The following is a 52457-nucleotide window of genomic DNA, read 5'->3' on the forward strand; positions in this document are numbered from 1 at the left end:
TTATTACAGAAAAAAATTTTTCCAACGATTCGGACTTTGGAAAGTTATTTGCTCCTTCAGATATATTTTTCAATGTGTGTAAAATACATATCACGGTTTTTGAAAATATTTTCAATAACAATAAAAAACAAGAAAACATTAAACAATTTATAATAAATCAATGCGTAACGTGTACTCGAGAAAGCGAATTTTCATCGTGGTTCGATGAACATGATGAGTGCTTTTCACATAAAATTAACATGTTAGATAAATTGATTAAAGTTTTGTTGTACAAACATTGCACGTGGGTAGACTCCCCAGATAAATGTAAAAGTACCAACAAGCTCAATATTCTTAGCCATACATAAAAACAAAAACAAACTAAACAACTAAAATAAATTAAAAAACAAACCAAAAAATTAAAAAAACAAAAAACAAAGTAAAATAAATAAAAAAAAAAATGAAGATAAAAATAAAACCACTTCGCCTCAGAGTGGACTCCAACCTCAACCGCATTATTTGTGGGCCACAAACTAGCCCTATTTGAAATGTTGCGCGCAATGTGCCTTTTAGGACGATTCCTTTTCGGCAACATAATTCAAGAATCAACAAATGAGACAAAAATTGAATTTTGACTTTTCTGCAGCGCGGAGTTTTGAGAGCGAGAGAGCAAGTGAGCGAGAGAGAAGTCAAGAAACGGCATTATAAAAATAGACTGAATACGTGTGAGTCGCATTTGACAAAAATGGCGCTGCCTCCGTACATTTTCTTGCTCCTCGTTACACATCTTAGTGTTCATAATATCTTTGGTACAATAGTGCCCAGAGTAAACGCTCTTTTGGAAAAATCGGCTCACTCGACCTTTTTTTCGAGTGATATAGATTAATGTATATATCGTCGTTAAATATTATAACAAAACAAATTGGATTATAATGTACACAATTGGATGTCCTTAAGCATAAATATGATCACAGTATTTCATTATTATTTTCGTCAGTATAAAAATCTAGTGATATTGATTTCTCCGACTTTACACTAATTTACAAAATAAAGCCACGATTGTATAATTAAAAAATTGCTAATATGCAGACATCTAGATGAGTTCTTTATGGTATTGACCCGTAACCAGACCCAGACCCGGACTCGTAAAATTCTAATATTGATGACCTTTGAGCCACGTTTGGAGGAGACTGCATTTGAGCGAGGCGTTCTCCGGCTTCACTCTCCGTCTGGATGAGCATAGGAATTTGTTGAGGCAGGTCACTAGTGGCCCATAGATACAGGTCCAGTGTCTTCTCTGTGCAGTCTGCGATAAACCTTACAAAGGGCCGAATGTCGCCCTCATTGGCCAGTTTGAGGAAATGGTAGTATTTACTCCGCTGCTGCTTTGGTATAATCACTGGTGGGTAGCCTGCTCGCATCAGCAGCGTGTTCATTAGCAATCGTGACGTACGTCCATTCCCGTCGATGAAGGGATGAATGTGAACTAACTTGTAATGTGCCAGGGCTGCATAACTGTGGAATAGAAAGAATTATTTCAGATTTACAAAAAAAATGAGGAGCTGTTTTCTACGTGTTCTAGCTCAACCGAGTGAAAAACAAGAAAGGAAGCTACCTTCGGCCAGCCGAAGCTTATATACCCTTGCAGATTAAGTAATACTCACTCGGTGCAGTTCCAGGGATTCCAGATTCAGCGTTTCTATTTTTGAATTTTGTTTTTAAGTAGTCAAGAATTAAAACGCCTACTTCCTACAAAGTAACAATGAATTTTCTTATATATGTTTGAATATTCCTATGGTAGCCTTAAGATATAGTGGTCCGATCCGGCTCGCTCCGACATATGTACTACCTGCAATAGAAAGAAGACCTTCGGGAAAGTTTCATCGCGATAGCTTTAAAACTGAGAGACTAGTTCGCATAGAAACGGACAGACGGACATGGCTAGATAGACTCGACTATTGGTGCTGATCAAGAATATATATACTTTATGTGGTCGGATACGTCTCCTTCACTGCGTTGCAAACATCTGACTGAAATTATAATACCCTCTACAAGGGTATAAAAATATCAACGTTTCCTAAAAACTTTTCAGCAGAAGTTATTACCGTTGAAAATGTGACAAGAATAGTATAAATAGAAAATAATAAACAACGTAATATATGTGAAAAATTCTAAAAAAACAACAAATATTGTTATATTTCACACTATTGTTCCCATGGAAGCTGTATGTCAGTTTGTCTGTCTGTCGCAAAACGTTGGTTTAATGTCCTGGTGTATGATATGGTGTTATCGATATAAGAAACATTAGTTGTACCACTTTTCGAAAACTCGCTAGTTTAGCCGGCAACTGCTCGGACGTTTAGGGGATATAGTTCTAGTGAATCTATTTGGCACATTGAAATGCAGGCGACCTAGTAAATCGGGACTCTCCACATCACCATGAATAATATTCCTAGTAAACGTAATACCAAGCATGCTTATACGGTTAACTAATGATTTTAAATTAATTAGAGGTAATATACTAGAGTAGGATGACAGTATTAGTCTTGTATCCCACACACAAAAAAAAAAACTTGGTAAAATCAACTGTAATAATTGTCAAACAGGCCCCAACCAGCAAAATTGTCAATTCTACTAAGCAGGGACCGTAAATAATCATTATTAATTTTTTTTTTAATAAAAAAATCATGGTCAAAGAACAATCCTAGAAAAAAAAGAACTATACCAGTACACTTTTTAAGCACCATAGTTTCAATATCCGGTTTAATTTTTATTTTTCCAATTTTTATTTAAAACTCGAAGGATAATCGTTATTTTTTGAGTTTTTTATAAAACTCTAAAAGTAATGATTATTTTTTGAGTTTTATTTCAACTCTAGAAATAATGATTACACTATGCAGCATCAAAAATTAACCTCGATAAATGCTATATTTTTGGATTCGTTACGAATTCCCAAGTTAAACTGCGTTTTCCAAAGAGTTCCCCGACGCGAGGATTCTTAGCAAAAGGATCTCAAAGTTCGAAAAATGCTGAAATTGGCCAACTTTGCGGAGCTCTCAGACGCAAATGGATGCATGGCTTGGTTCGAAGTTAAAGTTTTTTAAAAGATACACCCTTTATCTTTCAAACCCCATACATAAAATAATTTTAGGATTTTTTTTAAGGCAGAAATAAATTCAAAAAAACATAGTCAAAAAACTGAAAAACATACAGCTGCGGTCAAAATAGTAGCAGTGTCTCCGCCTTGTGTTTTTAAAAGTTTGATGTTGTAATTTTTTCTTATCCAATTAGTCTAATAGTAAAATTATAATCAATACAATATTACCAGGAAAAGATCAATTACAACAACAAACTTTTAAATACACAGGGCGGCAACACTACTACCATTTTGAACGCAGCTGTATACTTTTATGTTTTTTGACTATGTTTTCTAGAATTTGTTTCTGCCTTAAAAAAAATCTTAAAAATTTTTAAGTATGGGGTTTAAAAGATAAAGGGTGTATCTTTTAAAAAGTTTTAACTTCGAACCAAGCCATGCATCCATTTGCCTCTGAGAGCTCCGCAAAGTTGGCCAATTTCAGCATTTTTCGAACTTTGAGGTCCTTTTGCTAAGAATCCTTGCGTCGGGGAACTTTTTGGAAAACGCAGTTTAACTTGGGAATTCGTAACGAATCCAAAAATATAGCATCCATCGAGGTAAATTTAAAAAGCACTAAAAATGCTGCACAGTGTTATTTTTTGAGTATTATTTTCCGCTTGACAAATAACGCTTACTTTTTGATTTTTATTTTCTAATTGAAAAATAAAACTTATTCCTTGAGTTTTATTTTTTGATCAGAAAATAAAACTCGAAGTCTAATTTCTTTGAATTCAAGAGGTTAGGCTGTGAAAGTGGTTAGCAAATATACTAAGTAGACCACGGCCAACAAATTAAGGATATTTTTAAGTTTGTACAATTACCGGGAACCGCCAAAAACAAAGACAAAGTACTCGTCTTAAGCAAGTAGAGCAAAACATTAAGTAACGCTGCAGTCGTGTGCCAAATTAAAATGGGCATCTAAGAGCGATCCTAGCGATCGGTAGTGACACCGCAGACCACCACCGCAGACCACCAAGAAGCTAAGGTGATTCACTGTTCTTAAATGTTTCTAAAGAATTCGCGGTTTGTATTCTTATATGATAAAGAATCTTAGGTGTTGCCGATAAACTCTTAAATCCAGAGAGGAACACAAACATAAACAAAAAATCGCAAATTTTTAAATAGATGATGGCCATGTAGCTAAATACTGGTAAAATGGCGTCACCAAAGACACTTTATTATATGATATAAAAAGCGCAAATTCTGTAAAAGATCATCTTTTTTTCAACATCGATTACACTGTGCAGCATTTTTAGTGTTTTTTAAATTTACCTAAACTGCGTTTTCCGAAAAGTTCCCCGACGCAAGGATTCTTAGCAAAAGGACCTCAAAGTTCGAAAAATGCTTAAATTGGCCAACTTTCCAGAAATCTCAGAGGCAAAAGGATGCATAGTTTGATTCGATGTATAAGTTTTTTAAAAGATACACTCTTTATCTTTCGAACTCCATACTTAGAATAATTTGTTTAAGGCAGAAACAAATTCTAGAAAACATAGTCAAAAAACATAAAAGTATACAGCTGCGGTCAAAATAGTAGTAGTGTTGCCGCCCTGGTTATTTTAAAGTTTGTTGTTGTAATTGATCTTTTTCTGGTAATATTGTATTGATTATAATTTTACTATTAGACTAATTGGATAAAAAAAGTTACAACATCAAACTTTTAAAAACACAGGGCGGCAACACTACTACTATTTTGACCGCAGCTGTATGTTTTTAAGATTTTTGACTATGTTTTCTGGAATTTATTTCTGCCTTAAAAATAAATCCTAAAATTATTAAATTATTAATTATATTTTCAAAAGTAGATGATGTCTATAATCTTACCACCCTGGGTCAGTCATTCTTAAAGTTGGCCACCTTTCTGCTTTTCGAACGCATAACACCTGATTTGGCTTCATTATATGTAAGTTTTAGGCAGAGAATTTTTTCTTGGTTTTTGGCGGTTTCCGGTTATTGTATAAAATTAAAAGTGCCCTTAATGTGTTGGCCGTGGTCTACTTAGTACATTTGCTAACCGCTTTTAAAGCCAAACCTCTTAAATTCAAAGAAATTGGACTTCGAGTTTTATTTTTTGATCAAAAAATAAAACTCAAGGAATAAGTTTTATTTTTCAATCAGAAAATAAAAATCAAAAAGTAAGCGTTATTTGTCAAGCGGAAAATAATACTCCAAAAATAATCATTATTTCTAGAGTTGAAATACAACTCAAAAAATAATCATTACTTTTAGAGTTTTACAAAAAACTCAAAAAATAACGATTATTTTTGGATTAATAAATAAACTCAAAAAATAATCATTAAAGATTGAGTTTTTGGATAAAACTTATAATCATTACGGTCCCTGCTACTAAGTAAATAGTCATTTCACAACAACAAAATACACAAAATAAGCAAAGACACAAACCCAAAGCAAAAACAAAATACACGTAACTATTTTAATAGTTACGTAACTATCTTTGTTGGTCAATTTTACCAAGCAAATTTTTTTGTGTGCAGTTAAGTTCCCGTAAGTTAAATATTTTAAATAGTTTTTTGCACAGACTCAATCCGGTCTATATCCATCCGAACACCAAACAGGACCTTTGACCACCTTTTGATATATGCAAGCACGCCCATGGCTTTATTTACCATAGTAGGAATGTGATCAGAAAATTTAAGTTTAGGATCCATATAGACTCCAAGGTCGTCAGCATGCGTTATTCTATCTAACACACAACCGCTCAAAATATAAGGGCTGACAGGAAAAAAGGTCATTAGTTTACATTAGAACCATTTAAATTTAAGTCATTATTCATACACCATGTTTGAAATGCATTGAGATCGGATTATAAAGCTAAACTATGTGCGGGATCATTAAATTGTACATAAGTAGAACTGACTTTGTTAAGACTCGAGGAAAGTCATTTATAAATAATGTAAACAGGAGCGGACCAAGATAACTTCGTTGTGGTACACCGGACTTAACTCGCATTAGAATAGCTGACAGCTTTGAAATACATTCAATATCAAACGATTCCATACATCTATGCGGGAAAACTTACGTTTCTAAAGACAAAGTAAAAAGTTTGTGCAATGGTCTAGAGTCTCAGCGCAATACTTGAACACACATCCAAGGACTCCGTCAGGAACCGCAGAGTAGACTGGTGTTACCCTTTGCAAATCAAAAAGAAGTGAGCTTTCACTTATGCCAGGCCAAAAATAAAGTTTGATTTAGGCTTGTCATATGGGAAAGACTGATCAGACGTACTTGAAAAGGTGTTGAATAGGTGGTTAGGAAAAACTGTGCAAAAAGATCGGCTACGGCCTGATCAGTGTTTACGGCAGAATTTTCAAATTTAAGTGTTGATGGGTAACTTGAAGATTTACGCTTTGTGTTAACAAAATTGTAAAACTGTTTTTTAATCCAGTGTAAGCTGTGTCAACGAGCTAAATAGTTTTTATAACACTGAGCGTTAAGCAAATTCCGACCGAGTACTTAAGTATCGGGAAAAGGCAGCTTGTGATCCGGAAGCTCTAAACTTTTTGAAGAGTCAAGTCTTTACATTTTCAAGTCGTGATAACTCTTTTTACTGAAAATTTATACTTTTAGAAATTTTAGGATAATACGAAAAGAAAGTTTAATACATTATAAAATATATTAACAGCTTCAGTTCTGTACTTTTTTTTTAACAGATTTTTCGAATGCCTCATGCAACAAAATCTCACGTACTTAACATTCGGAAACCGAATCTATTTTAGCTTTTGACTTCAGTGCTGTGCTGTGCTGTGCTGCAGACCCCGGATTGTCGACTACCTTGGGTTGTCTACCGACCGTGATCTTTTTACGATTGGGAAAATCGAGTTTAGATAGCGTACTGTTAGTGAGCTGCATCTTTAGGCGCGTTGTGCATTTTCGGGGACGGAGTAAAACCAATTCATGACCGTCACGTAAATCTTCTTCTTGTCTATCACCGCTGACGAACGTTCTCTGTGTTCTCTAAGCGCGCTCAGAGCGAAGAGAGGAAAGAAGAGATATATGTATGTATATATATATATATGTACATATATATAGGGGAGAGGTCTGTAGGTTGAGACAGTCTGTAAGTTGAGACACTCAATTTTCTCAAAACTTTTCCACTAAAAAAATTTTTTTTATTTTTTTTTGTAGTTTTTTTTTGTGACAAAACATTTGGGGAAAAAGGCTCTAGCCAGATTTAAGCTGTGAGAGTCGTGTACCATTTTGCACCAAAAAAGTTTTTGTCTACTTTTTTCAAAATTCCATTTAAAATTAATAACGTCCTCAAATTAACTTGGTAAGAGATTTAAAACATTAGTATATTAACTGTTAACTAATTAAAACAAGAGAGAACGCTATAGTCGGGTGCCCCGACTATCAGATACCCGTTACTCAGCTAAAGGGAGTGCGAAGGAGATGGAGAAAAACTTTGATCCGCCGTAACTTTTTAACGAATGGTCCGATTTAAAAAATTTCTTCTACATTTCGATAGGTATTGATAAAACTGCATTTTTACCTTTCCAAAATATTGAAATTTTTCAAATCGTATATAAGCGTGTGTTGGCGTTAGAGGGGGCGTAGCACCCTTTTGAAACAAACTTGCGCTGCGTAGCTTTTATAGTTTCCGAGATCTCAGCGTTCATACGGACGGACAGACAGACGGACAGACGGACATGGCTATATCGGATCGACTCGGATCAAGAATATATATACTTTATAGGGTCGAAAATGGTCCCTTCTAGCTGGTACATACTTTTGCACGAATACAATATACCCTTTTACTCTACGAGTAACGGGTATAAAAATGAGTTTTTAATTTCTTTAAACTTAAAACAAACAAGAGAGAACGCTATGGTCGGGTTGGTGTCCCGACTATTTAATACCCGTCACTCAGCTAAAGGAAGTGCGAACGCTGTACTCGGGTTCGTGTCCCGACTATAATCGTAGCTCAGCTAAAGGGAGTGCGAGGGAGATATATATATGTAGATATTTTGATCGCGTATAACTTTTTAATGAATGGTCCGATTTGAAAAATGTCTTCTACATTTCGATAGGTATAAATATACACAACAAAATTGCATTTATACTTCTCGGAAATCTTTAAAGATGTGGGCGCAGGACACATTTTAAAATCGTTAATGGGCGATTGTGGGCGTTAGAGGGGGCGTGGCGCTCGGCTGAAATAAACTTGCGCTGCGTAGGAGGCCCAAGAATATGTGTGGAAAATCTCAACCTTCTAGCTTTTGTAGTTTCCGAGATCTCAGCGTTCATACAGCGTTCAAAATCCATGCTTCGTCCTTGAATCATTTGACCTATAATCTTTAAACTAACCTAAGCCAGAAAAAAGAGATATTGAAATGATAAACGAAAGAGGAATACTTGGGGTCTTCTTTGATAGCAAATTCCTTTTCAATCACCACATTAATTACATCTTGCCCAAAGCATATGCTATGTTCGGTTTTGTCAAACGTAATACTGTATTGTTTAGGGACCCGTACGCCAGACTGCCAATGTTTTCTGCATTTGTTCGCTCAAGGGTGGAATATGCTTCATTTATTTGGAATCCCTCAAGCGCAGTGCATAGCAATAAGGTTGAGCGGCTTCAGAAAAAATTTCTGAAGTTTTCACTCCAGCCGTTGCATTTTTCTGATCCATTCCCATCTTACTCCAGTCAATGCCGCCTACTACATACTTTAAGTCTTAAAGACAGGCGTTCAGTAGCGGGCCTACTTTTCGTGAACGACTTAATTATTGGTAACATTGATAGTCCTTTCTTATTGAGTTTAATTACCTTTAATGCCCCAGCCAGGAATCTCCGTACCATGGTCCCTTTTTTTGAAAGTGCTGCTAGGACCAATTATGCTCGGGATGAGCCACTTTTAAGGGCTTTGCGTTTATTAAACTCCCTACCAGCCAGCATCCGGTTATGTTGGGGATCCAAGAAGGATATGCTTAGGCAATCACTTAGGGAATATTTTTTATGTAGTTCTTAGTCTTAGTTTTAAGTTTATAACTTATATAGCAGGCTACATTATAATTACGCATTAAGAATATTGCGCATTATTAAAATTGCGCATTAGGATACACATTTTGGTGATATTGTTGTTGTTTACTTTTAAGTTCCGTTAGAATGTATAAGATAGTTGTCTCTCTCTTATACATGTTAACCAATCTGTCAAAACATATATAGCTATCTCACTCTCTGGTAAAGGAGATGAGAGAGAACAAGAGAACAGGGTTGTTGGAAAGCTGCGATCACGCAGCGGAGTCAGTCAAAAGCGAAACGTGAACGAGAGAACATCAAATAGAAAGACAAATAAAATAAAGACAATTAATATCTACACAAGTGTTCTTCTTTCGTCCACAAAATCAGAAGTGGTTAAAAAGCCTACGTCAAAATGGACAAAAACATTGAATTTATAAACGCTAGAGTAGTGCTATTAAAAAAATGGCTGGCGTCAGTAAATTTGGTCACCACGGGGTCCAAAGCGGAGTTGTGGGCTCGGTGGCTGCAAGTGCCGGAAAGTGTGCGGCAGAAGATAGAAGCGGAGGAGTCCGAAAAAGCCAAAGGCAAACAGGACGAATCTGACGAAGTTGATGGAGCCAACAGGGGACAGGGCGAATCAGCGATCGTACAAATGGAGCAGAACATAGTGCAACCAGCGGCTCCAATGTTTAAAGTCGAGCATTTGGCATTCCTAAGAATGTTTGACTCGGAGATGAAAGCAGCAATGGATTTTCTAGGAAAAATGCACCTTCCTGGAAATTCATATATTCCAGCAAAAATTATTTTGCCAAGCGACAGTGATGGCAGAGATGACGTTTACGACGACAGTGATGACAGTGATGGCAAAGGCGGCGACAGAGATGGCAAGGGCGGCGACAGTGATGGCAAGGGCGGCGACAGTGATGGCAAGGGCGGCGACGGTGATGGCAGCGGCAGAGGTTTTACCGTCAAAAACAACGACGACAGGAAGGGTGGCGCCGGAGACAAAAAGTGCACCGAACAAATTGACAAGAAGAAGCCTGTTGGTGTTAACAAAAATGATTGGTATTCGTCAGCACTGGCGTTTGCGAAGGAAATTGTATTCGAATTCTCGGGCCAAGCAGGAGTACATACCTGGATCAAGCAACTGGAAAACGTATCGAATTTGTACCAGCTCAGCGATATGCAGCAGCATCTGTTGTGCATCGGTAAATTGAAGGGTGACGCATTGCAGTGGCTGCATGCAGATCCCAACCGTATTAGTATGCCAGTTGGAGTTTTGTTGGAAGATTTGGCACTGGCGTTTGGTGGAAAAATGTCAAAAGCAGAACAGCGCCGAGTTTTCGAAAGTCGTGTGTGGAAACCGGAGGAACGTTTTACTGTCTATTACGATGACAAAATGATGCTTGCCAGGGAAATCAATATAGACATGGAGGAGCTGCTTGATGGATTGATTGAAGGCATACCGATGGAAAGCATTCAAGGTCCAACTCAGATTCACGGTGCCACAACTGTAACTCCAAGGGTCATTGGGCCAAGGATTGCTGGAAGCCGAAGCGTGTACCAGGATCATGCTACGCGTGCGGAGAAATGGGCCACATGGTAGCTGAATGCAAAATGAAGAAAAGTGGAGACGTCAACCAATATGTAAGATTATTTAGAATATTTTTTCAAACTCAAAAGTTAAAATCAATTATTACAGAAAGCCTCATAGACTCAGGAAGCCCAATCTCGTTCATAAAAATTAGAGAAATCCCCAATGAAGTAAAGTTAGAGCCGGTAAAAACGGTATATTATGGTTTAAACAAGAGTGTACTAAATTGTTTTGGAAAAACTTTAGTTTATATTAAAAAGAACTCAATAAATGTTTATTTTTATTTAAATGTGGTGGATAATGAGTCTATGGGCTTTGATGTTGTGTTAGGACGAGACTTTATGGATGCATGTAATTTAAATATTGATCTAAACGCCTTGAAAATGGTTACAGTGGAAAAAGTAGAAAACATGAATGAATATGTTAGAAATAAACAAGAAGTTATAAATGAATTAGATAAGAGAGAAGAAACAGTTAGAAATGAAGAAAGAAAGGAAACAGTTAGAAATGAAGAAAGAAAGGAAACGGTTAGAAATGAAGATAAAAAGAAAACAGTTAGAAATGAAGAATATAAGACAGTAATTGGAAAGGAAGACATAAATGAAATAGTTAGAAAGGAAATAAGGAGATCAACATTAGAAGAAAACTTTGAAAGAGAAATGTTAGAGATAAATTGTGTAGAAAATGGTGAATCGGAATACAACATATGTGACGAAGTAGGGTACAATATAAAAAAACGGTTCGTTGAATTACTGGAAGACAATTATGTAAATGCAAATAAGCCGGATGAGCCTGACATAAAATGGGAAATGAATATTAAATTAGAAAAAGGCAAACCATTTAGCTCTTCGCCAAGAAGATTATCGTACACAGAGAAGGAAAAGTTGCAAGATATGTTAGATGAATATTTAAGAAAAGGAATAATTAGACATAGTTGTTCGGAATTTGCGTCTCCAATAGTATTAGTGAAAAAAAAGTCTGGAGAATTACGGTTATGTATTGATTACCGAAAGTTGAACAAAATGACAATTAAGGACAATTATCCATTGCCCTTAATTGATGATCTATTAGATAAACTGGTTGGGAAAACGGTGTTTTCGAAACTGGATTTAAAAAACGGATATTTTCATGTTTTTGTTGAAAAAGAGTCGATTAAATATACATCATTCGTAACCCCGTTAGGTCAATTTGAGTTTTTAAGAATGCCTATGGGCCTAAAGAATGCTCCACATGTATTCCAAAGATTTGTAAATTATGTTTTTGCAGATATGATTCGTGATAACACAGTAATCATTTATATGGATGATATTATGATTGCAAGCAAATGTTTAGAGGATCATTTTAAGACTATAAAAACAGTACTGGCAAGGATTAAAGAAAATAAATTAGAACTAAGATTGGAGAAGTGTGAATTTTTGCAGTGAAGCGTTAAATATTTAGGGTTTTTAATTTCGAAAGACGGTGTTAGAGCGGACGATAAGGGGTTAGAAGCGGTAAGAAATTTTCCAGTGCCAGGGAAAACACAGGCTGTTCAAAGTTTCTTAGGACTGTGTTCTTATTTTCGTAGATTTATAAAAGATTTTTCAACGTTAGCGAAACCTTTATATGATTTATTAAGAAAAGAAAGAAAATTTAGTTTTGAAGAAAAAGAATTAGAATGTTTTGAAATGTTAAAAGAAAAGTTACTGGAAGCACCGGTTTTGTCAATTTATAATTATAAGGATGAAATTGAACTGCATTGTGATGCAAGCGCATTGGGATTTGGAGCAGTATTGTTACAAAAGAAAGATGATCAAAGATGGCATCCAGTATTTTATTTTTCGAAAAGAACCACAGAAACTGAAGCAAAATATCATAGTTTTGAATTGGAAACATTAGCTATAATATATGCATTGCGAAGATTTAGGATTTATGTACAAGGGAAACACTTTAGAATTATAACTGATTGTAATTCATTAACACTGACATTAAATAAGGTAGAGATTAACCCAAGAATTGCGAGATGGGCATTAGAACTGCAAGATTACGATTTTGAATTAGTGCACAGGGCTGGAAAGAAAATGCAACATGTGGATGCGTTAAGTCGATGTACGAATATTTTGATAACGGAAGCAAACACATTGGAGGATAATTTAGTTATATGTCAAGGAAAAGACCAGAAAATTAAAGATATTAGAATATTGTTAGAAAAGGGTGAGGATAAATTGTTTGAAATGAGAAATGGTGTGGTTTATAGGAAAACAAATGATGGAAGGTTGCTTTTCTATGTACCTGAGGAGATGGAAGAACACATTTTGTATAAATATCATGATGAATTGGGTCATATAGGAAGAGATAAGATGCTAAATGCAATTGGAAAAATGTACTGGTTTAAAAATGCTAAAGAAAAAATTATGAAACATATTGAAAATTGTTTAAAGTGCATCGCTTTTGCACCAAAAAATGGGAAACAGAATGGACTTTTACATAGTATACCTAGAGGGAATAAACCGTTTGATATAATTCATATAGATCATTACGGGCCAGTAGCAGCGGGAAGATCGAAAAAGCATATATTAGCTGTAGTAGACGGGTTTACGAAATATGTTAGGTTATATACAACGAAAACCACTAATTCAAAAGAAGCAATAGATGCGTTAAGAGACTATTTTCGTTCATACAGTATTCCGAGATGTATAATATCAGATCGTGGAAGTTGTTTCACATCAATACAGTTTGAAGAATTTATGAGTGAGGTAGGTGTTAAACATATAAAAATTGCCACGGGCTCGCCGCAGGCGAATGGCCAGGTGGAAAGAATAAATAGAGTCTTAGGTCCAATGATAGCGAAATTTACAGAAGTTGAAAATGGATTACATTGGGATGTAGTTGTAGAAAAGGTGGAATTTGTACTTAATAATACACAACATCGTAGTATAAAGCAATGCCCGAGTGAAATGCTATTTGGATTAATACAGAGAAATGAGACTAGAGATGAGTTGAGAGAAGAGTTAGAAAATTTAGTAAATATAGATACAGTTAGGGAAAGAAATTTAGAAGATATTAGGCAACTAGGAGAAAAAAGTCAAAAGGAAATTCAAGAAAGCAATGAAAAGTATTACAACCAGAAAAGAAAACAAGCGGTTGAGTATAAGTTAGGTGATTATGTGATGGTAAAAAATTTTGACAGTACGGTAGGAGTTTCCAGAAAGTTAATACCAAAAAATAAGGGACCGTATAAAATTGATAAAATTTTGAAAAATGATAGATATCTACTGAAAGATGTTGAAGGTTTTCAGCTAACACGAAATCCTTATCAGGGCGTTTGGAGTTCACAAAATATTAGACATTGGATGAAAAGAAATTGATAAGAAATCCGGATAGACAAATAATGTCAATTGTAAATTAATTAAGTGCAAATATGTAAAATAATAGATAGAAGTATAGAGATAAGATTACCTTGTAATATAATTGAACTAGGTAAAGTGCAAAAGAGAGATCAGGAGATCTCCAGTGTCAGAATGGCCGAGTTATAGCAGGCTACATTATAATTACGCATTAAGAATATTGCGCATTATTAAAATTGCGCATTAGGATACACATTTTGGTGATATTGTTGTTGTTTACTTTTAAGTTCCGTTAGAATGTATAAGATAGTTGTCTCTCTCTTATACATGTTAACCAATCTGTCAAAACATATATAGCTATCTCACTCTCTGGAAAAGGAGATGAGAGAGAACAAGAGAACAGGGTTGTTGGAAAGCTGCGATCACGCAGCGGAGTCAGTCAAAAGCGAAACGTGAACGAGAGAACATCAAATAGAAAGACAAATAAAATAAAGACAATTAATATCTACATTAATTAATATCTTAATATCTTTCGTCCATACTTACTAGCCAGATAAGGATCTAATCCATTGGCGGAATAAATAAATAAATAAATAAATAAATAAATAAATAAATAAATAAATACTACAAGTTTCACTTCTGTCGTGCGTAGACTTTAACGATAATCTTTAAAACTTTAATCTGTCTAGCTCTGAGATTTCTTATTTTCTGGCATATAACACGTTGTTGTGAAAAGTCACGTTTAAAAACAAGAGAGAACGCCATAGTCGACTATCAGATACCCGTTACTCAGCTAAGGGTAGTGCTAGGGATATAGAGATATGAAACTTTGATCGGGCTTAACTGTCTCTCTTAAGCGATAGAATGAGAAAGCTAGATAGAGACTGGCACAAATAACGTCCTCAAAAGAGGGCAGCTCTCGCGACGAGATCACCAACGGCGCCATAGACGACGCTCTTCCAATTTCTCTCTCTCAAATTATGCAAGCGCGATCGTGGCAAAGGGAAAACAACAACAAGAGAGATTGAAATTGCAGATGTTGTTTTTCTCGCTCAGTATTCTTTTTCTATTTCTGAAAAGCAGGCGCCGTTGTTTCGCGTTTTTTAATTGCGTTCTAACTGTGATAAGTTGTTTTCGAGTTCAAACAAAAGTGCTATTAATCAAGAATGCATTTTTGGGTAAGTAATTTTGAAGGGTATTATAACTTTGTCTTGTCAAAATTATTATAGCTTCTCATTTTTAGAATATGTATGTTTTATTTTTAGGTCAAGCTGATGGTACAAGGTGCATAAACAATATAATTTCAGATGAGATCATTTTGTCCTACAGACCAGAAGGATGTTATTCTTGCACTTCTAAGTAAGTTTTTATCGTTCCAAAAAACTGTTCTGAATGTTAATACAAATCCGCGCATAAAATCGGGGCACTCGACGATAACGTTCTCTCTTGTACTTTTTATACCCTTGCAGAGGGCATTATGATTTCAGTCAGAAGTTTGCAACGCAGTGAAGAAGACGTTTCCGACCCCATAAAGTATATATATTCTTGATCAGCATCACTAGACGAGTCGATCTAGCCATGTCCGTCTGTTTCTACGCAAACTAGTCTCTCAGTTTTTAAGCTATCGGCTTGAAACTTTCGCAAAAGTCTTCTTTCTATTGCAGGTAGTATATAAGTCGGAACCGACCGAATCAGACAAAATCGGAAAAAAAAAACAAAAAAATTCTAGCTTGGGTTTTTAGGTTAGGTTATGGTCTTTGGCACAAAAAAATCCACCAACTTTGCGATTTTTATACCCTTGTAGAGGGTACCAATAGCCGAGTCTATCTAGCCATGTCCGTCTGTCCGTCTGTCGGTTTCTATGCGAACTAGTCTCTCAGTTTTAAAGCTATCGCGATGAAACTTTACCGAAAGTCTTCTTTTTATTGCAGGTAATACATATGTCGGAGCGAGCCGGATCGGACCACTATATCTTAAGGCTCCCATAGGAAAATTCAAACAAATATAAGAAAATTCATTATAATTGTAGGAAGTAGGCGTTTTGAATCTTGACTACTTAAAAACAAAATTGGAATTCCTGGAACAGCACTAAGTAAGCATTACTTTATCTACAAGGGTATATAAGCTTCGGCTGGCCGAAGGTAGCTTCCTTTCTTGTTTCTATAAAAACTTGTTGGATGGATTTAATTCAAACCTTTTGTATATTATTAAGTGCCATTTAAATAACGTCCACTTATTTTTATAGCCGATACTATAGGCTAATATATTGGTGGCAAAGCGATTGCTGGAACACTATTAAAAAAAGACGTTTTGCGGTGTTCACTGTACCTCCGCTAAAAATGATCGGATTTTCATTTTGTTTTTACATTTCGCTTAAGTATTAAAAAAAAACCCGCCCCCTGGGAAGCCCTTTTTTTAATTTTTTATTTTGGAGAATTTTTTCGATATTTTAAAGTTAAAAAATTGGACTTTCGGCTTAAAAAATAAATATTTAAAGTTAAAAAATATTAAAAAAAACGCTTTCCAGGGGGCGAGTTTTTTTATGCTGAAAAATATGCGAAAAATTTGAAAACGATCGGTTGAGCCGTTTAGAAATGCCGATGAACACGGACTTTCGAAACGTGGTTTCGAGAAAAACACACTTAAAGATGAAGTTACGTACCTAAAGCCTTAGAGATTAGGGTACTAGCCGCATTTGATAGCCCATGTCTGAGCTTTGAATACCAGCAAAGCTGACTAGACTTTGCAGAATGACATTGAGCAACACCATCAGCTCTGTCAAGGTAGGAAGTGGCCAATCCGAAACCTTTACTACCAAGTGTGGCCTCAGACAAGGTGACTCGCTGACTTGTATGCTCTTCAATATTCTAATGGAGAGTATTATAAGAAAGGCTGGTGTGCATCGGACGGGCACGATATTAACCAATAGATGTGTCCAGCTCCTTGGTTACGCTGATGATATTGATATCATTGGCCGCACCAAGCGTGATGTCACAGGAGCCTTCGGGGCTATTGAAAAGGAATCAGCAAAAGTAGGACTACCAGTGAATAGGAAGAAAACAATGTTTATGGTGTGCTCTAGCAGAGAATCGCGGCGTCTTGATTCTCAGCTGACTGCAGAGAACTATAGCTTTGGGTCCGTCAAGGAGTTCATCTACCTAGGCACTGCTATAACAAGCACAAATGATGTCAGTCTGGAGATTAAGCGGAGAATAACACTTGCCAACAGGTGTTACTTTGGGCACAGTATGCAGTTCAATAGTAGAGCTCTCTTTCGACGCACAAAAACCACACTCTACAAGACGCTCATTCTTCCAGTACTTCTATATGGTGCGGAGTGCTGGACAGTGACGCAGACAATCGACCAATCTGCGTGGACGATGTTTATCGCATCAAATACAACCACGAGCTGTACGGTGATGTTGACGTAGCCAGCCGAGTGAAATCGCAAAGACTTCGCTGGCTGGGCCACATTGCCCGTATGAATGAAGACGCTTCGGCTCGTAAGGTGTTTGATGCGGTGATTGTGCAAAGTTTTTGTCCAATTGACTTAAAACTTTTTTTGTATAATTTTAAGATGTTGATCTACAAGAAAACAAATATTTTTATACCCGTTACCCGTAGAGTAAAAGTGTATATTGTATTCGGGTATGTTACAGCTAGAAGGAAGCGTTTCCGACCCCATAAAGTATATATATTCTAGATCACGGTCACTAGCCGAGTCGATCTAGCCATGTCCGCTTGTCCGTCTGCCTGTCCGTATGAACGCTGAGATCTCGGAAACTTCAAAAGCTAGAAAGTATTACCCACACATATTCTTGGGCAAGCGCAAGTTTATGTCAGCCGAGCGCCACGCCCCCTCTAACGCCCACAATCGCTACTAATTTTGCAATTTTGTTGTGTATATTTATACCTATCGAAACGTAGAAGACATTTTTCAAATCGGACCATTCATTAAAAAGTTATGCGCAATCAAAATTTTATATATCCATCTCCCTCGCACTCCCCTTAACTGAGGGACGGGTATTAGATAGTCGGGACACCCACCCGACTATAACGTTCTCTTTTGTTTTTTAATGCTAAAATGGTGAAATATTTTAAAAAGAAAAAACCGCGCGGTGTTTTTACAACCGTAAAGTTTTTTAAAAAAAATGAAAAAAAACGAAATTCTGTTCGCGCAGAAGCAGTATATATTATAATTTTCAAGACCCTAGTTTTATACCCGTTACTCGTAGAGTAAAAGGGTATATTGTATTCGTGTAAAAGTATGTAACAGCTAGAAGGAAGCATTTTCGACCCTATAAAGTATAAATATTCTTGATCAGGGTCACTAGCCGAGTCGATATAGCCATGTCCGTCTGTCTGTCCGTATGAACGCTGAGATCTCGGAAACTATAAAAGCTAGAAGATTGACATTTTGCATGCAGATTCTAGGAGTTCCTACGGAGCGCAAGTTTGTTTCAAAAGGGTGCCACGCCCCCTCTAACGCCCACAATCGCTAATATACGATTTTAAAAATTTCAATATTTCAAAAAAGTAAAAATGCAGTTTTATGGTATTTATCAATACCTATCGAAATTTTTTAAATCGGACCATTCGTTTTTATCTCCATCTCCTTCGCACTCCCTTTAGCTGAGTAACGGGTATCTGATAGTCGGGGCACCCGACTATAGCGTTCTCTCTTGTTGAAACTAGAGTTCAACCAAAAGAACGGACTTTTTTCCCACTTTTTCTTCTACAATGCACTTTTGACCCAAAGATACCTTATGTCCCTAAGTCGTAAGACACTCATCAGATATTTGAGAATTGTTACGGAGTTTTTAAAATTGGTTTTCTTATTTCCTTCCCAGTGACGATTCACAAACTGTGTCTAAACTTGTCACAATTTCAAATAACATAATTCTAAGCGGTCTAAGTTGTTTTGTTTTGAACATAAACACATGGGCATAGCCTACGAATCTATGGGGGCCAAAATACCAAAATTGTAATCACCCTCCAGCTTTTAATTTACGCCCAAGTTTAAATATGTTTAAAGCAAGGGTAACTTGTGCTCAAAAATATTTACTTAAAAAAGTGACATGTTTGGGCACAGTTTGTGAATCGTTACTGGGAAGGAAGTAAAAAAACAATTTTAAAAAGTCCAAAACTGTTCACAAACATCTGATAAGGGCATGGGTAAAAAATGCATTGTAGAAGAAAATATTTGCATTCATTTTTTAAACGCTGTTCACAAATGAAGACTTTAAAACTTTTCAATGACTTTAAAACTTTAAATGCGACCACCTTCTCTTGTGGTTAACATAAAATGAATTTTCAAAAACGACCGTATAAAAGAGACATGTAACTATTAAATTCCGAAAAGATTACCAAAATTGGTTAACCACTCTTGAAGATATATCCCAAAAGACGAAGAAAAATTGTGATTTCCTTAAGGGGTTATATACCTTTTTTTTTTCAAAAAAAACAAATTTTTTTTTTTGCTGAATCTTAAAGTATATCCCCTAGAGAACATCTTCCCAAATTTTCATAGACCCGAATAATAGTTCGATAGGAAAACAGCGTTTTGACGCGCTCGACTTCAATAGTTGCAACGTCAACGTAAAACTTTGAATGCGATTATCTCAAAGTCGTGTTTTTCCAAAAGTGCCTTCGCTGTGTCTACGATTGCGCAAGAACTATTTGATCGATCTTCTTCAATTTTTTTTTAAATTATTTGTAATGATTGTGCCGAGTTCGTGAACGATTCAGTTTTTATGCGCCAATTTTAATTTCGCAGATCAGAATTTTTTAATAAAATTTTTAGAACTTGAAAAATCAACTTTTTGGAAAAATTGTTACTGTATGCAGAAAAAAGGAAATATTCTTAAAAGTAATCGTTCACGAACTGGAAATAATACTATACTAACTAAAAATTTTTGGTTTTTTGATATCAGTTGACCTGCTGGACTTCCATCGTGGTCACCGCAAGCCGCTATAAAAAAAAAGGGTTCCGAAAGAATTGCCATAACTTCGTAAATTATTCATATTTTTTTAAGAACAAAGGCTTGTTGTTTCGATAAAAACATGTACTATCAATAAAAAATAACTTTAGTGTCATAAAATAATTGCTACATACCAAAAAAAAATCCAAAGTTCCCTCAATTTTTTCGCTCAAAAAAGGTATATAACCCCTTAAATAAAAAAACTGCAAATACCAGAGCTGATGGACTATAGGTGTAATGGCAACTTATGCTTAGAAAAGCCTAATTTATCAATATAAAATGGTGGCAGGCCTAAGCACCGACACATGGTAAATTTTGTCGTCCTGTGTAATATAACGTCTCGCATAATTTTGAAATATTCGAAAATGATTCTAGTAGTCTAAACTGTCTATATAAAGGCATTAGGGTATGGACGTCCGATCGTGGCGCTTTTTATACGCTTGCAGAATACCCTCTGCAATAATTTCAGTCAAATATATATTCCTAATCAGCATCAATAGCCATCTATTCATCTAGCCATGTCCGTCTGTCCGTTTCTATGTGAACTAGTCTCTCAGTTTTAAAGCTATCGCGGTGAAACTTTCCCAAAAGGCTTCTTTCTATTGCAGATAGTACATATGTCGGAACGAGCCGGATCGGACCACTATATCTTATGGCTCCCATAGGAATAGTAAGATTTTATTTTAAATGTCATGTAGGCGTGGTGATTTTGAACTTGAATTTGAAATCATAACAACCAAAACGTATTCAGTACAGTTGAGTTCAAAGTGTTTATGTGTTCAGTTCAGAGCTCAGAGCTAAGATCAATAAATCGTAGTAAATTCCAATACGCTCGAAATACTTCGCAGATAAGAACTCGAAATGCCGAACGCATAGCCACGACCCGCGTAATTAATTTTGAGGTAGCAGACGAGGCTCGGTCGTGAAATACCGCGGCACGTTCGCAAAGGAGGCGAAGTGAGAGAATTTTTTTATTACATTCTCTTCTTTACTGGGATATAGCATTTCTTTAACATTTTAAAATTTTGAATAAAATTGAACAAAACTCGGACGTCTATATTATATAGCTCCCATAGGAACGATCATAAAAATAATGATCTGCAAGGGTATATAAGCTTCGGCTAGCCGAAGCTAGCTTCCTTTCTTGTTAAACTTAATCTGCGTTCACATATTTTGGGACGACTGTGATGTTTTAGATTGCTGGCTTTGAAGCTGATCTCGCGAACGGAATCAGAACAAACGGAAATGGCTATATTGACTTCCCTAGTGATCATATCTCGGAAATATCTCTCAACCGTCTTTCGTTTTGCGGTCTGCACTCTAACACAACCGAGAAAAACGATGCACGTGTGCTCTCGATCTGAACAGAACTTTTCGTTTCTCTTTGTTTTGATTTTCGGTTAACAGCTCTCAGTTGCGTGGTTCTTGTTATGCTCACTCAGCAACAACTTAGAAAGAACGATTCATCTGAACGATCGCTCATTGAGGGTCAGCATAAGAGCGAAAAAGTGTTCGTAAACAGTCTTTTGCAGGGCTGTAAACCATTCCGTAGCTGAACCACTCCGGTTCGGAGTGGTTCACTTTTTTTCAGAGCTCGTAAAAAACGGTCAACCGAATTTTTCGGTTCGGGCTGCTCAGTTGAAAGACCCAAAAATTGAGAATGTCTAGCTCAGGGTCTGAGCAACAACCCTTTTTTCGTTTCGGTCTCGGCCTCGGTTTCGGTCTCGGTCTCGGGTTTCGGTTGACCGGAACACTCGGATCGGTCCCCAACTGACCGCTCGATACGAACAAAATCGTTCGTCGCTCATATATTGACAGTAAGTAGGTGAGCAAAACAACAAAGGGTCTCCTACAAAAGGTCTTTATTTTTGTTGCTGGGATTGCTTGTGTTGTTGTCCCAGATTTTTTGTGACAGGGAAAGCATTTGGGAGAGAGCGAAAGAGAGAGAGATAGATAAAACAAAAATTATAGAGCGATTTTTCTCCTGTACCGCATCATCATTTAACAGCTCAACAGCCTTCACCATATTTCGGCCATTATCGGATGTAATGCTAGTTAATGACAGTTTATTTATTAATACAGTTATCATTAAATATTTAAAAAATTGGTATCAATATTAATTATATCCTTACCTGAAAATTTGCTCAACCTCAATGTCGTACTCCTTTAAAATCTCCAAAATTTTATTTTTTATATACATTCCTGTATGGGATTGATTGAGCTCGACCATTCCGAGAGTTTTAATGATGATTTCGTTCTTTTGGAATGTGGACTGCATTGTTTGAAGGTTTATACCTAAAATAGATTTGTCCAATCTAGTCGCTGCGTCGATTTTGAGCGATACTAGCTTTCGCTTAACAAGACTCTTAATTTCATTCTTGATCGCGATTTCTTTAGCTCTTACATGGTCCATTATGTTCCTTGAAGTTATTGGGGTCATATGGAGATCATTGTAGATAGGACTCATTATACCCCGAAAGCCGTTGCTGTCCAATAAAATCAATGGTCTACCATCAGTGGTGACCATTTCAACAAGCGATGATGTTATGCTCTCTTCGCTTGTTTCATACGAAATTTTGCGTTTTTTTGCTATGGTTGTCTTGATATTGTTATCTTTAAGTGCATCAAAGGCATCCTTATGCTTCGTTATTAAATGCCGCCTTAAGTTTGTTAAATGGTTTCCAGCCAGTTTGGCGCCACATATGTTGCACGTTGATTTGTTGACCGATTTTTCAAACTTAAAAAAAAAATGCACTTCCTTGTTCATTTTATGAAGTTATCACAATTCACAGCGTCCGTCTCAATTTAGTCAATAAGACTGACTAAAAATTTTTACCGAGCTATATGACAGCACACATACGTACAAGCTGCATAAAAATTTTTACCGAGCTATACGAGAAGCACACATACATGCTCAAAAGACCTTTTCCGAATATTTACGACGAAAAGGGTCTCGGGTGAGCAGAGACCCGACCGAGCAAACGAAATCTCTCACCGGTTGAGCAGAGAGCAAGTCTAAGGCAAACGAAATTTTAGGGTCTCTCTCTGACAGCTTCGTATGGGGTCAGTATGTGAGGGGTTTTTTTCTGACAACAAGCACAATGAGACCTTTTTTTACGAGCTCTGCTTTTTTTAGAAAACAAACCGAACCGTAAACCGGAGCGCCGAATTTTTTTATAATTGAACCGGAACCGAACCGGGACTTTTTTTTTTATATTCGGTTAGGTTTACGAAAAATTTATTTTTATTATTAATTTTATGCTCGTCAAATTTTGCATTGGATAAAAGGAAATTAATAATTTTATTTGTATTTAAGCACATTATCTACTTTCAAGTAGAAACATAAACACACATTGTGTGTATGTATTGTATTGTACATGTATTGTACAATCAAAACATCCCAGCGGGAACATTCCTCTGGAAAATAACATATTTTTAAGAGGTTTCTCCATACAAGCGGAAGGGACAAAACCTCATTCACCCCTTACATTTCTTCCGTCTCTGGTTTCAAAATACACGGGGGTGACACAAAAAGTAAGGGGGAAATGAGGTTTCTATGTGGTTTTCCTAGGGAATTTACATTTTCCCTACACCGTCGCCTGCTGAAAGAAACAGGATTTCCAACACTTTCTGCTAAAAGGAACAGGATTTTCAGCACACAAAGAACCACCTTCTCACTTTCCCGGTGGGATATCCAAATATGCATATGTAGTACATATTATGTACATACGTATTTGGTCGAAAGTTCGCATCTTAAGATTAATATTTAACTTGGAAACATTTTGGCTTTGTTTACAGAATTTTTAGTAATTGTTTATCTTCTTCCATGGTAATTAAATAAAGCTCTAACTTCTGCTACAAAATGAAAAATATTTTTTGAAAAATAAAACCTAAGCATTTGCCATCCGCTCGCTGGGTTTCGCTCTCTCGGCAGGCTCCCAAAAAATGAAACGCAATAATAACTTAGAAAATCTAAATAAATTCGTTAAAAATACTTAAAACAAGAGACAACGCTATAGTCGGGTGCCCCGACTATCAGATACCCGTTACTCAGCTAAAGGAAGTGCGAAGGAGATGGAGATAAAAACTTTGATCCGCCTTAACTTTTTAACGAATGGTCCGATTTAAAAAATTTCATCTACATTTCGATAGGTATTGATAAACAACATAAAACTACATTTTTACTTTTCCGAAATATTAAAATTTTTAAAATCGTATATTAGCGATTGTGGGCGTTAGAGGGGGCGTGGCACCCTTTTGAAATAAACTTGCGCTGCGTAGGAACTCCTAGAATCTGCATGCAAAATGTCAATCTTCTAGCTTTTATAGTTTCCGAGATCTCAGCGTTCATACAGACAGACAGACGGATAGACAGACGGACAGACAGACGGACAGACAGACGGACAGACGGACATGTCTAGATCGACTCGGCTAGTGATCCTGATCAAGAATATATATAGTTATAGGGTCGGAAACGCTTCCTTCTACCTGTTACATACTTTTGCAGAATCTAGTATACCCTTTTACTCTACGAGTAACGGGTATAAAAATGATAAAAACTTGCAAAATTAAACTTAAGCATTTGGGCCATAGAATAACTATTGAGCCAAAAATCATCTTGATCGGAGCAGCGGTTTAGATTTTTTAAATTGAAAAGTTTATTTTAAATGTAGCCCCCAAATTATGGGGGATATCGAAATTTCTTTTAGATTTCTAATTATGCCTTTTCAAGACCTAAAATTCATCAAAATCAAAATTTCGAAATTCCAACCACTTTAGAAGTTAAGCTTAAGTACATCTAATGTTTTTTACTCAAAATATGGATGTTGGAGCTGTTTGGGGCCACTGGGAGATGTCGGACCTTAGTGGGCGCCTACACCCCCAATGGAATAATGTGCAAAAATTTGGCAGTTCTAGCTCTTACGGTTTGGGCTGTGGTCGTATCCCCTTAAAAATCGGTCTTTCATTTTATAATCTTTAGAGATTAAAAGCCATTTTAAGTCCTTAAAATGTCCTTGGACATGACCGTGTCATATCTCATATTAAAGGTATTGACTCGAAGATCAATCCTGTTTTTAGATTTTTGCAATATTCAGATTGGTTTAAAAGATATTGGCATTCAATTTTTATTTTCAATATTTATAATAAAAATTGGAAAATAAGACTTAAAAATAATTATTTTCTAATTTTTTTTTTAAGTCATAAGAATTACGATACCTGAAATTTACCAGGCGGACGAGAAAACGGTCATTAGATTTATTGTCTTCTACATTAAATTAAAAAAAATGTGCACTTTTTTTATTGTGATAGCAACCCATTTTTTACACCAAAATTTAAACACTCAAACGCACCGAATCCACAAAAGCAAGTGTGGTTTGCAAATAGACTGCAGTCTACTTGATCATGATCATTCGCATATACACTCACACAAATGCAAAAGACTTAAATTCTCTTCGCTCGTTGCAAAACGGTCAGCGAATAATCGGAGCAAAAGGGAAACACGAAATTGGTTTTTGGTTAAGCACAGACCATGGTGAAACTATACAAGGTGATCTCGTCAGCTCTGCTGAGGACGTTAAATATGTTTACCTCTCTGTCTCTCTTAAGCGATAGAATGAGAAAGCTAGATAGATAGATGGCACAAATAACGTCCTCAAAAGAGGGCAGCTCTCGCGACGAGATCACCTTGTATAGTTCCACCATGGCACAGACCGTGCGTTCAAGAGACACTGGTGAGCGGTAATTGTCTGACAGTTTTTTGGTGACTGCGAGAAACGATCAACTGTTATTTGCGAGCTAGTGATCCTGATCAGGAATATATATGTATACTTTATAGGGAATCGTCTTCTTCACTGCGTTACAAACTGGTGTTGCAGACTCTTGGATATATTTAATAATTATTATAATATTACAATAGTTCTCGTTTATGTCATATTTATTCATACGCATTTGCTTAAGACTTAAATTATTTTGTGTAAGTATAGAAAAACAAAACACAGTGCCAATTGGGCATTACACTCACTTGACAGGATGCATTTCGTTGCTACGCTCCGAGTTTAGCCATCTCTCCAAGCGCTGCATCAACAGCGAAAGGTCTCCCGGGCCGGGCGGTATATGACCCCCCACATACACCTGAGTACGACGAAATTCGCCCCCTTCAATTGGGTCCACATGTCCTAGAACTCGACGATGCAGCTCGATGATGTCCTTAATAGTGATTTCCATTCTGGACAAAAAAATAAATGAATAAATTTTTATTAATTTAATAAAATCTGCCACTTACTTTTGCACAAGACTAGCATTAATGTACTTCATAGCTAGATCCATCCCTAAGATCTCGTTGTGTTCGTCGATTGATTTACCTTCTACAGCCATGCGAGTTTCTAGGACAGACCTCGTCTGTGCCAGCGTCATAGTGTTACCCTCGATGCCTACCGAGTGGTAGATGTGCTGGAAGTAGGCTTCTTTTTTAGCCCGCCGAAGAGCGGCGTTGGACTCGTGGATGGCAGATAGAGCATCTCTTTTGGAGTCTAGCGACTCCAAACGGCGCTCATCAAGATTATGCACCACGTCAGCAGTGCGCTGACGGTTGGCTAGCGCTTCGGAGTTGGTCGGATTGATAGTTAGGGCCTGAAAGTAGTACTGATCCGCCAGAACAATGTTAAGCTGCCTGTGCTCAAGAAACTCTCCGTACCGGAGCAGAACTTCAGGGTGTCGGGGGGATAAAGCAAGAGCGTGCTCGAATAAACGCGCCGCTTTATCATCCTTTCCCGCACGGTACATGTCCTGGGCCATTCGAAGAGCCCCCAGAGCCTCCTTTATATTTGTCTGCTCCGCCTCTGTATAACTGGCCCCGACACTATCGCTAATGCTCTTATCGTAGAACTCTCTGAAAGCGTTAAGCTCCTCCACGGAGTACAGTGCGAACTCATCCCGAGTTTGCAAGAAGTGGGCTGTGGGAAGATGGTAAAGTTGCGGCAGTTTCCAGCTCAGATTCAAGGAAGTCAAGGCGTGAAACAACCAGGCAGCCAGACTGCCGGCAATGCAGAATAATACTAATAGGTACAAGTGCGCTCTCCTCTGCTTCCGTACCCTCCAGATTGGCGGATTGGAATCTTCTTTCTGCTGAGCAGGTGATGCAGGACTAGACTGCTCTGCGTCCTTGACCATGGCCAATGCTCTATGATTGCTTAGGTTTTACACAAATTTTAAATACTTTGCGCGTGTACATGTTAAGCAATGGAAGACTTGGTTCTAAAAATTGTTTACCTATCTGTTTCTGTTTCCAAAGCATACTATGCAATCACCACGTAAGTTCTGCACCGATAAGAAATACTACACGAACTTAATATACATACCAAAATTTATGTGCGACAAATTAGCGCAGCTGACTTATAGCCTCTTCCCACAGAGAACACCCATGTGAAACGGTTGGGATTGAGCATTAGCAAAGTGGGTTTTAACAATGTGAAACAACTGTACAACTTCCCTTCAGTTCTGGCGTCCCATGTCGGGGACAATTCCTTAGGCCAAACGCTCGGCCGCTGTCGACGTCAGCAGAGCAGTCGGCGCAGCGTGTACCTGAAAGAAAGAGAGGCTGATATTTATATATTGCGCTCTCTTTCCTTGTCTTATAATTTGCCTGCACTCGACGCTAGCAGTGACAAATTTCGGCCGGTCCGTCATTCTCTTTTTCGCCTTACAGTTATGTTCAGTTAGCAACCAAAATTTGGCCGGTAAAATTTGTGTGACGCAGCGAAATGTGTATGCCATTTCATTTTTCAATTGGTCCATAATATTTTTTAAATAATAAAATATTAAAAGTTGTATCTCCACAAAAATTATTTGTGCTTTTACTCAATAGAAAGGGTATACATAGAAGCATTGGCACGCGGCAAAAGCGATGATGAATCAAAAGAAAACGGGAAAGCAAAATCATGACTGGCTGTATTTTTTGACTGTCAATCGAAGAGAACAACGTGCTTAAATTTGTGCCTAGACAATTTGTAATTGGCGATTTAAAAAATTGTACAAGTGTTTACCAATTGTATTAAAAGTTAGGTAAGTGGCATTTTAATTCATTTACATATATGCAGTTGATATTAATTAAAATAACCGGTAGGTTTATGTCCGGTTTGCTATTGTTTCTGGGTAGAAAAATTCTTGCAATATGTACATTAGGGTGGACTTAAAAAAAAAAACTATTTTTTTTTTACTTTTTCTTTCTTTTATGGATTAAGGATACAAAAAAGTCATATATGAAGGGGTGAGAGCATGGCTTTAGAAATTTCATACAAAATAAGTCCACCCTAATGTACATACATACACACATTTCCCGTGGCCAGCGCTAAAAATGCTTAGGATTTCGCTGCGGTCTCTACTTGATTTAAAAAGGTAAATATAAAAATATACAAGTAAAACATATTTTTAAAACATATGTCTGTCTTTAATTTTTTCAGGATCCTTCGTCAAATATTCACGCGGACAAATTCATGAGGACGGCAATCTTACATAAAAATCAAAAACAAAAAAAACAAGGGGTATTATTTATAATTAATTGTACGAAAATGTAAGTAAAACAATTGAACACAAAATACAATTTATAAAATGAAAGAGCCAATAAAAATTACAAATAAATTTTTATGTTTCTTATTTTATATAATGCAAGGAAAGAATTTTTTTGTACATGAAATTGCTGATGACATTTTTAAAAAGTCATCCATGAAATCACCTATGACACAAGGTGACACGATGATGGATTTTCCTAAGTGACAACCCATTGGACAAATTCTGAATGTCCCTCGTGAAATCCTAAGGGACATGTCACCGGTTGGTGACATCTCAAACGACAATTTCGTATAAGGCCCTTGGTAAATCCCCGGGGACTTCGAAAAAATTTCATTTGAATTGTACTGAAGGAAAAAGCGGAACTCCCATACAATTTTCTCTATGTGGCGTCCTCGGTTCGTCCTCGAGTACAGACGACCTGTCCTCGGGTTTTCCTTTGGTGATTACTGAGGGAAAAGTGACATCTGGTACTGAAGGGTTATTTTAGACAATTATGACAATGGCTTAAAACCTATCTGTACTCTTAAAGCATATCCTATAACAAGTCTGCATACCAATAGCTGACAGCGGGAGTGTATAATAGGGTCTTCCCACAGAGCACCATCTACCATCCGTTCATCGGATGGTCCGTAAGGTTTTGCCGTTCCGAAAATTTCCCAGTAAGTCCGCGATCCAATTTTGACGGACTTTGACGGGCTCTTTAATGCGATATTTATAGCCTCTTCCCATAGAGTCCATCCGTTTGAAACGTTTGGGAATTTTGACGAATGTGAAACTCGTGTTCCCACAGAACTCCATCCACCATCTACCATCTACCATCTACCATCCAATAACAGCTGACTGAAGAGCAGTTGCTCAGCTCAACATTAACGAAGGGGAATTTCAACTCGGGAAAACTGTCGTTAAATTGCGTTCTCCTAATTTTATTGTAGAATAATACAATAAATAGATTAAGAAAATAGTCAGGAACCGTAATTATTCTTAGTTTTATTTTAAAAATCACACTTAAGGGCTAGTACTCAACCCAACAAAAAGTCGTTCAAAACAAAAACTTTATATGAAACAAAATTTGTTGACGTTGTTTTTCATATGAAGTTTTTTATTTTGGACGACTTTTTGTTGGGTTGAGTACTAGCCTTAACAGTTATTTTCTGAGTAAAACTCAAAGAATAAATGTTATTTTTTGAGTTTAATAATAAAAGTTGACAAATAACAGTCATTCGTCGTGATCAAAAATAAAACTCAAACTTGATTTATGACGATTTTGTGGGTAAAATAAATTTAAAAAAAATATAGTTATAAAATATGCGCGCTTGCCTTTTTAACAAATTTTTAGTTAATTACATAAAACACGGTTAGCATGTTTTTATACCCTTGTAGAGGGTATTATAATTTCAGTCAGATGTTTGCAACGCAGTGAAGGAGACGTTTCCGACCGCATAAAGTATATATATTCTTGATCAGCACCAATAGCCGAGTCTATCTAGCCATGTCCGTCTGTCCGTCTGTCTGTCTGTCCGTCTGTCCGTTTCTATGCGAACTAGTCCCTCAGTTTTAAAGCTATCGCGATGAAACTTTCCCAAAAGTCTTCTTTCTATTGCAGGTAGTACATATGTCGGAGCGAGCCGGATCGGACCACTATATCTTAAGGCTTCCATTAGAATATTCAAACAAATATAAGAAAATTCATTGTAACTTTGTAAGAAGTAGGCGTTTTGATTCTTGACTACTTATGTATAAACAAAATTAAAATATAAACGTTGAATCTGGAATCCCTGGAACTGCACCGAGTAAGCATTACTTTATCTACAAGGGTATATAAGCTTCGGCTGGCCGAAGGTAGCTTCCTTTCTTGTTTTTAAATTATTTTATTTTTTCAAACATGTCAAGGGAATAACTGATATACAAAAAAAATTTTTGTATGGGGAACCGCTGGGCGTCCACCGAAAAATAGGTATTGTGAAAAACCTTTGGCCGGGAACCTCTTTTTTTTTTGATCTTCTTCATTATGAATTAAACTTTATTTTTAAATGGTTTTGAACTCAGTAGCTGGTTAGGAGCACTGAACAAAATTTTTATTGTATTTTTTTATAAAAAAATACATTTTAAAAAATGTAATATTTATTTTTAAGAAAAGCTATTACAATTCTTGATCGATTAGTGAAAACATCATAAAGATATCTCAAACCGTTCCGAAAATATACAAAAATTACTGAGTGCACCTTTTTCGAAAAAGTGTCAAAAATGCCATGTTGTGACCGCTATAACTCCGGTAGAACTCAAAATTTCGCAAAATCGTTCAAATTAAGTTCTTATTTTGTCGTTGTGAACAGAAAAAGTCAACTAGTTCGATGAAAATCGGAACTTCAAAACGGGGGTGGCCCACTTGGGAGATTTTGACTCAGTTTAATTTAATTTTACTTTGCACCTCTTTGAGGTGCTGAAATAGCAGTGAATGAGCGCCTAATATATCAATAAAATTCTTTTAGGCGCTTTTTCATCTTCTAATTATCACCTAAAATCATCACCTATTCACTGCCCATTTTCATCACCTGTTCACCGCCCATTTTCATTAAAAATATGTTCAATTTCGTCGCCTTTATCAAAAGGTTTATTTCTTTACTACATCATTTCTGGTAAGTTATTTTCATACTTTTAAATAAATGAATAGATTTTTACAAACTACTACAATTTAATTCTTCTTCTCTCTGTCACGATCGCGCTTGCCTAAGTTGTCTCACCCATGGTGAAACTATATAGGTGGTCTTATCAGCTCTGCCAAGGACGTTATTTTTCAAAGAGACAAAGGCTAGAAAGAGATAGAAATAGTATTTCATTCGCACGACTGGCACAAATAACCCAGCGGCGAACATGTGAATGGGGTCTGGAAAAAAATGCATTACACGTGTAGAAAATGTAATCGATCACGATCGCTGTTTTTCGACAGTGAAGTTGTAATCAGAGCTCCTATGACTTCGTATTTTTGTTTGTTAACGATTTCCTTTTGTCAAAAATCACAAACACACCTAAAAATTATTGCCTATGTGTTCGTTTTTTGTTTCCCCTCCGTCACATTTGAGCTTCGGAACTTTAATAATAACAGCATGCATTCTAAGTATAGTTTAGCAAACTAAAAAAAGCTCAGACAATGGCCGAGCGGTTAGCCTTTCCATCCATTATACAATAATACCCATGTTCAATTCCTACATGAGAAAAGAATATTTTTTGTTTTCATAAATGAACAGCATTACAACTCAGCATACGTTTTTCAAAATGTATGTTGAATTTTTTCTAGTCTGTCTACAATTTTGGGAGAGTATAGTGAATTCGTAATGGAGACCCGAAGGTGACTCGGCCTTAGCATACTTTTCCCGTTACTAGTAATGCAAATTGTGTCCCGACCACATTACAAGGCGGCCATGCCTATGGCAAAGTAATCCATGTTGTAATCCATTGTTTTCCTATTACTGGAGGAGAAGTAATGCATTCGTAATTCATTTTGTAATGGCAATTTTCGCCGCTGGGAACGTCCTTAAAAGAGGGCAGCTCTCGCGACGAGACCACCTATATAGTTTCACTACGTCTCTACCCCTGCGCAGGCAGACAAAAAAATTTGGGAGAGCGTCGTCTCTTCATCTTAATTTCGTAAAGAGAGAAATTGAGAGAGAGGGGGTTGGTAAGAGAGTCGATCCTGCCGTCGTCGCAGTCAATTCAGTTCAGACCCTTCAGTACCAGATGTCACTTTTCCCTCAGTAATCACCAAAGGAAAACCCGAGGACAGGTCGTCTGTACTCGAGGACGAACCGAGGACGCCACATAGAGAAAATTGTATGGGAGTTCCGCTTTTTCCTTCAGTACAATTCAAATGAAATTTTTTCGAAGTCCCCGGGGATTTACCAAGGGCCTTATACGAAATTGTCGTTTGAGATGTCACCAACCGGTGACATGTCCCTTAGGATTTCACGAGGGACATTCAGAATTTGTCCAATGGGTTGTCACTTAGGAAAATCCATCATCGTGTCACCTTGTGTCATAGGTGATTTCATGGATGACTTTTTAAAAATGTCATCAGCAATTTCATGTACAAAAAAATTCTTTCCTTGCATTATATAAAATAAGAAACATAAAATTTTATTTGTAATTTTTATTGGCTCTTTCATTTTATAAATTGTATTTTGTGTTCAATTGTTTTACTTACATTTTCGTACAATTAATTATAAATAATACCCCTTGTTTTTTTTTGTTTTTGATTTTTATGTAAGATTGCCGTCCTCATGAATTTGTCCGCGTGAATATTTGACGAAGGATCCTGAAAAAATTAAAGACAGACATATGTTTTAAAAATATGTTTTACTTGTATATTTTTATATTTACCTTTTTAAATCAAGTAGAGACCGCAGCGAAATCCTAAGCATTTTTAGCGCTGGCCACGGGAAATGTGTGTATGTATGTACATTAGGGTGGACTTATTTTGTATGAAATTTCTAAAGCCATGCTCTCACCCCTTCATATATGACTTTTTTGTATCCTTAATCCATAAAAGAAAGAAAAAGTAAAAAAAAAATAGTTTTTTTTTTTAAGTCCACCCTAATGTACATATTGCAAGAATTTTTCTACCCAGAAACAATAGCAAACCGGACATAAACCTACCGGTTATTTTAATTAATATCAACTGCATATATGTAAATGAATTAAAATGCCACTTACCTAACTTTTAATACAATTGGTAAACACTTGTACAATTTTTTAAATCGCCAATTACAAATTGTCTAGGCACAAATTTAAGCACGTTGTTCTCTTCGATTGACAGTCAAAAAATACAGCCAGTCATGATTTTGCTTTCCCGTTTTCTTTTGATTCATCATCGCTTTTGCCGCGTGCCAATGCTTCTATGTATACCCTTTCTATTGAGTAAAAGCACAAATAATTTTTGTGGAGATACAACTTTTAATATTTTATTATTTAAAAAATATTATGGACCAATTGAAAAATGAAATGGCATACACATTTCGCTGCGTCACACAAATTTTACCGGCCAAATTTTGGTTGCTAACTGAACATAACTGTAAGGCGAAAAAGAGAATGACGGACCGGCCGAAATTTGTCACTGCTAGCGTCGAGTGCAGGCAAATTATAAGACAAGGAAAGAGAGCGCAATATATAAATATCAGCCTCTCTTTCTTTCAGGTACACGCTGCGCCGACTGCTCTGCTGACGTCGACAGCGGCCGAGCGTTTGGCCTAAGGAATTGTCCCCGACATGGGACGCCAGAACTGAAGGGGAATTCTCGAGCTGCAGGGTTGAGAGGCAATGCATTTGTATATGTATAAAGAGAGAATATGGGCTTAAAAATATAAAAATACAAAAAAAAGTCCACCCTAATGGACATACACATCTGTTCATCTGGGTTCCCACGCATATTATAAGGTGCTGTGTGCATAGGCTATAATTCCACTAAAATTAAAAAGTTAGTTGAGTTTTTAGTTTGGCAGTGTTTTTTCTCACTGTTTGGGAGCAAATTTTTTATGTTTATCTATGTTGTTGGTTGATGATAGTAAAAAGAACCCGAATTCTGCAGCTAATCGAACCAGCAAGACCTCCGTTTACCTAAGGTCTGTATCTTATCCGGAGCGGATGCCAAATACTAAAAGCTGAGTTAATCATGGAGTGCGGATAAGGGGATTACTTATCACCAACCATTGGACATTGGCTATTTAACTTATATAGTAGTAGTTATGTAGTTATGAATGGCTCGACTTTCAAGCATTTCGCGCCTTGCGTTCGAAATAGTCACATCAGTCTGTAGATTCTTACACCATGGTTGCATTGAGCAAGCAGTAAGTACATACCTCTGTCTGTACTTTCGCCCGAACTCTATCAAAAGCCAGTATCTAATGCAATGGCCAGCGAAGATGCCAGCGAAAGTGGCCAAAACGGCGTAAATCAATTACTGACTGCCATGGGCGACTATTACAGCGGCCGGCGGGATGAGCAGCCCGTAGCCAACATCTTTGAGGACAAGCGCATCTTCCCCGAGTTCCGCGGTGGACCTTTGGACGAGTACCGACAGCGGGCTAGCTTTTGCTACAAGCACATGAACGTGCTGCTTGAGGGCGAGGATCACATCCGTATGAAGGTTAGTGTCAATTCCAGTTTGTAATGAGGGCAGTGTGGTCAAAGTGCAGATATTTTAATGGCCACTATCGGAAAGGTAAGCAACCCCACCTAATAGCAGTCTCTACTTACACTAGTTTAGAAAATAATATTCTTGGAGTGCTCCGCAGCAATTGATGGCAAATTCTTTTAGTGCTGGAGCCCTAGATCACGAAAATACCACTAATTATACCCGTTACTCGTAGAGTAAAAGGGTATATTGTATTCGTGCAAAAGTATGTAACAGCTAGAAGGAAGCATTTCCCACCCTATAAAGTATATATATTCTTGATCAGGGTCACTAGCCGAGTCGATATAGCCATGTCCGTCTGTCTGTCTGTCTGTCTGTCCGTCCGTATGAACGCTGAGATCTCGGAAACTATAAAAGCTAGAAGATTGACATTTTGCATGCAGATTCTAGGTGTTCCTACGCAGCGCAAGTTTGTTTCAAAAGGGTGCCACGCCCCCTCTAACGCCCACAATCGCTTATATACGATTTTAAAAATTTCAATATATCAGAAAAGTAAAAATGCAGTTTTATTGTGTTTATAAATATCTATCGAAATGTAGTAATGTTAAATCGGACCATTCGTTAAAAAGTTACGGCGGATCAAAGTTTTTATCTCCATCTCCTTCGCACTCCCTTTGGCTGAGTAACGGGTATCTGATAGTCGGGGCACACGACTATAGCGTTCTCTCTTGTTTTTTTTTCGATGGCACAGGTTTTTTTAAAGATTTTTTAATGTGTAATGCCTAGTAATCACTTCAATCGAAAAGCCTACGAAATGAAAATCTCCATACAAAGTTTTGATCACAAAATTTTCCGCCTGTCATTTTTGAACCTCCCTATGATAAAACTTAAATTTGGACTCGGTCGACAAAAAAAATTGAAAATCCGAACTTTAAAAATCCACCATAAATCCAATTTTCCATGGATTTTGGCCATATTCGACTTGTTTTATTCGGTAAGATGTAATCTCTAAGTTTGTACCCATTAGATTTTGCAACGTATTTATTTTGAGTTTTTACGATATATACAGCCGACTTACAGTCAACCAAAAAACACATTTTTCATCTTTGTCGAGTTGCTGCGCTGCCATTACTTATCCAATTATATTGATCTGTATGGCAAAGTTACGCTTTGATCTATTGACTTTAAAATGAAATGAAAATTTACCCAATTGGGTGGATATGAGCCGGGATATAGGAAAAAAATCGAAAAACTTTAAAAAAGAAACTGTGCCATCGAAAAAAATTAGTGATATTTTTGTGATCTAGGGCTCCAAAACTTACAGAATTTGCCATCAATTGCTGTGGAGCATTTTGGCTGTAAACTAGTGTTATCTGCCAAGTGAGTAATCCGTTTACATTCTCATTTGCCTAAAGCACAAGGTATGGCAGTGGATGGAACAGCACCCCGACTACCAGCGGGATCCAGAAGGATCCAGCCTGGAACGCACCCGTGAAATGGCAAACAAGCGCCAACATCTCCTTTGGGAGCAACAGTTTTATGGTGTAAATGAGGTGGGATGCATACTCTATAGTTGAAGGGCTGTTCAAAATTTCCTTTTCTTCTTTCAGTACCTGGAAACACCGCACCTTCTGCTTGCTTTTGGCCAGGCCATCTTTAGTTACGACTTTAGCACATCAGTTAAGTTCGGCCTGTCCACGGGCATGTTTCCCAGCACCTTGGTCTCTAACGGATCTGGCCGTCTAGGTAAATATGTGGCCAAGATCGCGGACAACCGTATTCTCGGAGCCTACGCCCTTACTGAAATCTCCCACGGCACCAATGCACTTGGCATGCGCACAAGGGCCACCTACGACATAAACCGGCAGGAGTTTATTATTCATACGCCAGACTTCGAGGCCGCAAAGTGTTGGGTGGGCAACCTTGGCAAGACCTGCACGCATGCCATTGTCTACGCCCAGCTATTCGTCCCTGATGATCAGCACCAGGGCCTGCAGGCTTTCCTTGTCCCCATCCGTGACGAGCGTACTCTGCTCCCCTTCCCTGGCGTGACAGTAGGTGATATGGGCGAGAAGATCGGTCTTAACGGCATCGATAATGGGCAAGTATTTTTTTCCCCCAGTGGAGAAGTTTCAAGATTCCAACAGTAGAAATAATTTCGCTTCTGGACCTTGTAGCTTTGTGATGTTCAACCAGTATCGTATACCGAAAGCAAACCTCCTATCTAAAACCGGAGATATTGATGCGCAGGGCAACTACACTAGCCAAATTAAGGATGAGCGTAAGCGTCTTGGCGCCTCTTTGGGTGCCCTCTCCGTGGGACGCGTCAATATTACTGCAATCACATACGTCGCATTGAGCAAGGCTGTGACAATTGCTACTCGCTATGCGGCTAGCAGGCGGCAGTTCGGTCCTATGAATAGTTTGGCGGAGTGGCCGGTGATCGAGTATCAATCACAGCAATATCGTCTTATCCCTCACTTGACCACCACAATCGCATTGCGAGTTGCCACACTCTGGATAGGCAAAGAGAATGTAGATTTAACCATGAAAGGCTTCACCGGAGAGGACACGTCACAGGCGGGAATGGAAATCCACGCGATTTCATCAGCACTCAAGCCAGTCGCTACGTGGGCTGCCAGGGATGGAATCCAGGTATAGTTGTCAGATGTTGTAATCTTTTCATTATAATCTGGGTTATTATCGAGTATCACAGAAATCTTTTCCAACCTAAAACCGTTATTATGATTCTCGATGGACAGCGATTTTAGAACTCTCATGACTATGAATGACCAACATGTTTATTTGTACTATATTAACACCAGTTTACAAAAAAAAAACGATGAAATACGCACTTCATGAAATCTTTGCTTTTCGTTAAGGTACATCTTTCTGATTACGAAAAGGGCACTTAAAATTTTTTTTATGGTACCAATTATTTTTTTTAAGTGTAAAAAACGTTTTTGACACTTTTTTTAATTTCTAACTAGAGTTGTGATAAATCGATTTCAACTTATAAAGACTCGATTTACAGGTAATAGAATGCCCTCTAACTTTCTTATACATAGCATTGAGATCCATTCATTAGTTTAGAAGCTTCACTTCGTCAAAGTTAAAAAAGTTGGAAAAAACGAAAAAATGCTGACATAAATGGCTTCGTTAAAAATGCACGCCTAAAAACCGAAATTAGTTTTAAAACTTATATTGGTAGAAGGTACTTTGACAAAGAAAACAAGCTATTGATCATTACAATCCACCAGCAAATTACTTTGATATGCATTTTTAAAGCTTACGACAACGGTGTTTTTTTTCCGCTTACAGCTATTAACATTTATTAACATTTAATAGGGCTGTAATACTCGTTTTTCCCAACGTAAAAAATCGTATAAAACTAGTTATGATGTTATAAAACTAGTTTCGGTTTTAGGCGTGTATTTTTAACAAAGCTATTAATGCCAAATTTGTTGCATTTTTTTCTACATTTTCAACTTTGACGAAGTGTAGTTTCTAAACTAAGGTTCAAAGATATTGTGGTCCGATCCGGCTCGTTCCGACATATGTACTACCTGCAATAGAAAGAAGATTTTTGGGAAAGTTTCATCGCGATAGCTTTAAAACTGAGGGACTAGTTCGCATAGAAACGGACAGACGGACAGAAGGACAGACGGACATGGCTAGATGGACTCGGCCATTGATGCTGATCAAGAATATATATACTTTATGTGGTCGGAAACGTCTCCTTCACTGCGTTGCAAACATCTGACTGAAATTATAATACCCTCTGCAAGGGTATAAAAATAATAGAAAAACTATTGTAACTTTGTAGAAAGTAGGTGTTTTGATTTTTGACAATGTAAAAACAACATTTTAAGTAGGCAATGCCTGCACGAGTAAGTAAAAATATACTCGATTACTACTCGGCGATGCCGATTCCAACTGTCAAATCTGGAATCGTGGCATCGTAGAATCGTAGGCATCGGCATCGTTTTACTCATATCTGACTCGTGTTTTTTTATTAAACAAAATCAATCAAAATTCTTGTCAGAACAAGAGGAACCAATATACCCAAGATTTCACAATTGTTAGTCCTATCTACTTAAGACCATAGATTAACTCTTTGACAATATGAGACCGCGAATTCTTTGGAACAAGAGAATTTTTTTATGTTTTACCGTCTTTGAACCCGACATACACGAAATCTTAACCAAAATGAGACCGCGAATTCTTTGGAAGAAGAAGAACCAATAAAGGACCATGTCCAAAACACGTATGGATTTGTTGTCTTTAACTAGGTTTTTCTATTCACGAATTCTAAAAAAAATGTATCCGCGAATTCTTTAGAAGAAGAGGAAATTTTATTGAAATTTAATTTTAAATGTCAAATTTGAAATTTGTTGGCGATGCTACGATGCTACTCGTACGATTCTACGATGCCGAGTATACTCGGCATCGTTTGACACGATTACATGATTACAAAAAATAATCGTGGCATCGCCAACTTGATTACTTTTACTCGTGGAATCGGCATCGGCATCGTATCGTTCAGGTCTCTACTAGGCATACCTGCAAGAGTATATAAACTTCGGCTGGCCGAAGTTAACTTCCTTTCTTGTTATTTTTATATTTTTAATACTATTGCTTTTAGGAGTGTCGGGAGGCTTGCGGCGGCCATGGCTACCTAAAGTCTTCTGGCTTAGGCGACCTGCGAAACGACAATGATGCTAACTGCACGTATGAGGGCGAAAACAACACTCTCATCCAACAAGCATCCAACTGGTTAGTTAGTCTACGACGCAACAACGCTGACTTCGTAGCCGTCTCTCCGTTGGAGACGGTGACCTTCTTAAAGGATATGGATGAACTGTTGCAAAGCAAGGGCCAGGAAAGTACGCCTATCGAAGCCATGGATGTGCACAGTTAGTATTTCATTAGTAACTTAAAAAATGGTTATTAAGAGTCAATAAAGTCAATCACTGATCTAAAACGCCCTTTAAATCTTAATTATAACTTTTAATTTATTATTATCCTGGTGCTACAAATATTACGACCAAAAACATTTTTTTTAGATTTGCTAAAGGCGCTCAATTGGCTAACGGCCTGGCAACTGGAGGCGACTGTGAAGCGGGTAGAGGGACAACAGCGTGATGGAAAGGATGCGTTTGAAACGCGAAATAATATACAGGTTTTTGCTGCCCAGAAGCTTTCTGTAATATATGGAGAGGTGAGATTCTTATTTTCAAAATCTAAATTCAAATTAACAGAAATGCGCCGTTTTAAGCGCACCATCTACTACGTTTTTTATAATTTTGTGGACAGCCTACCCAATTCTGATGAAAAAAAGGTGCTGCAGCAGGTACTTTCCTTTTACGGCGGCCATTTAATCATCAAGTACTCCTCTGTTTTTTACCGCGGTGGCTACTTCCGCGAAAACTCGCTTCAACTCGAGTTGTACGAGCAAGGAATCTTGGGGCTGCTTCCCGTGCTAAAGGATGAAGCTATTGCTCTAGTGGATGCCATTGCTCCCACAGACTTTATTTTGAACTCACCCCTGGGCATGAGCGATGGAAATGTAAGTGATTTTTTTTTAAATGCGACACATAATCCAACAAATATTCTCTTTTTAGGTCTACCAGCATCTTCAGCGCACGATTGTTTCAACTCCGGGTGTCTACGAGCGCCCACATTGGTGGCGTGACGTTACCTACAAGGATTACCTAAAGCGCGCAAAATTGTAGGGTCAAAGAAACCAACCTCTTTTACTTTCTCAACATTGTGTTTTTAAAGTTTATTTTCAGTTGTATAACACGAATTTTAATAAATCGGTTTTACCAAGAATTTTGTTTTGATGTTGGTGCTACTAAAGATCAGACAGGTGCGTGTCAAAACGCCCTTACAAAAAAGTGTCATAGTGCCCGCGGGCGTTATAACTTTTAAAAAATTTTAAAATGCATTTTCAGTTTATAAAAATACCGCGCGATTTTTCCTGCGCCGCTTTTTTCCAGATCATATTACTCATTACTATATTACTCTATGTTACTCACATTTACAAGAATTTCAATATATTGTTAAATAGAGCGCAGACAAAAAGTGGTTTGAATAAAGGTGCAAGCCACATTATTGTTTACAGCGCTCAAGCTGAATAAGAATTGTTTACTTATATTAATAATAATTAAATATATTTTCCCTGCGGGCGTTATGACACTTTCCTGTGTGTCATAAGTCCCTCAAAAAAAGAGGCATAGCGCCGCGGGCGTTATGACATGGACCCTGATCAGATCACTATATCTTATGGCTCCCATAGGAATATTAAAAAAAGCAAGAAAAGAAGCTATATACCCTTGCAGATCATTCTATTAATTTACAAATCGCAACAATCTTAAATTTCCTTTTATTTCACATTAATTTTTCGAACGTTTCTATGGCAGCTATATGATATAGTAGTTCGATCTTTTTAAAATTAAAATCGAAATTTGGAAATATTTAAAAATAGTCATAACCCAGAGTAGAAGAGAATTTAATAAAAATCAACAAAGATATAATTTTTTTTCCTAATAATTTCCATATAATTTTTCGACCGTTCCTATGGCAGCTATATGATATAGTGATCAGATTTTTTAAATATTTAATTCGAAATTGAGAAATATATAAAAAATAATATTCCCAAAAGTAGAAGGTAATATTTAAAAAAACACCGAAGCTAGAATTTTTTAACGTTTCCTTCCTATAGGAGCCATAAGATATAGTTGTCCGATCCGGTCGGTTCCGACATATATACTACCTGCTATAGAAAGAAGACTTTTGGGAAAGTTTCATTCCGATAGCTCGAGAACTGAGAGACTAGAAACAGACGGACAGACAGACAGACGGACGGACATGGCTAGATCGACTCGTCTAGTTATGCTGATCAAGAATATTTATACTTTATGGGGTCGGAAACGCCTCCTTCACTGCGTTGCAAACTTCTGACTTAAGTCATAATACCCTCTGCAAGGGTATAAAAAAGAAACAAGAAAGGAAGCTACCCTTGCGTTCCCTCTTGTTTGATATTGATTTGTTCGCAGAAGACTCCTCCTCCAACTCAATTGTCGAGTTTGGAGCCGTCTGTGAAGAAATTTATACTGTCATTTTGCCCAAAGGCCTCCCTAGAGGGAAAGACTGTTTTGAACGTTGTAGAATAGTGTTCTACGGGTATGCAATAATCTGTTAATTGCTTGTTTGCGCCTACTGATAGAATGGATGAGTGTCCGTATTGATGGACTGTCCAGCAGTTTGCGTCTCTCAGACCTCGTGCTGTGATGGTGGCGGTTTCTTTTGCCACTAGTAGAATTGAAGATATGCTAGTAATAGCGTTGAGCGCTTCACCAGAGGACTTGTTGAGCGCCTTGAGTTTAGAACTATACAGCAGCAATGACCAAATGGATACCCCGTATAGGAGGATGGGTCTTACTATGGCGCTATATAACCAGCAACCTAGAGATGGGAACATCCCCCATTTGAGGCCTACTGCTTTTTTGCAAGTGAAGAGTGCAATGTTGGCCTTTTGCACTCTATCCGATAAAGTGAGATTTTAGTTCAGTTTCTTGTCTAGTACAAACCCCAAGCATTTTGCACTATCGCTAAACTCTAGAACGGAAGCATTAGGTTTGGGGCGGAGAACTCTTGGATCTTATACTTTCTGGAGAAGACAATAAGGTCGGTTTTACTTGGGTTTACGTTTAACCCACTTTCGGATGCCCATCTTGACAAATTTCTTAGTTTAACTGCACAAAAAAAAAAAAAAACTTGGTAAAATCAACTGTAACAAGAAAGGAAGCTAACTTCGGACAGCCGAAGCTTATATACCCTTGCAGATAAAGTAATGCTCACTCGGTGCAGTTCCAGGGATTCCAGCAAAGATATTATAAACAGTGTTTATATTCTCTTTGGATTCCAGATTCAGCGTTTCTATTTTAATTTTGTTTATACATACATAAGTAGTCAAGAATCAAAACGCCTACTTCCTACAAAGTTACAATGAATTTTCTTATATTTGTTTGAATATTCCTATGGAAGCCTTAAGATATAGTGGTCCGATCCGGCTCGATCCGGTACTACCTGCAATAGAAAGAAGACTTTCGGGAAAGTTTCATCGCGATAGCTTTAAAACTGAGAGACTAGTTCGCATAGAAACGGACAGACGGACATACAGACAGACGGACAGACGGACATGGCTAGCAAATTTTTTTGTATGTGTCATAATGTCACAGAGGCCTTGGGGAAATTGCAACAATCTTGCACCCACCATCTTCTATGCTGTTTCTTTCGATTTGCCTTTACAGTATGCGTGCTGAGATTCCAAGAGTCGTCTGTCTTTTTAAATAGCCCAGATTCGAGGACGACTTTGAGAGTTACAAAAAAAGCTTCCAAAGAGGATTAAATACCCGATCAGAATTTTCTCCAATCCTCTTTTAATGCCTGCCTAATGAGCTTTTTAAATTGAGCTGGACTGTGTTTATATTCTGACCAGTTTTGTTCACAACTTAGTCTTTTTGCTCTGTTGAAGAGTTTTCTACATTCTACCCTCAGCTTGTCTATTTCTAGTTTCCAACATGATGGTTTCCATTTGCCTCTCGGCTTGCTGATTGAACAGGTTGCTTTATATGCACTATTACACGCTTCAGTGAAGGCTGTCGTGAGATAATTAAGATGTTCCTCCGATGGAGGAAACTGTTCTGAAGAAGCTGGTACGGCTTTAGCCAGGTTATTTTTAAAGGCTGTCCAGTTAATTCTGCGGGGGTTTAAGAACGTTACTGGGTCAGGGTTGGACGCACATAATTTTTCTTTAATGAGACTTTAAAAGAGCGCGAGAAAGAATCAAATATTTTTTGCTGCTCTTCCACTAACACCAATAATAAAGGCACGATATCATATTAATCCTGACCCGCTTGCACTTCTTTAAACTCACACAAATGAAAAATTGTCATAATAAATTGACGCTAAAAATTGAATGTGTCATCTGAGCCTTAATGTGTATCTTTAGAAACGCTCCATAAGCTCTATAAGCTGGTCACACATGAAGTTTAAGATAAGGTTTAGGTATATGCCCTCCTCCCTGTCCTTGATTACAAAAATGGGGTCGTTTCCCGTATTGCCGATAAGTAGGTTAGTGGAGAGAAGATACTCAAAAAGTAACTCATCCCTCTCATTTGTGTTGGTGCTGCCCCACATCTCGTGGTGGGCGTTTGCGTCGCCTCCGATCAGCAGGCCAGTGCCTCGATCCTCGCAATCTATTACGCGCTCCCTCAGCTTTCCACCCGGTATCGGGTCCATAATGTCGCACGCTAAGTATGCTGACGGTACGCGTAGCGATCTGACTTGGAGCTTTAGACATATCGATGTAGGAATCGCTGTAATTATAAAGCATGTATGCACTAAGGTGCTTATCGCTAGACGAAGCATAAGGGCAGCAGAGGCTGCTTTGCAGTGGTGGAGGTTTATCTGCACTACCACTAGAGACATCATGCAAATTTGCCCCTATCACCGTCACGTCAGCGTCCAGGTCCGTTAAAGTCCTCGAAGTTTTCGCTCATGGAGTCGGTACCCCCGTGACCCAGCTTACTGAAGCCCTGGAGAAGGGATGCCTCGGATATCACCGACTCGCATTCCTCGTCCTCTTCGCCTGGCTCCTCCATCTCTGTGGCCACCAGGTGGCCACCACCAGGTGCTCGACACAAGGCTCTTCCTTATGTTTGGTGTCCGACTTATACACCCTGATACGCACCGAGCTAAAACCGAAATTTATCTTATCTTATCTGGCCGCCTGCGGATTCCCTTTCCTCGTACCTATTCATCATAGCATTGCTTGCGGCAGACCTTTCCTTCACCCCTGCACCCGACTGAGCTGCAGCTGCGCTGTTTCAGTACATTGCATGTCTGTCTGTCTGGTTGTCTGTCTGTCACAAACAGCAAGCAAATTAATTGAAAGCTTGGGACCCAGGTCGGCTCAACATTTTGTAATATTTCAAAATTGGCGCCAATTAATTTGCTTGCTGTTTGTGAACCCACTCTGAAAACTTCGGTCACACTACAAAAGATTAATATTTTTCGATTAGTGAAACTCTTAGCCCAACGAGTACTAGGCTTTAACGTCAAAAAAACCGTTCATGAGCAACTTAAAAAATACCGAAAAAAAACCCAAAAAGTAGGGGAGAGTGGGGCAATTTCGCCAGCATTTTTTCAAAGCTATTTTTTGTCCATCTTGAGACACGTTATCATATTTCTATTTTTATTGTTGAATGCGGTTAGCACCAGGCTTTAAAAAGTGACATTCCCCTTTTTTTTATTACCTTGGTGATTTATAAAAAATTAAAAAGTAAAACCAATATACTGGGGCAATCTCGCCACATACAGTGGTAAAATCGCCACACCACTGGGGCATTTTCGTCACCAGAAAAATGTAGGGAGTTTGACGTCCTATATTTGTTGCTGCTGCTGGTAGTCTGTTCGTTAGCCAGCTCGTCAAATAAAAAAAGATGTATCTAAAATAGGTGCGAATTTACCCTAAGCATAGGGTGGTGAAATTTTCCCACACAGTACTTTTTTAGAAATAATTATTTTTCTTCCGAAATTAGGCGCGAAGTTAAACATCACTAACGCAGAAATGCACATTATAGCACTGTGTATTATACAAAAAAACCTGTATCTTATCCCTTTTCAATTGTGGCATACAGAAAAAATTTCGTCGAGAACTAAATGTAGCTTTTGAACTATTAAAACACATTTAATATTATAGCTTAATTGCACAGGCCGGCAAAATGTGACATGGGTCAGTGTCCAGGCCTGGCACCATTTATTTCGATAAATGAGGCTTTTCTAAGCATAAGTTGCTACTACGCCTATAGTCAATCAGCTCTGGTATTTGCGGTATCTTTAATTTAAGAAAATCACAAAATTTCTTCGGCTTTTGGGATATATCTTTAGTAGTGGACAACCAATTTTGGTAATCTTTTCGTTACATAGTTACATGTAAATAGTTACATGTCTCTTTTATACGGTCGTATTGGAAAATTCAATCTAACTCAACCACAAGAGGAGGTGGGCGCATTCAAAATTTTAAAGTCACAGCAAAGTTTAAAAATCTTCATTTGTGAACAGCGTTTAAAAATTAAATAAAAATATCCAAAGCCACCTTATGTCCTTAATTTTTAGGACACTCATCAGGTTTTTGTGAATTGTTTTGGAATTTTTAAAATTGTTTTTCTTACTTCCTTCACAGTGACGATTCACAAACAGTATTGTCCTGGACATTTTTTTTAGAGATACTCTAATAACTTAGCTTAGTTAAGGATCCATCTAACTATAATCAAATATCAGTGAAAAATTATAAAAAAATATGTTTTTATTAGAGCCCTGCATGGGTATACAAAATGGGTTATTTGGGTACCCAAACGAAATTTCAGGTCAAGTAGGTCAGGCTTTCTTTTAAAAATTTACCTACCCAACCCGACCCCAAAATTTTCGGGTCGTTTGGGTTTGGGTAAAATTTTACCCATTTACCCAAATACCCAAATCCAAACGACCCAAATCGAATGGGTTTCAACCAAAAGCCCAGTACTCAGTTCGGCTAAGAGTTTTACTAGTCGAAAAATATTAATCTTTTAGTGTGACCGAAGTTTTCGGATTTCATCCGCAATGCATGTAGCATGGTCTTACTCTCAGCAAACAAATCAACTGGCCCCAATTTTAAAATATTACAGAACGTTGAGCCTACCTGGGTCGCAAGCTTTAAATTCCCTGTTGAAGAGGCGATATGTATTGCAGCAACTCCTACAGGCAGTTTTCCATTGATTTTTGTGGTTTTCTTTTCATTTATAAATTGTTATTGGCACACCGCTTTTGCACAAACACAGCCAAAGATCAAATTTTTTATTCTTTGGGCCGCGGCTAAAGGCGTTCATCGGAATTCATCCGCTAAATCTAGTATTTTTTTGGTATTTCCTTATTGTTTCCTTAGCTCAACTGAGTACCGCCGTAGAAAAAAGTCCCAGCTAAAGGCCTTAGCTACCTATTTGCCTCTCGCTTACTCCTATGCTTAGCTAGCAGTTTTCGTCGTACTGAGTACTAGGCTAAAGAAAAAAAATTGATTTTTAAATAAGACGATGATGACAATTTTCACAGCCCAAACGACCCAAGTCAAATGGGTTTCAAGTAGGTCGGTTGGGTTTAAGGTTTGACAAACAAGTCAGGTTACTTGTGCAGGGATCTAGTTTTTATCATGTTTCAAGCTTTTTTGCTTTGTTGACATTCTCAGAGAATTCCCCATGTATAAAACTACCGCCCCTTAATGTGGACAGACGAAACCATGAATATGGACCCGTGTGAAAAGTCTGTAAGGGCAATATATGGGCAATTCTCTGGGGATGTCAACCAAGCCAAAAAGCGTGAAACTTGAAAAAAAACATATTTCTATATGATTTTGCACTGATATTTGATTCTAAGTAGATGGATCCTCAACTAAGCTAAGTAATTTGAGTATCCTTGGATAATTTTCCAGGACAATATCTGTTATATGGACAAAAAAGTAATTTTTTTTCGGTATTTTTTAAAGTGGCTCTTATAGTCTAGTCACACTGTGTGGGGTAACCTATCGAGTGAGCCAATAACCCGATTACTCCAAAAAAGTGTTTCCACTTGGTTAACTCCAAATATCGAGTAATGACATCTAGTGTTTGTTGTTTGTGTTGTTTATTTGACTAGGGATGGACCTTCAACGATAGGAAATAAATACAAAATATACCGAAATATACAAAAAAATACTCCGAAATACTAAAGACCCTAAAAGTACCCCACTTTTGCCCACATCTAGTTGCCTATACACATCCTATGTTCATACAACACCAGAAATTAGCGAATTCTGATGGAATACTTGAATGCGATTTTTTTAGAATGTTGTTCAAACATGTCGCTGTGAAATGCTTTTGGTTTTACTCAAAAATTCTTTGCCGTTTTTTTTTTATGCAGTTTCAACCACATTCGCTCGGGACATGTCGTTCGGGACATTTTTTCCGACTGTTTTGTAAAGCGGATTTCTTTACCTCTATCTCTCAATTGCTGGATGTTTTGCTTTTAACTTAATAGTTTAGCATGTGAATGAAGCATTCAGTACAGAAAAATGTCACATATTAGCGTTCCTATAGGATAAATTAACAACAGAAGAAAGCTCCAAAAAATAACAAAAAAAATAGCCAAAAACTGATTTTTGCGTATATTGGTGGGGTTTGTCTTAAAAATAATGAAACTATACTCCAAATTTGTAGTTAAGCTCAGTATCCAACTAATTAGAAACTAATATCGGGGCAAAATCATGTGGAAATATGTTTTATTCAAGTTTCAAGGTTTTTGGCTTGGTGGACTTTTTTTTGGAAGTGCCCATATACTTTGTGGACAAGAGTAAAAAGAACGTTATTTTTGACGTTTAAAACCAAATATCACAATAGTCTTTTTAAAATAAAAATCACAAATAACTGTTATTTACGGTTCCTGATTTTTATACATCCTTAAAATTTTTCTGAAAGCACCTAAGTTGTAAAGGTAACGATTGAAATTTTAAGAGAAACAAATTCTTAGAATATTCCGAAAAAAAATTTACTGCAAAAAAAAATGGATATTCTTGGACGTAAAGTAGTGTTACACCCTAGATCCCCGTTCAGTTCTTTTTTCGAAAAAAAAGTTTAGATATTTAACTACAAATTTTGTAATAATTAGCCTGCCTTTTGTGCCTCTTCTGAGAAAACCTCAGTTTAAGCTAGCAAGAAATGTTCATAAACTGAAATATCGTCAGTAGTCTTGTGTTGCTCATGAGTGAGTCAACAAAAAAGAGTTGCTCACTAACTTAAGTGAGTGAACATGTTCCTTCGAACTTGTTTTTTATTGTTCACTTGTTAATTTTTGCTCACTTGCTCCTTTTTGTTCACTTGCTCAGATTTGCTCTCTTACTTGCTCTTTCTTGTTCACCTGTTCAGTTTGGCTCTTAGTTTACTTGCTCAGTTGCTCTCTTGCTGTTTTTGGCACAAAAAGTTTTTTTTTTAAATTTTAGGATGCATTTTGCATACGGTTTTACAGACAATGAGCTGTTTTCTCAGAGCCAGTGAAAAAGTTAAGGACAGAACGAATGAGCAAGTGAACAAGTGAGCAAGTGAACAAGTGAACAAGTGAGCAAGTAAAATAAGAGCCAAACTGAACAAGTGAACAAAAAAGAGCAAGTAAGAGAGCAAAACTGAGCAAGTGAACAAAAAGGAGCAAGTGAGCAAAAATGAACAAGTGAACAATAAAGAACAAGTTCGAAGGAACATGTTCACTCACTCAGTTTAGTGAGCAACTCTTTTTTGTTCATTCACTCATGAGCAACCCAATACTACAGAAGAACGCCTAAATCATTTACTGAATATATACGGTCAAGTGGGAAGCTCTTTACGTTACATTTCAGGCAGTTAAATTTTAAGAGGTTATACTCACACCATACTAGAAAATTATTAATGTCTGATTGTAAGCCGAAACCAGACTCTATATTATTGTATGTCAAACAAAGCTTAACATCATCAGCATACATTAGTACGTGAGAATTTGTTATGATAGAGGGAAGATCGTTAATAAACAAAGTAAACAGCAAAGGGCCCAGATGACTACCCTGGGGCACTCCAGATGTCACGTGGATCATTTTAGAAACAGCTGGGTTTTTGCTGATCTTCCTAGGGATCATACTAGAAAGTGGGACAGAAGGAGGTGCACGGGTGTGGCCAGAGGCAGTACGAGGTGCGGCAAAGCCCCCGAAGTGGCAACAGCCGGTGACCGGTTAGCAGAATCTGGCAGGGATTACACCCTGACATAAGTCGTTAATGACTCGTTCCCATTGGGATCTTCCTTATCGCACGAAATATCCCAGCGGCGAACATGTGAATGGGGTCTGGAAAAAAATGCATTACACGTGTAGAAAATGTAATCGATCACGATCGCTGTTTTTCGACAGTGAAGTTGTAATCAGAGCTCCTATGACTTCGTATTTTTGTTCGTTAACGATTTCCTTTTGTCAAAAATCACAAACACACCTTAAAATTATTGCCTATGTGTTCGTTTTTTGTTTCCCCTCCGTCACATTTGAGCTTCGGAACTTTAATAATAACAGCATGCATTCTAAGTATAGTTTAACGAACTAAAAAAAGCACAGACAATGGCCGAGCGGTTAGCCTTTCCATCCATTATACAATAATACCCATGTTCAATTCCTACATGAGGAAAGATTATTTTTATGATTTCATAAATGAATAGCATTACAACTCAGCATACGTTTTTCAAAATGTATGTTGAATTTTTTCTAGTCTGTCTACATTTTGCCTTAGAATATTGGGAAAGTATATTGAATTCGTAATGGAGACCCGAAGGTGTCTCGGCCCTAGCATACTTTTCCCATTAGTAGTAATGCAAATTGTGTCCCGACCACATTACAAGGCGGCCATTCCTATGGCAAAGTAATCCATGTTGTAATCCATTGTTTTCCCTTTTACTGGAGGAGAAGTAATGCATTCGTAATCCATTTTGTAATGGAAATTTTCGCCGCTGGGCTTGTTTACGTGCTCACTTGTTCACTTGCTCACTTGATCACTTGCTCACTTGTTCACTTGCTCACTTGTTCTGTCCTTAACTTTTTCACTGGCTCTGAGAAAACAGCTCATTGTCTGTAAAATCGTATGCAAAATGCATCCTAAAAGTAAAAAAAAAAACTTTGTGCCAAAAACAGCAAGAGACCAACTGAACAAGTAAACTAAGAGCCAAACTGAACAAGTGAACAAATAAGAGCAAGTAAGAGAGCAAAACTGAGCAAGTGAACAAAAAGGAGCAAGTGAGCAAAAATAAACAAGTTCGAAGAAACATATTCACTCACTCAATTTAGTGAGCAACTCATTTTTGTTCACTCACTCATGAGCAACCCAAGACTAACAAAAAGTGATATATATCAAAAGTTGAGGAATTTCAAGGCCTACATAGTTTCCAAGTTAAAAACAGGAGAGAACGCTATAGTCGGGTTGTTGTCCCGACTATCTAATACCCGTCACTCAGCTAAAGGGAGTGCGAACGCTGTGTCGGGTTGGTGTCTTGACTAATAATCGTAACTCAGCTAAAGGGAGTGCGAGGGAGATAGATATATAATTTTTGATTGCGTATAACTTTTTAATGAATGGTCCGATTTGAAAAATGTCTTCTACATTTCGATAGGTATAAATATACACAACAAAATTGCATTCATACTTCTCAGAAATCTTTAAAGATGTGGGCGCAGGACCCATTTTAAAATCGTTAGTGGGCGTTTGTGGGCGTTAGAGGGGGCGTGGCGCTCGGCTAAAATAAACTTGCGCTGCGTAGGAAGCCAAAGAATATGTGTGGGAAATATCAACCTTCTAGCTTTTGTAGTTTCTGAGATCTCAGCGTTCATACAGACGGACAGACAGACAGACGGACAGACGGACAGACGGACAGACGGACATGGCTAGATCGACTCGGCTAGTGACCCTGATCAAGAATATATATACTTTATGGGGTCGGAAACGCTTCCTTCTAGCTGTTACATACTTTTGCACGAATCTAGTATACCCTTTTACTCTACGAGTAACGGGTATAATAAATCGTTAGAGCTGTTTTTGAGAAAATAGCAAAAAACTTATTTCAAAAAATAACTTTTAGTCATAAATTTGAAACTATCTTATTTAGCCAATATCAACAAAGGCAGCGTGATTCGCATATTTCATTACCTTTTCAACGAGGTATTGCACGAGACGGTAGCTTTGGTCGTTCAGAAACTATAAGACTTCAAAATCTAGCCCTTTTTTTAAAAGGGTTTTTCCAAAAGTCGTAGAACAAACGTTTCTTATATTGACTTGCTTAACACCATAAAAATGACATAAAATTATATAAAAAATTACAGGATTCTAGAACAACGATTGGATCCATACATACAAACAAACGGACAAAAGTTTTCATTTTAAGAACATGAAGAAAATCTTGTTTTCGGTATAACTTTTTAACGGATCATCGGATATCATATAACCCCTAATTCGACAGGTATTTTCAATAGAAAAACAACTAAAACATTTCGTGGGGCATTTATCCCCACCGGCCCCAACAGCTCCAAAGTTCGAAATGTTCACTTTTTTACTTTCTCCGCTCTCTCTTCCAAGACAATTGATTTTCTGAAAGTCTTGGTATGCAATCCTGTTAGTTTTTCCGATACCTTTTGATAGCAGATTTTCAATTTTGCGGCTATATATATAGTTGTCGACTTCGCACACTCTCCTTATATTCTTCGTCACTACATGGACTGCCGTCCATAGTGATTTATTTATATATTTTTTCTTAAAAAATTCCTACAACAACAAAATTTTACTAAAAAAATTCACTTTGTGATGTTTTTTTTTACCTATTTAATTGCCTTTACATACCCTGGGTGTGTGCTTAAGTTTTGTGCATCAACCATCTTCAAACCTATTCTTAAACTTTTTCAATTGTCTATTTCATCATCAGTTTTTCCAACTATCTGGAAGGATTCTTTTATTATTCCACTTCACTAAAAGGATGCGAAGGCGGATGCCCAGAATTATAGAGGTATTTCTAAATTGTCGGCAATTCCAAAAGCCTTTGAACGTATTATCACTTCTCATTTGCAACATTTATGTTCCTCGCTAATATCACCGTGTCAGCACGGTTTTGTTAAGCGAAGATCGACTACCACCAACCTAC

General features: G+C 37.4%; 2 protein-coding genes and 2 long non-coding RNA genes across 12 annotated transcripts; 2 read left to right on the forward strand and 2 right to left on the reverse strand.

Annotated features, from left to right (window-relative positions):
* Positions 1–815: 815 nt before the first annotated feature.
* On the reverse strand, positions 816–27309 carry Fic (FIC domain protein adenylyltransferase). Of its 4 annotated transcripts, XR_011419066.1 has the most exons (4): positions 26283–27309; positions 26022–26225; positions 10233–10704; positions 8411–10138 (listed from the first exon to the last, which is right to left on the reverse strand). XR_011419066.1 is itself a non-coding variant. In XM_017155586.3 (3 exons), the coding sequence occupies exons 1-3, from the start codon at positions 27167–27169 to the stop codon at positions 1086–1088; spliced, it is 1500 nt and encodes a 499-aa protein (XP_017011075.1). In that variant the 5' UTR covers positions 27170–27307; the 3' UTR covers positions 816–1085. The 4 variants fall into 4 exon arrangements, 3 of the variants coding, with proteins under 3 accessions (XP_017011075.1, XP_070072994.1, XP_044249676.1); XM_017155586.3 differs by lacking the exons at positions 8411–10138; positions 10233–10704 and adding an exon at positions 816–1494 and having other exon boundaries at positions 26283–27307; XM_070216893.1 differs by lacking the exons at positions 8411–10138; positions 10233–10704 and adding an exon at positions 1810–1828.
* A 156-nt stretch (positions 27310–27465) lies between these two features.
* On the forward strand, positions 27466–28630 carry LOC138913367 (uncharacterized). Of its 2 annotated transcripts, none has more exons than XR_011419067.1 (3): positions 27466–28060; positions 28122–28393; positions 28459–28630. It is a non-coding gene; the product is annotated as an uncharacterized lncRNA (long non-coding RNA). The 2 variants fall into 2 exon arrangements; XR_011419068.1 differs by having other exon boundaries at positions 28240–28393.
* Positions 28631–32783: 4153 nt separating this feature from the next.
* Positions 32784–33961, reverse strand: LOC138913151 (uncharacterized). 2 transcript variants are annotated; one of them, XR_011418775.1, is made up of 3 exons: positions 33275–33961; positions 32942–33213; positions 32784–32876 (listed from the first exon to the last, which is right to left on the reverse strand). It is a non-coding gene; the product is annotated as an uncharacterized lncRNA (long non-coding RNA). The 2 variants fall into 2 exon arrangements; XR_011418776.1 differs by having other exon boundaries at positions 32942–33095; positions 33275–33958.
* Positions 33962–34015: 54 nt separating this feature from the next.
* Positions 34016–40526, forward strand: Acox3 (Acyl-CoA oxidase 3). Of its 4 annotated transcripts, none has more exons than XM_017155594.2 (9): positions 34016–34179; positions 34544–34703; positions 36107–36244; positions 36302–36792; positions 36869–37346; positions 39337–39607; positions 39758–39912; positions 39970–40260; positions 40316–40526. In XM_017155594.2, the coding sequence occupies exons 1-9, from the start codon at positions 34103–34105 to the stop codon at positions 40424–40426; spliced, it is 2172 nt and encodes a 723-aa protein (XP_017011083.1). In that variant the 5' UTR covers positions 34016–34102; the 3' UTR covers positions 40427–40526. The 4 variants fall into 4 exon arrangements, with proteins under 4 accessions (XP_017011083.1, XP_017011082.1, XP_017011084.1 ...); XM_017155593.3 differs by having other exon boundaries at positions 34051–34404; positions 34475–34703; XM_017155595.3 differs by having other exon boundaries at positions 34052–34404.
* Positions 40527–52457: the final 11931 nt, after the last annotated feature.

This window comes from Drosophila takahashii, chromosome 2L (genome assembly GCF_030179915.1).
Source record: "Drosophila takahashii strain IR98-3 E-12201 chromosome 2L, DtakHiC1v2, whole genome shotgun sequence".
Classification (NCBI taxonomy): Eukaryota; Metazoa; Arthropoda; class Insecta; order Diptera; family Drosophilidae; genus Drosophila; species Drosophila takahashii.

What these genes read in the sequence shown, in the direction of transcription:
- Acox3 (XM_017155593.3), top strand. Translation starts at nt 34,385, where the DNA reads ATGGTTGCATTGAGCAAGCA. An exon ending in CTTAACGGCATCGATAATGG is followed by an intron (nt 36,793 to 36,868) that starts GCAAGTATTTTT and finishes TGGACCTTGTAG; the next exon opens with CTTTGTGATGTTCAACCAGT. An exon ending in TGGGCATGAGCGATGGAAAT is followed by an intron (nt 40,261 to 40,315) that starts GTAAGTGATTTT and finishes TTCTCTTTTTAG; the next exon opens with GTCTACCAGCATCTTCAGCG.
- Fic (XM_017155586.3), bottom strand. Translation starts at nt 27,169, where the DNA reads ATGGTCAAGGACGCAGAGCAGTCTAGTCCTGCATCACCTGCTCAGCAG. An exon ending in AATGCTAGTCTTGTGCAAAA is followed by an intron (nt 26,226 to 26,282) that starts GTAAGTGGCAGA and finishes TTTTTTGTCCAG; the next exon opens with AATGGAAATCACTATTAAGG. An exon ending in AACGAAATGCATCCTGTCAA is followed by an intron (nt 1,495 to 26,021) that starts GTGAGTGTAATG and finishes TCTATTCCACAG; the next exon opens with TTATGCAGCCCTGGCACATT.